We start from the raw sequence: 71,223 nt of genomic DNA, 5'->3' as shown, positions 1-71,223 counted from the left end.
GGAACTCAGATGCATTCTACCTCTGAGTTCCACCCCCAGCTTTATTTTTGTATTCTTTATTTTGAAACAGGGTCTCACTAAGTTGCAGAGGGCCTCACTAAGTAGCTGAGGCTGTCCATGAACCAAGATCCTTCTGTCTCAGCCTCCCAAATGCTGGGGTTACAAGCCTGCGCCACCATGCAAAGTGACCATATTTTAAATAGTTTTGTATATCTAGGAGTTTGTCCTACACATGTGTCATGAGTTTCCAATGCCACATATACAAAGTTATTTTGTATGCATCACTTGTAGCAGTAAAAACTGGAAACAAGCTAAATTGTACCATAAGAGGCTGGTTAAATAAATTATGATGCATCTATACACTAAGACATAATGCAGGTGTTAAAAAGAATGAAGCTGCTGTAGATATACACGGAACAATGAAAAAAGAAATGTTAGCCGGGCGTGGTGGCGCACGCCTGTAATCCCCGCGCTTGGGAGGCAGAGACAGGAGGATCGCGCAGGTTCGAAGCCAGCCGCGCGGCTGGCTTAGGAGACCCTGTTTCCAAATAAAAATGTAAAAATAGGTCTGGGAGTGTAGCCCGTAGGTAGAAGGGCTTCCAGGAACCCCAGTACCACCAAAAAAAAAAAAAAAAAAGAAATGTTATGCCAGGTGTGGTGGCGCACGCTTGTAATCCCATGCTTGGGAGGCGGAGACAGAAGGCTTGCGCAGGTTTGAAGACAGCCTTGCTGGTTTAAGAGACCCCTGTTTCCAAATAAAAATATATAAAATAGGTCTGGGAGTATATCCCGGAGGTAAAAGGCCCTCTCTAACATATATTCCCATATATGCCCTTTTTCAATATTTGAATTTTGTTCCATGTGCATGTATCATCTTTTAGAAATATTAAAGGAATAGGATAAACTGTGATTTAGAAAAAAATAAGCACCATGGTAAAAGGGTCCAGTTCCATGTCTGGCAATAAATATGAATCTTTACAGAAAACAAAAGATGAGATACCATCCAAACACCAAAGTGATGACCTCCTCATTCATAATTTATGTGACACCCCCACCCCAGGGACAGACTCTAGGGAGAGGCTGCAGCTGAACCTGAGGACAAAAAGCTTTCTATCAGGGAAACTCCATGGAGAATTAGTTCAGAGCATGAGCTTCCGGTCAGAGACCTCATCCGTACTACTGTGTGTCCTTAGTTGAATTGTTTAAGCTCTCAGTTTTCTCATCTAAAAAATGAGGATAACAAAGCCGGGCGTGGTGGTGCACGCTTGTAATCCCAGTGCGTGGGAGGCTGAGGCAGGAGGATCGCACAGGTTCAAAGCCAGCCTCAGCAACTTAGTGAGGCTTTCAGCAACTTAGTGAGACCCTGTTTCCACATAAAATATGAAATAGGTCTGGGAGTATAGCCCAGAGGTAGAAAGCCCCTGGGTCTGAAAGATCCGCGCAGAGATGCTGTGTAGGTGCTGTGTGAATTAGGAGAGGAGGCGATCAGACAGCGATATATGGAACCAGCTTTCATCTGGCAAGGAGCCTCCCCAACCCTCCAGGATGGGGGCCAGTCGTGGGAAGGGACCAGTCCCAATCTACTGGCAAAACCATCTGGCCTCCAGAGCAGAAGTACTTCTGTTTTTGTTTGTTTGTTTGTTTGTTTTGTTTTTGGTGGTACTGTGGTTCCTGGAAGCCCTTCTACTCCGGGCTACACTCCCATACCCATTTTATATTTTGAAACAGGGTCTCTTACGCCAGCGCGGCTGGCTTCGAACCTGCATGGCTGGCTTCGAACCTGTGCGATCCTCCTGTCTCCGCCTCCCAAGCGCGGGGATTACAAGCATGTGCCAGCATGCCCGGCTATTACTTCTGTTTTAAGGCCGATATTTTGGGGGTGGGACTAAGCGTGGGAATGCCAAAGACATCTGTAGTCTCGGGGAGCAAACTCTCTGCCCCCAGGGTTCTACCTCCTGCCCCCACCGTGAGATCACGTGGGGGAAGGACCCGACTTATCAGGTTCCACCCCCAGTACCACCAATAAATAAATATATAAATAAAAATAAAACAAGGATAACACCTCAGAGAACCTTCCTGAGGGATGCATGAACTCCTGCCCCCCAGCTCTGGCACACACTAAGTCTTAACCTGGTGGACAATCGCAATTGCAACCATCACCAGCGGTCCTGTGTAAAAAGACAGGGCTGGGGGTGACGAGTCCCTCATCGGGAGAGGAGTTCAGGCTCAGGCTCAGTGAGCACTGGTGGGGCTGTATGGGAGCAAGAACAGGGCTGGAGTAGATGATCTCAACAAATCTTATCCAGCCCCCTAGCCCTGGAGCTTTCCTCATCTGAAAGCAAAGAGGCGCCTGGCCCTTCTCACCCTCCCAGTCTTCCTCTCTTGCTGGCAGTCTCGTATCCTGGAGGAGCTGTCTCTGCACCCTCTGCATGGAGGCTATGGGCAGGCATGCTGGCTCTGTTCTAAAAGAAAAGGGGAATCCAAGAGAAAGCAGAAGGTAATTTTGCTCTGGTAAATTGTGCGAGTATTTCTGAAATCTGCCGGAGAGCTGTGTGCATGCAACCTGAGCCATTTTCTGGTTGATTCAAGAACAGGCAGTGAATGTGAATGAAGCTCTGAATTGGCCTTTTCCTCTTTCTCTAATAAAGAATCAATAAATTCAGTAATGAGGGTAAGCACTTAATGGAGAAAGAGAAGGAGCCCAGCCCCCTCACTTCCTATACACACACACACACACACACACACACACACACACACACACACACACATTTACATTAGCGTGATTTATTGGCCAGACATAGAAATATTTTTTCATGTGTGTCTTTACTTGCCTATATCATTTTGCTTCGTTTTGAAAGATTAGACAGCTGCTTGATAAAAAAAAAAAGAGGCTGTTATAACAATATAGTGTAGACTATTTGAAATGAGATCATCCATTTGGGATATGTAAATTTTTCTTATGCAGCCCTAAATAACAGAAAGTCCCCCCCACACCCAAATTGCTTAAGTATTTCCATGAAGCTTTTCTCTCTTTTACTGTCAACCATCTGTGTTGCCAAAAAATCTTTGATGTAGATGAAAGAATTCTCAGTGAGCATTCATCTTGAAGCTTTCATAGTTCAGTAGGGTTCTTGCAGGTATGTTAGCCAGTAGACATCACCGCGTTTTTATTCTGTCAGTAAACATTTACTGAACATCTATTGTGTACCAGGCATTGGAGGCACAGAAATGCATGAAATACAGTCCCTACTGAGGAAGAACTCAGACTAGAAGACAGACACGTAACTGAATAATTATTATCTAACGAGGGTTGCTGCACAGTGCATTTCACTGGAAACTACTTGGTACCAGGCTTTTTGTTTTGGTCACTATGGCAACCCTGCTATGTCCACTGTCTTCTACAAGGCTGGGGCTCAATAAATACATTTTGGGTTGAATAAATCAATAGTATTGGAGTATTCAGAGAGCAGCAAATACAATCTGGGTTATGAGGAGAGCTCTTTAGAAGAGGTGATGGCTGGGGAGAATTTTAAGGCTCTCCTTCTCAGCCAAGAATGGTGGCACACACCTGGAATCCCAGTTCTTGGGAGGCTGAGACAGGACCACAGGTTCAAGGCCAGCCTCAGCAACTTAGCAAGACCTTGTTTCAAAATAAAATAGGACTGGGGGTGTAGCTCAGGGGTAGAATGCCACTGAGTTAAACTCCCAGTACAAAAATAAATAAATAAATAAATATCCTTTGTCACTCACTACAAAAAAATAAATAAATAAAAGAATCTCCATTGACACTCAGCACCCCAGCACTCCTGAGATGTCTCTCTCCCAGCATAGGGTTGTAAGAGTCGTCTGGGTGTGGTCAGACCCTGCGGTGTTTGTACACACAGTCCTCCCCATACCTGTCAACGATCATGCTATGGTGTAGGCCTGGTTTCTAACATAATTTACACATCTGCTGTGTATGTTTGCTTGTGAAAATTACAGCTAGAAGTAGTGCCACACACCTGTAATCTCAGTACCTGGAAGGCTGAGACAGGAGGATCATAGGTTCAAGGCCAGCTTCAGCAACTTAGTGACGCTCTCAGCAACGTAGCAAGCCCTGTTTCCAAATAAAAAAATAAAATAAGGCTGGGAGTATAGCTTGGAGGAGGTAGAATGCCCCTGGGTTTTCTCAGCACCCTCCTCCTCAAAATTACTAGTTTTACCTATTTGACAAACCAAACATAGAAGTATGTGTAAGAATGATTGTTGCTCAGGACCTTCCCAACACCTCTTGTCTGTCCTGTGCACTATCTAAAGAAAAACAAGATGGTTCCTCACAGCCCATGTGCCTCCGGTTGAGCATCATTTTCTTCTACTCTTGTGCTTATGTGGTTTTTATTTTTTTTTATTTATTTTATTTTATTTTGCAGTACTGGGGATGGAACCCAGGGAGTTCTACCTCAAAGATACACCCCCAACCCTATTTTTATTCTTTATTTTGAAACAGGGCCTCACTAAGTAGCTGAGGCTGGCCGCGAGCCGCAATCCTCCGGTCTCAGCCTCCCCAATGCTGAGATTACAAACGTGCGCCACCACACCTAGCTCATCCGTGCTTTTTAATTATTTAAACATGTCGAGCTGGGCGTGGTGGCGCACGCTTGTAATCCCCGCTCTTGGGAGGCTGAAACAGGAGGATCGCACGGGTTCAAAGCTAGCCTCAGCTACTTAGTGAGGCTCTCAGCAACTTAGTGAGACCCTGTTTCCACATAAAATATAAAAAAGGTCTGGGTATAGCCCGAAGGTAGAAAGCCCCTGGGTTCCACCCCTAGTACCACCAAAAAAATAAAAATAAAAATAATAAACGTGTCGACTTCCCTTCGGCTCCTGCAGAATGCACCGAAGGCCCGATCGACCTGGTCTTCGTCATCGATGGATCCAAGAGCCTGGGAGAGGAGAACTTCGAGATCGTGAAGCAGTTTGTCACTGGGATCCTCCACTCCCTGGCGGTGTCGCCCAAGGCCGCGCGCGTGGGGCTGCTGCAGTACTCCACGCAGGTCCGCACCGAGTTTACCCTGAGAAACTTCAGCTCGGCCAAAGACATGGAGAAAGCCGTGGCCCACATGAAATACATGGGCAAGGGCTCGATGACGGGGCTGGCCCTGAAGCACATGTTCGAGAGAAGCTTCACCCAAGCAGAAGGCGCCAGGCCCCTCTCCGCGCGGGTGCCCCGAGTGGCCATCGTGTTCACAGATGGACGGGCTCAGGACGACGTCTCCGAGTGGGCTGCAAAAGCCAAGGCCAATGGTAATGTGGGTGGGGTGTGGCTCACACACTGGGGGGCTCAGGGCTCTTTTTTTTTTTTTCTTTTTTGGTGGTACTGGGGTGGAACCCAGGGGCTTTTCTACCTCTGGGCTATACTCCCTGACCTATTTTTTTTATACAGTTTGGAAAAAGGGTCTCACTAAGTTGCCGAGAGCCTCACTAAGTAGCTGAGGCTGGCTTTGAACCTGTGTGATCCTCCTGTCTCAGCCTCCCATGCACTGGGATTACAAGCGTGAGCAACCACGCCCGGCTAGGGCTCTTTTTTAAATTTATTGTTATTATTATTATTATTACATTATTATTATTATTATTATTATTATTATTATTATTATTTTGCAGGTCTGGGGATACCCAGGGGCATTTGACCTCCAAGCTATATCCCCTGCCCTATTTTTTTATTCTTTATTTTGAAAACAGGGTCTCACTAAGTTGCAGAGGGCCTCACTAAGTAGCCTGCGAACCACAATACTCTGGGATTACCTGGCTTAAAATTGTTTTAAAACAGAGTCTCACTAGGTTGCTCCAAGTCTTGCTAAGTTGTCGAGGCTGGCCTTGAACCTGTGATCCTCCTGTCTCAGCCTTGCAAGTACTAGGATTTCAGGAGTATGCCACCACACCTGGCCTCAGGTCTCTTAAACCTCTCAGTGGTCACTGCTGGCCATCCCAAAGTAAGAATCAGAATAGACAGGCTACCTGACGGCCTCCAGATACACCTTTACTAAACTGCCATCTAGAGGCCTTACTGAGGCTCCAGAAGTGTTAAAGTGCTCAAGAAGGGCAAGGAGGTCTCTCAGACTAGGAGGCTACACAGCCCACACCTGATGTGATTTAATGCCCAGTGTGTGGCCTCCAGTGGATGGAATCAACCCTGTACTTGCTATTTAACTACAATATACAACAGTTCAAAACACTGATGTGCATTGGGATATTTGCTCTAGAATCACATGAAGAGCTTGTTTAAAAAAAAATAAGTTCCTGAGCCTGGCGTGGTGGCGCATGCTTGTAATCCCCGCACTTGGGAGGCGGAGACAGGAGGATCTCACAGGTTTGAAGCCAGCCTCAGCTACTTAGTGAGGCTCTCAGCAACTTAGTGAGACCCTGTTTCCAAATAAAATATAAAATAGGTCTGGGAGTGTAGCCCAGAGGTAGAAGAGTTCCATCCCCAGTACCACCAAAAAAAAAAAAAAAAAAAAAAAAAGAAAGGCTTGTCTGTAGCTCAGGGGCAGAATGCCCCTATACCCCTGGTTCAGTTTTCAGTACCAAAAAAAGTATCTGCTGGGACCTATATTTTATTAACCAGTGCTCTGAAATTGTAATATAATAGCCTTAGGAAAAAGAATCTTTTTGTGGGAGGCAGGTGTGGTGTTGCACACTTGTAATCCCAGCATTTGGGAGGCTGAGACAGGAGGATGGCGGTTTGCAGACAGCCTCAGCTACTACTTAGTGAGGCCCTTTGCAACTCAGTGAGGCCCTGTTTCAAAATCAAGAATAAAAATAGGGCTGGCGGTGTAGCTTGCTTGGAGGTAGAATGCCCCTGGGTTTCATCCCCAGTACCACACACACATGCAAAAAGAATACTTTCGTGTTTGCAGGAAGCAAAACTTAGTTTTGAGAGAATCAAAATGTTGGAAAAGATTATGAGTCTAAGCTCTGGCCGCTGGGTAAAGCCCAGTCTCTTCCCTGAAGCTTTCCTGGCTCTGTGTACAATGCAGGGAGGGGCTTGAGGGTTACTTCAGTTGTATGGAAGGGTATGGCCCTTGGCAAAAGAGAACCCCAAAGCTAGGATGGTTGATAGAGACAGCTTATGGTGAAGTGTCTGGGTTCCCAGGGAAGATGAGAAAACTTAGGATTGTGAGGCATCTGCTTGCAAGCCAGCTCCTGTATGTATCTGTTGAGGGCACACTGTCTCAGCAAAGCCTCTAAGGGCTCCAGGGTTTGCACAGACAGCGGCCTCGCCCTACCCTTGATGGGCCCAGTGCCTAGCTCGGGCCTGGCACATAGGTAAGCCGCAGGCTCTTGCTGAGGGAATGAACACAGTTCCGCTGCGGCTCCATCCCGCCTGGTGGCAAGGCTGCTCCATGTTGATGTCAGTCACTCTTTGTAAAGGAGGCCATTTTACTGACCAGTCACTTCACTATTTACCACTGTTTTCCTTGCCTAAAAGAGTGAGAGCCAGAAAATGTGTCCAGCTCAGAGTCATCTGGGTGGACAGTGAAACAGACTATACACTCTAGACTCACTTGCTAGAACTCATGTCTAACCCCCAGGTTCCTGCATTCTTAAAAAGTATTGAGAAGCCGGGCATGCTTGCGCATGCTCATAATCCCAGCATTTGGGAGGCTGAGACAGGAGAATTGTGGTTCGTGAACAGCCTCAGTTACCTAGCAAGGCCTTCTGCAGTATAGTGAGACCCTGTTTCAAAATAAAGAACAAAAATTAGATCAGGGGTGTAGCACAGATGTTGAATGCCTCTGGGTTCCATCCCCAGACCCTCCACAAAAAAAAAAAAAAAAAAAAAGTTAAAAAGTATTGAGGGGAAGCCGAACATGGTGGCTCACCCTTGTAATCCCAGTACTTGGGAGGCTGAGACAGGAGGATTGCAAATTCATGGCCAGCCTCAGCAATTTAGTGGGGCTCTCTGCAAGTTAGTGAAATCCTATTTCAAATGTAAAAGATAAGTAAAAATAGGGCCGGGGTGTACCTTAGAGGTAGAATGCCCTGGGTTCAATCCCCAGTAACACACACACACACACACACACACACACACACACACACACACTGAGGAAAGCATCTTTGTCTTCAGAAATAGTGGTTAATAATCTGCCTTATACTTCCCCATTCAGGTTTCCATAAACCACCCAAAAGCAGGTGTAAGAGAAAGATATTTGGTTCTTGAAAATCAACAAAGTTTATCTGAAGTGACATCCTCTAATGAATTTAATTGCATCTATGTAGACCTATTACAATCTTAAAATAGTAGCTTCCCTTTGGGGAAAGCTATGCAGAAAGTCATTTGGCTCCCAGACAAATATGCTGAACTTGGCCACTGACCTTGCACAGACTCAGAGCAAGGCATAACCCTGGCCCTTTGGCTCTAAAGGCCACTTACAATGTGCATTTTAAGAAATTTAGCCTAATGAATTAGCCAAAATGGGGTATCAGTGGTGAAGAATGTTGGGTGTCAAAGAGAGCCCCATTCTTGCTGCATTTAACTTTTTGACTTAGGGAAGCTTTTGGAGCAGCTTCAAATCCCTAACCTAAGGTTGACACTCGGGTTTGTTCTTTTTCTGGACTGGGGATTCCCAGTGCTCTGCAGATTTTCCTCTTAAGCTTAGCATCTCCTTGCAAGATTGTGTCCTACGGGTAGCTTCGCCTGTAGCTTCGCCTGACCCTAGATCACTTAAGGTTCCTACCCTGTATCTTTCATTTTATTTTGTTACTTGTTATTTGTTTTGTTTTGCGGGTACTACAGATGGAACCCAGGGGCATTCTACCTCCGAACTTCACCTCCAGCTCTATTTTTTATGCTTTATTTTGAAACAGGGTCTCACTGAGTTGCAAAAGGCCTCACTAAGTAGCTGAGGCTGTTCGTGAACCGCAATGCTCCTGTCTCAGCCTCCTGAATGCTAGGATTACAAGCATGTACCACCATGCCTGGCTTGTTTTTTTGTTTTTGTTTTTTTTGTTTTGCTTGTTTGTTTTGTGCATGTGTGTATTTGTGGGTGGTACTGGGGATTGAACCCAGGAGCATTCTATCTATGAGCTACATCCCCAATCCTATTTTTTATTATTTATTTTGAAACAGGGTCTCATTACATTTTGGAGTACCTCACTATGTAGCTGAGGCTGGGTCACAAATCTGATCTTCCTGTCTCAGGCTCCCAAATACCGTGATTACAAGCATGCTCCACCATGCCCAGCTTACTCTGTACCTTTCAAAAGGAGAAACTACTGCCAAGCATAGTGGTGCATGCCTGTAATCCCAGTATTTGGGAGGCTAAGACAGGAAGATCAAAGGTTCACAGTCAGCGTCAGCAATCTCATGAGGCCTTCTGCAACTTAGCAAGACACTGTTTCCAAATAAAAAATAAAATAGGACTGGGGATTTAGCTTGAAGGTAGAATACCCCTGAGTTCAATCCCCAGTAACACACACACACACACACACACAGGGTTGTAAATTTCCTTGATGCTTAGAATTCTTCCAGAAGAGACTTCTACTATACTACACCATAATACAGTGCTCTTTTCTTTTTATTGAAAAGGTTAGCTCAAGAGAAAGTTGCAAATTTATTAAATAACCTTCCCCAAAACTGCCCAACAGGTTGGTGTCTTACATCTCCCTGATCCCCGCCTCTCTCCAGGATCCTTCTTTTTTGTTCATAGGACCAAAATAAAAATGATGAAAAAATACGAAGAAAGCAGTGCCATTGTGGACCCTTCAGATCAGATCACTTAGTATTTAGCCGATTCGGTCATCAAACACACAGCCTCCAGATCCTGGGAACACAATGACGACCTTGCTCTTAATTTGCTCTGTGCCCTAGGCATCACCATGTATGCTGTGGGGGTAGGAAAAGCCATTGAGGAGGAGCTCCAGGAGATTGCCTCTGAGCCCACCGACAAGCATCTCTTCTATGCTGAAGACTTCAGCACAATGGGCGAGATCAGTGAAAAACTCAAGAAAGGAATCTGTGAAGGTACTAGAGCCGGTTTCTAGGCAAGACCTCAGCCAAACAGGGCAGCAGGAACCACTGAAGGGGAAACTCTCAACCCATTCTTCCATCATGTTCAAAAAGTGCTTCCCTGGTGGTCAGAGCCAGTGGTACTGGGAAAAAGTATCACAATCAGCAGGAGCCCAGGGGAGACAGGGAAAGACAAAGCCGATGCCACCGCAGCTTGAGCACTTGCTCTGCACCGAGCAGCAGCGCGGTAACTGCCTTGACAAGCCATAAGTCCTCATATAAATCAGGAGAGCAGAGGAGATGCCTGAGATTACAGTGGAACGGGACAGTCATCCTTGCTAACCCACTGTTGGAAATTTAAAGGCTCCCTCTCTGCACGGACTCCTTATGTTTACAGAATAGTAGACTGTCCTTTATTTTATTTTATTTTATTTATTTATTTAGGTAATGAGGGTGGAACCCAGGGGCCTTTCTACCTTCTGGCTATACTCCCAGACCCATTTTATACTTTATTTAGAAACAGGGTCTCACTAAGTTGCTGAGACCCTCACTAAGTAGCTGAGGCTAGCTTTGAACCTGTGCAATCCTCCTGTCTCAGCCTCCCAAGCACTGGGATTACAAGCATGCGCCACCACGCCCAGCTAGACTGTCCTTTAAAAATACAGGGTTTTAAGCCGGGCTTGGTGGCGCACACTTGTAATCCCCGCGCTTGGGAGGCTGAGACAGGAGGATCACGTAGGTTCGAAGCCAGCCTCAGCTACTTAGTGAGGCTCTCAGCAACTTAAGTGAGACCCTGTTTCCAAATAAAATATAAGATGGGTCTGGGAGTGTAGCCCAGAGGTAGAAAGCCTCTGGGTTCCACCTCCAGTACCACCCAAAAAAAAAAAAAAATGCAGGGTTTTGGCATGTATTTCTCCTGTTCAAATTGCGCCAAGCACACTGCACATAGCAGTTCCGCTCATTGCTCCTCTTATTCACGCCCCAGGTTCCACCACCTGTACAACCAAGTCTAAGTGATTGTCTTTCGCACCTAGGGGAAGAGCTTTGAGATGGAGGGGTGCCAAGGAGGGAGGGCCTTTCAGATTTCTAGGGGTAGGCCCTAGTTTTTTTTTTTTTTTTTTTTTTTTTTTTTCGGTACTGGGTATGGAACCCAGGGGCATTTTACCTTCAAGCTACATCCCCGCCCTCTTTTTTTATTCTTTATTTTGAGGCAGGGTCTCACTGAGTTGCAAAGGGCCTCACTAAGTAGTAGCTGAGGCTGTCAGTGAACTACGATCCTCCTGTCTTAGCCTCCCAAATGCCGGGATTACAAGCGTGCTCCACCACGCCCGGCGGGCCCTGTTTTACCTCTTAACTGTTTTACCCACATTGAAATGTCTCAAGCTGAGCTGCTGCCATTGCAACTTGATGCTTCAGCAGCCTTAACTTTTTTTCTGCTCTAAATTCTAGAAAAGACAATATAGGGAGACAGCCTTTAGAAGATATATTTAAGGGGTCCAGACTACTCTTAGGAGACAGAACCACCCTAAAGTGGGCATAAATTATAACAGTAACCAATCGGCTTTTTCGAAATCTCTGGTTTACCAAGTAAACCCCCAAAGCCCTGGGTTATAGCAGGTAGGCAAGGAGTTGGTCTGGGACCAGCTTCCCGAGGAGCACAGGCATCCAGGTGGAAACTGCCATTCCCTTTGGTCACCTCTTTCCACTCAGCCCTGGAAGACTCTGATGGAAGACAGGACTCCCCAGCAGAGGAACCGCCAAAGAGGGTCCACCAGCCAACAGGTACGCTTTAAAAAGCAGTATTTACAGAATCTTTGGCATGTATTTCCACCATGGTTTCCCTCTAGATAAAAGTTGTAAAGAAGTGAAAGTAGGTAAGATTTATTTCACGCTAACTGAGGTCTTCCCCCCTCTCACGGACAGGAGAGACTCAGTCTATCCTTTAAGACATCTTAGGTCATGAGACACTCTGTGTGCAGTCTTTTTGCTCTGCACCAAGTGGTAGGAATGCCAAGAGCCGGGACGTGCTGATGCCTGTGTTAGATCACAGTCGTGTCAAGCAGGTTTGAATTCAGTTCTCCTTCTCTTCACAGAATCTGAGCCAGTCACCATAAATATCCGAGACCTACTTTCCTGTTCTAATTTTGCAGTGCAACATAGATATCTATTTGAAGAAGACAATCTTTCACGGTCTACCCAGAAGCTTTACCAATCCACAAAATCTTCAGGTAATTTCGAATAAAATGTTACTCCAAATTGATAACAGCTTTTTAGCTTGCCAACAAACTTAGCTTAAAGGAAGAAGTAGGGAAAAGGAAAAGGGAACCTAAATATGATGAGAACTGGAAAATAAAAATAAAAAATAAACTAAAAGAACCAGTCATCTCCCCCCTAATCCACAAGCAGAGCCACTTCTATAGAGCGCTTACGGCCCTTTTTTGGTTTTTACTTTTCTGGATCTGGCCACATGGAAAAAGTTTGTTGCATTATGGTTTCTTCTATATGCTGATTCAGTCCTGTTATTATGAGTCTGGGAAGTCTGGTGGGTGATAGAGGTGAATACTTTCCATCTGCTTTCTCAGGAAGCCCTTTGGAAGAAAAACACGACCAGTGCAAATGTGAAAACCTTATGATGTTCCAGAATCTTGCAAATGAAGAAGTCAAGAAATTAACGCAGCGCTATATCCTTTTCTAATAGTGTGATCTATATAGAATGTAAAGGATGTTATCAAAACTTCACAATTACTACATACAGGTTTTTATCAAATGAAGTCACTCCCGTGAAGTCAAAAATAATGAATGAGTTGGGCGTAGTGGCACAAGCCTGTAATCTCAGTACTTGGGAGGCTGAGACAGGAGGATCCAGGTTCAAGGCCAGCCTCAGCAACTTATTGAGAATCTTAGCAACCTAATGAGACCTTGTTTCCAAACAAAAACAAAAAGGGCTGGGAGTATAGCTCGAAGGTAGAATGCACCTGGGTTCAATCCCCAATACAAAAAAAAAAAAAAAGCCTGGCATGCCAGCATAAGGCTAAGCCAAGCTTAGTGGTCCTGGTCAACGACTTAGTTGCCATCTGCTGTTCTATGGGGATTTCATTCACACCAGTCAGCCAGGCAATATGTAAATTTAAAACAAGGCGGGGCGGACTTAATTTCCTCCTCTCAGCTAGGATGCTTTTGTAGGGGTCCAGCATGCATCAAAAGCAAAGAATGCTGTTGAAAGAAAAGGTTTCAAACTCAGCCTAAACCCCAGACTCTTTCGTCGGCCCCAGACTGCGCAGCAGCCACATTTGGATTCAGTGTGCAATTTCTAAAGGATTTTCTTTTCTTTTCTGGCAGCGGAGATATTTTATATCAGCACTCTAAAAGAGGAAACCTTCTACCAAGGGAACAGCAGGGTCCAATGATTCATTAAAACAATATTATAAATGAAAGGAATGCTTTGGGGTGATAAAGCAACGAGGATTCAGTGCTTTTACACACTGATCACAGTGCCAGCTGCTCTGAGCTTAAAATTACAGTAAGCTTGCTAAAGCTTATGAGAGCTGGCTGATACTATCTCAGCACGCATCAACGAGTCTTCAGGGAAACGGCTTAATTCCCAACTACCTTGGTGCCAATGAGCTTATATACTAAGAGCAAAAGCATGTAACAGTTCCCCTTCTAAACGCTGGAAACATGCTCCCCAAGGGAAATAAAGTAAGCTTTCAGGCAGTGTTTAATAGAGATGGCGACTCTGGGCAGGTAGAGGGTATTAAGGAACTTACAGGGAAGATACTTATCCTAAGGCCCCTCCCTGCCTGCTCCCCACCCCACCTCTGAAGGTCTGTTTCACAAAGACGTTATGTATAAAGGTGCGTAGGTCGGAATTACTCAAGGCCATTACCCACGGCCTTACCTGGCGTCTTCTGACTTCGTGTTTTACTTGACTTTGCAATGCTCACTCCATTCCCTTCCTTCCCTTTACCACATCCCCAACATTATGACCTCTGGCTTCCAGATGTGTGCTAGGGCAAAATGGATTTACAAGCAATGGGTGTGAGTGGAATTACAAATTTGAAGACGTGGGAGCGGGCGTGGGGAAGACAAATTCAAACTTAACTCTCTGGCTGCGATGACTTTTTTTTTTTTAAATGAACTTCAACTCTATTTGTCTTGAAAGCATGTTAAACGAGTTACTCAAACTTGTAAGTCAGGGTTTTAAAATACCTGACAGAAATTTTTTTTTTTTTTAATTCCCTCAAAGCCTTTTACAGTTCAGGACAAATTCTAATGCAGATACATCAAGTTGTATTTGAATGTAAATTAAAGCAGGCAATTCTTCTTCCTTAATTTGAGATTTACTAGAAGAAATGACACAGAGAATGGAGGCCTTGGAAAATCGGCTGAGATACAGATGAAGAGTCGAAAGGATGCTATTTGTGTGTCATTGTATCAAGGGTCGCAAGGAAAGCAGCCCAGAGCCCCAGAGCTCAGGCCATGGTTGAGTCTCGTGCTGTGAAGTTGAACGCAGCCAGCATGAGGAAGCCGGTCCACTAGACAACAAACACAGAAAGTTGATGTACTAATGTGTATAAATTTCTTAGAGAAGAAAAAAACTTCAGAATGCCAAAATGAGTTTACCATGGGAATAAATAAGCTATGCAAGGTGTTTTGTAACGTGCTGTGGATATGATTTGCTTCTGCCTTGTCCTGCCTTAGAGCGTTGCAATCTCATTTGACTACAAAATAGTTTGCACAGTCTTACTTCTGTAGAACACTGGCCATAGGAAATGCTATTTTTTTTGTATTGGACTTTACCTTGATATATGTATATGGATGTATGCATAAAACCATAGGACATATGTACTTGTGTAACAAGTCGAAATTTTTATGCAGTATTAAAGTTCACCTCTTCAGAGAATGGCATCCTGTGTAAAATTCCTACTTTAGCTTTAAATGTGAGATATAAAAATGGCCAAAGACACATGAAAAAAAGTTAATCTCACTAGTAATTAGGAAAACGCAGATTAAAATAATACCACTTTTTACTCCATAGATGTGGCAAAAATGCTGGTAAAGATGTGGAACCCAGAGACTCTCATATGCTGCTCCTCAGGGTGCAGATGGGCAGGCCCTTTGGAGACTAAATCTGCCTGCACTAATGACACTGAAAAGGCACACCGCCCTATAACTGTAGCCGTGTACAAGTATCTAACTAAATGATTTTTAGCACCCATATACATATATATGAGACCTATACAAGAATATTACTAAAGTTCGTAAAAGTAACCATTCAAAGAATGTAAACATTATAAGGGGAACTAATACACTGTTTTACTGTCCATACCGCAAAAAAAAATACTGCACATAAAGGAATTCCCTAAATACACACAAATACATGGTAAAAAAAAAAAAAAAAAAAAAAAAAAAAAGCCAGGTATGGTGGCACACACCTGTAATCCCAGTACTTTGGAGGCTGAGACAGGAGGATCACAAGTTCGCAGCCAGCCTCATCTACTTAGTGAGGCGCTCCATAACTTAGCAAGACCTTGTTTCAAAATAAAAGATGAGCTGGGCGTGGTGGCGCATGCTTGTAATCCCCGCGCTTGGGAGGCTGAGACAGGAGGAGCGCGCAGGTTCGAAGCCAGCCTCAGCTACTTAGTGAGGCTCTCAGCAACTTAGTGAGACCGTTTCCAAATAAAATATAAAAATAGTTCTGGGAGTATAGCCCGGAGGTAGAAAGCCCCTGGGTTCCACTCCCAGTACCACAAAAAAATAAATAAATAAATAAATGAAAACATTCTAAAGCGATATATACCAAATGAAGAAAATAAAGTGGGAACAGAAAGTCGATGGCGACTTAGACTTTAAGAACTCAAGAAAGCATTCAGAGCAAGAAACTCCGTGACAGATCTAGTAAGAAACAAAACCAAAATCACATCCTTCCCATGGAAGCATCATTTTAGAGGCCAAATGATACCTTATAAATAAAACACCTCGAACAATCTTCACTGAAATATTTCAGGACAAGTGTTGGCATCAGAATGTCCTCCCAAGGGGCAGTGTGGTAGAGTAGAAAGAACATCTAGGCTTCACCCTTACATGAAAAATCGTGATTCTTTTCAGGTATAGCTGTGGTGACTCGAAATATTAAATCTTGAGTTAGGACTGAGAAATGCATTTGACCCTGAAAACACAGGCTTTCATTAGGAAATAATACTGATTTGGATCCAGGAATGATGGTGCATGCCTATAATCCCAGTACTTGGGTGGCTGAGAGAGGAGGATCATAGTTCACAGACAGCCTCAGCCACTTACTCAGTGAGACCCTGTTTCAAAAAATAAAGACTAAAAAACAGGGCCAAGGGTGTAGCTTGGAGTTAGAATGCCCCTGGGTTCCATCCCCAGTACTGTGAAATAAATAAATAAATAAAAAATAGGGCTGGGAGCCGGGCATGGTGGCGCACGCTTGTAATCCCCGCACTTGGTAGGCAGAGACAGGAGGATCGCGCAGGTTTGAAGCCAGCCACGCACGCTGGCTTAGGAGACCCTGTTTCCAAATAAAAATGTAAAAATAGGTCTGGAAGTGTAGCCCGGAAGTAAAAGGGCTTCCAGGAACCCCAGTACAACCAAAAATAAATAAATAAATAAATAAATAAATAAATAAATAGGGCTGGGGGTGTCGGGCATGGTGGTGTACGCTTGTAATCCCAGCATCTGGGAGGCTGAGACAGGACTGCGGTTCACTGACAGCCTCAGCTACTACTTAGGCCCTTTGCAACTCAGTGAAACCCTGTTTCAAAATAAAGAGTAAAAAATAGGGCTGGGGTGTAGCTTGGAGGTAGAATGCCCCTGGCTTCCATTCCCAGTACCACCCCCCCAAAAAAAAAATAGGGCTTGGGGTGTAGCTCGTAGTACTGCTAAATAAATAAGTAAATAATAAAAAATAGGACGGAGGTGTAACTTGGAGGTAGAATGCCTCTGGGTTCAAACTCCAGTACCAAAAGGGAAGGGGAAAGAGATATAGTGAGCCCTTGTTTCTAAATAAAGGGAAGAGAAAAGATTGATTGGTTGACATTAATTTTGAGATATAATCAGTTCAAGCATTGATTTCAAATCTTTAGCTCTTTCTGCTGTACTCAAGCGCCCTCTAGCGGCCAATGACTCTGTGTGTGTGTGTGTGTGTGTGTGTGTGTGTGTGTGTGTGTGTGTGTGTGTGTGTGTGTGTGTACCACTGACCTACACCTTTAGCCTTTTTTTTTTTTTTTTTTTTTTTTTGGGCAGGTATGGAGATGCCCGGGGGCATTCGATCTCCCAGCTATATCTCCTGCCTTATTTTTTATTCCTTATTTTGAAAGAGGGTCTCACCAAGTTGCAGAGGGCCTAAGTAGCTAAGGCTGTCCACAAATGGCAATCCTTCAATCTCAGCCTCCCAAATGCTGGGATTACCAGTGTGTATCACCATGCCTGGCTCCCAGCCTTTAAAAAAAAAAAAAAAAAAAAAAAAAAAAACATTTATTATGAAACAGGGCCTTGATAAATAATTGTATGCTGCCAGGTGTGGTGGTACACAGCTGTAATCCCAATACAGGAGGATGTGTCAGAGGTAGAAAGATCCTAGGTTCAGTCCCCAGTAATAATAATAATAATAATTGCTGGCCTTCAACCTGCAATCCTCCTGTCTCAGCCTCCTATATACTGGGATTGCAGATGTGCACCATCGCACCTGGTTTCTTCCCTTTTTAAAGTTTTATATATAGCCAGGAGTGGTGGTGCACGCTTGTAATCCCTGCGCTTGGGAGGCTGACAGGAGGATCATACAGGTTCGAAGCCAGCCTCAGCTACTTAGTGAGGCTCTCAGCAACTTAGTGAGACTCTGTTTCAAATAAAGTATAGAAAAGCCCATGGGTTCCACCCCCAGTACGACCAAAAAAAAAAAAATTTAAAATTTAAAAAAAGTTATAAATTTCTCCAACTTGGTTGGGAGAAGCATCTGACAATTTCATGAGAAACAAAGGTCTCCAACAAACTCATAAAACTTTATATATTTAATCCAAGACTTAAGGATTATCTAAAACTATGAAGTATTCATTTTCCTTATTTTCAACACATGTACATATGGTCTAAGGGTTTTGAAATCCACTTTCATCATTTATTGCCTTTCCATGCCTGGATTTCACCTGTTAAAATGGGGCTAATCGCCAGACGTGGTGGCTCACGCTTGTAATCCCAGCATTTGGGAGGCTGAGACCGGAGGATCGCAGTTCGCGGACAGCCTCAGCTACTTATTGAGGCCCTCCGGAACTCAGTGAGACCCTGTTTCATAATAAAGAATAAAAAATTGGGCAGGGGGTGTAGCTTGGAGGTCGAATGCCTCTGGGTTCCATCCCCAGACCCGCCAAAAAATAAATTAATAAATAAAATGGGGCTAATCGGTGGGGCTCAGTGGTTCAAGTACTTGGGAGGCTGAGACAGGAGGATTGCAGGTTCAAGGACAACCTCAGCAGGTAGTGAGATCTCATCAACCTCAGGAGACCCTGTTTCCAAATCAAGAGGTCTGGGGGGTTTAGCTCAGAGGTAGAATGTCCATGTGTTCAATCCCTAGTACCACAAACTAGGGGAGGGGCTAATTGTACTGTCCTGGTAAAAGTACTGTCCATGTTATAAAAGTATCCAAACATTTTAAATCCTCAATATTAGCTATTGTGGTTTTATTCTTCAGCATCCAACAGTACCTGACACAGAGACAGTGCTCTAAGTGTATGTTGAGTGAATGAGAAGACAGAATGAATTGTTTTGGCTTCTGTGCTTTGGCAGATTCTCCTACCTAAAACGAACCTACCTAGATGAACCAGGTCAGATAGTAAATCAAATAATAGCAAACAGCAGCAGATCAAAACTCTGGACACAACAGCTACAATCTTAGCCCTGCATGGTGGTGCATGCCTGTAACCCTAGTGCTTGAGAGGCTGAGACAGGAGGACTGCAGGTTTCAAGGCCAGCCTCAGCAATTTAGCAAGACCCTGTTTCAAAATTAAAAAAATTAAAAGGGCTGGAGGTGTAGTTAAGAGGTAGAATGCCTCTGGGTCAATCTCCAGTACCAGAATAAAAAAAAAAGAAAGGAAGGAAGGAAGGAAGGAAGGAAGGAAGGAAGGAAGGAAGGAAGAAAGAAAAGAAAAAAAAAAGCCAGACAGCTAGCTAAAAATCTTAATGTGGGAATTAAGTGGTTATGCTATGCTAACACATTATTCACTCTAATTTTGGATAAGCGACATAGAGTTGATCATGTTGAGTCCCTGGGAGACAGAAGTGATTAATGCCATAAAGCAGGGTGTGAGGTGACTCGGAGGTACTTAGACTGGAAGACTGTCGGCCTTCTCCTCAGAGCAAGGACAGCTGGGCCCGGGGGAGGGGCAGGAGGCCTGAGGCACTGCAGGTGGATAGTGCAGGAGTCTCAGGGCAGCTGGAGAGCAGATCAGCAGGGAACCTCTTCCTCTCAGTAGATGGCACCACTAGCGCATTCATGGCACCCTCCAGGGTGGTCTCTACATGCCTTTTGCTCCTGCTGCACTTCACACCAGCTGCAATACTCAGCACACCCCAGCATCCAATCTCTTCTGTAGGACTTCTTTCTCCACACCTAACAGCAGCTCCGTAGAGGTAAGGAGGCAATCCAATTGGCTGGAACACCCTCCAGTGCCCTCCTTATTAGAGCTATCTGCCAAACAGATTACTTTCAATTATCATCAGAAAAGAAAAATGCCGAAGCAGGGCTAAAGCAGGGCATCGTAGCCATGGCCCATAGCTGAAACCCCAATACTTGGGAGGCTGAGACAGGTGGAACACAGACTCAAAGCCAGCCTCAGCAATTTGGTGAGGCTCTCAGCAACCCTGTTTCCAAATAAAAAAATAAGGCTAGAGGTGTAGCTCAAAGGTAGAATATGTCCCTGGGTTCCTCCCCCGACCCCCTACAAAAAAAAAAAAAAAAAAAAAAAAAAAAAAAAAACAGAAAAGAAAATGCCAAGCCAAGCCTGATACAGTGTGCATGCCTGTAATCCCAGTACTTGGAAGGCTGAGACAGGAGGATCTCAGGTTAGCGGCCAGCCTCAGCTACTTAGTGAGGCCCTTTGCAATTCAGTGAGATCCTGTTTCAAAAGAATTAGAAAGCCAGGCACGCTTGTAATCCCAGCACTGGAGGCTGAGACCAGAGGATTGTGGTTAGCAGACAGCCTCAGCTACTTAGTGAGGCCTTCTGCAACTTAGTGAGACTCTGTTTCAAAATAAAGAATAAAAAATAGGGCAGGGGGTGTATGTGGCTCGGAGGTCGAATGCCCCTGGGTTCCATCCCCAGACCTGCAAAAAAACAAAAACAAAAACTAGAAATAGGACTGGGAGTGTAGCTCAAAGGTAGAATGTCCCTGGGTCCTCAGCTACTTGGTGAGGCCCTTTGCAATTCAGTGAGATCTTGTTTCAAACGAATTAGAAACAGGACTGTGGGTGTAGCTCAGAGGTAGAATGTCCCTGGGTTCAATCTCTAGTATTGCAAAAATAAATAATAAAAAATAGGGCTGGGGGTGTAGCTTGGAGGTAGAATGTCTCTGAGTTTAATTCCAAGTACCACAAAAAAGAAAAATGCCACCTTATAACTTACCAGATCTTACTGGCCAGTGCATTTTCTCCAGTATCAGTTCAATGGTACTTTATTACAAATACCCCAGGCCAGAAAGAGTGAGGTTTGTTTCTTAGCTATAGCTTTAAAATTTTTGCAGAAAAAATAGTGATTGTACAAAAAGTACATGTAAAGAAAAGGTAGAAAACAAATTATCTTACAGCATATTATCACTACCTACAAGGACCTAGAAATCATACAATTAAAAAAAACAACCATCATTCTAAGCCAGGCATGGTGGTGCATGCTTGTAATCCCAGCATTCAGGAGGCTGAGACAGGATAGCAGTTTGAAGCTAGTCTCAGCTACTTAGGCCCTTTGCAACTCAGTGAGACACTCTTTCAAAATAAAGAATTAAAAAATAGTGCTGGGAGCTGGGCATGGTGGCACATGCTTGTAATCCCAGCATTTGAGAGGCTGAGACAGGAGGATCATGGTTCGTGGCCACCCTCAGCTACTTAGTGAGGTCCTTGTAACTCAGTGAGACTGTTTCAAAATAAAGAATAAATAAATAAGTAAATAAACAAACAAATAAATAAGGCTGGGGTGTAGCTCAGAGGTGGAATGCACCCGAGTCCCATCCCCAGTATTGCAAAACAAATAAGAAAATCATCATCCTAAAATGCCTGCAGCCAGCCAGGCGTGGTAGCACACGCATGTAATCCCAGCATTCAGGAGGCTGAGACCGGAGGATCGCAGTTCCTACACAGCCTCAGCTACTTAGTGAGGCCCTGTTCCAAAACAAAGAATAAAAAATAGGGCAGGAGGTGTAGCTCAGAAGTAGAATGCCCCTGGGTTCCATCCCCAGACCCGCAAAAAATAAAAAATAAAAAAAATAAAATGCCTACAGCCAAAGTCATGTCATAGAAACACAGCAAAAAAAAATAAAAATGCTCACTGGAATCTGATTTTGTATTCTTCAGGTCACCACATCTTAAGAAATTGAATTGGAGCCAGGTGTGATGGCACATGCTTGTAATCCTAGCATTGGGGAGGCTGAGATAGGATTGCAGTTCGCAGCCACCCTCAGCTACTTAGTGAGGTCCTTTGCAACTTAGTGAGACCCTGTTTTGAAATAAAGGAAAAAAAAAAAAAAAAGTTGGGATGTAGCTTGGAGGTGGAATGTCCCTGGGTTCCATCCCCAGTACCACAAAAAATAAACCGGGTATGGTGACTTACCCTTGTAATCCTAGTACTAAGGGGCTGAGATAGGAGGATCACAGGTTAGTAGCCATCCTCAGCAATTTGTGAGGGCCCTCTGCAACTTACTAAGTCCCTGTTTCAAAATAAATAATAAAAATAGGCTGGAAAGTGTAGCTTGAAGGAATAGTTTAAAAATGTGGCACCGAAGCTGGATGTGGTGGTACATGCCTGTAATGTCAGTACTTGGGAGGCTGAGACATGAGGATGGCAGGTTCACAGCCTCAGCAACTTAGGTCTTCGCAACTTGAGACCAGGAAAACCAAAAATGAAAAACACCCTGTAGTATCTATAGCCCTCCCAAATATTTGTCTCATCAGAAAGATGTCAGTACTGCTGCCAAGTTGAGAAAGTAACAATCAAGCTCTAGGTAGTGATGGCCAGTCTCCCACAGTAATTTTTTTCTTTTTGAACCCAGGGGCATTCCACCTCCTAGCTACACCCCCAGCCCTAATTGTTTGTATTCTTTACTTTGAAATGGTCTAAGTTGTAGAGGACCTAAGTAGCTGAGGCTGGCCATGAACCTGTGAACCTCCTATCTCAGCCTCCCAAGTACTAGAATTACAAGTGTGTGCCACCATGCCCAGCTCTCCACTAGATTTTTTTTTTTTTTTTTTTTTTTTGGTGGTACTGGGGATGGAACCCAGGGGTCTTCTACCCCCAGGCTACTCTCTTTTTTTCCCCGAGTCTGGGGATGGAACCCAGGGACATTTGACCTCCGAGTAGAATCCAGGTGCGGTAGAAAATGCCTATACGCAGTGCTTGGGAGGCCCAGACAGGAGGACCTCAGGTTCAAGATCAGTTGCAGCAATTTAGTAAGTCTCCAAATAAAATATAAAGGACTGGAGGTATCACTCCACTTGGAGGTAGATGCCTCTGGGTTCAATCCACATGCACACATACACAACACACACATCTCGTACAGGTGGGACATGTAATCCAAATATCTGACTTTTTGAGCACTGACATAAGCTCAAAGTTTCCATGCCTTCAAACTGTTTCATGCATAAAATTATTAATAACATACAAAGCAAATAAATTTGTTTGGACTCGGGCCCATTCCCAAGATATCCCACCGTGTTTATCTACAAATGTTAAAAATCTGAAACACGTATGGTTCCATGCATTTTAAGTAAGGGACACTCAGTGCACACCCTTTAGAAAAACAGAAAAAATGCAGGGCACAGGGGCCTATCTCTGCAATCCCAGTGACCCAGGAGGCTGAGGCAGGAGGAACTAAAATTTGAGGCAACTTAAGACTGTTTCAAAATTAAAAATAAAAGGGGTTGGGAGAATTGTTAGGTGCTAGTGTCCACAGGTTCAAATCTACCCTCCCCCAACACACATACACAAAGGAAAAACAGGAAAACTAAGATGTGGAAATCTTCATCCAGAAGCCTCCCACACCATCCAGCTCCAGCACTCTCCAATCCCACCTTTAGGAATGTGTAAGGAAATAAAAAGATACAAAGAAAAAAACCAATATGGATACAGGGTTTTGAAAACAAGCTCTGGCAAGTTTTATTAAAGAAAAATGTTACATGGTTTACTTTTCACCAGTCTGTTCTGGCATGCTCCTAATGATATCAGAATCACCTAGAAAATAAAAAGAATATTTTTATTAAGGGCAACTAGCAATCACAAAATTTCCCCACTTTGGCCATACATTTTTTAGTCAAGTCTACAAATGAGCACTGATTATCTGCACGTTATTACACTAGCTATACTGTCATTTTTCTTAAAGTTGATTAAAGATAAAACCTTAAAGTGTAGCCATCATATAATCACACGAAATGACTATTCAATAAATCCTATTTTATCACCAGCATTTATAAACCAGACCCAGGGAAAGAACTAAGTCTGGGGACACATGCGTGGTCTTAATATAGCGAATTTTTAGCCTGTCCTGATTATTACAAAATCAGAACAGCGAGAATATTCGCAGTATTTTATGGGTTAATGAAAAATTTATGAGTCGGAAACAAATCACAATGTTTCTTCCCCCCTCAACCTAATTTTACCAGCTTGTTTTCAGACAGCAAATAAAGTTTACTTTCCTTATCTTGCCTGCCATTTCCCTTATAGTCTTTTGCCTTTTAGCAATTTCCTAAGTCATTATTTCCTTGGTGCTTCAAATGGAATTCATATTGCAATTTAAAAAGCATACCTGGGTCAATGATAGCCAGTGTGCACACTCTGTAGTACTTTCCGCATGCTGTGCCCAATTCTATATTATTGCCACTGTAGTGATGAACACCTGTTTTGGCCAACATGGCATAGTATTCTATTTCAGATTTCCTTTAGAAACAATCAAAAAAAGGCTAATAAGTAAATGTCATAGCAAGCAACTGACAGACTAAATATTACAACTTCTCTTTATCTGTTATGTTGAGACCTTGAAACAGTAACTAAACCACTTACAACTCATAAACCAATTTCAACTTGGATCTCTAACAAGTATTGGGGCAACCAGGAAATAGCTACTGAATACCTACTATGTTTAAGTTAGTATCAATGCTCATGAAAGAGTAAGATGCAAAAAAAAGTCATTTAACATTAGTACCTTTATACAAATCCCTTTACAGTCTTTAAAGGTTTGATGTACTCCACTTTTTAATGAAGAAATTGAGGCACAGAATGGTAAGCGGAGGATCCACAATCCAAACACAAGTTATCCTTAATAAATATGCCATTTCTCAGCTATGTGCAGTGGCACATCCCTGTAACCCCAGTACCTGGGAGGCTGAAACAGGAAGATCTCAGGTTCAAAGCCAGCCTCAGACACCTAGTGAGACCGTTTCAAAATGTAAAAAGGGCTATGGGAGTAACTGGGAGATAGGATGACCCTCAATTCCCAGTACCAAATAAAATAAAAGCCATTTCTATCACCCACTAGTGCCCTGGATCCAAGATGGGAAGTAGTATCATTTACATGAGTTAACACTTCAGTGTCAATTTATGTAGATACTAATGGTTTTTAGAAATGTGAAGAGTCTCCTACAGAACCTTGCTAACTTAAAAAATGGATCCAGAGACCAGTAATAGTGCCAGAAGGGACCTGTAAAAATGTATCTCAGGCCCCAACCCTACACTGAAATGAGAAGAACATTTTTGTGTGCAGCGCTGAGATAGAACCCAGGTGCATTCTACTTTCCAGCTACACCCTCAGTCCTTAGTTGTTGAGGCTGGGCTTTAACACTTCAATCCTGCCGGGCGTGGTGGCACACACTTGTAATCCCTGCGCTTGGGAGGCTGAGACAGGAGGATCGCACAGGTTCGAAGCCAGCCTCAGCTACTTAGTGAGGCTCTCAGCAACTTAGTGAGACCCTGTTTCCAAACAAAGTATAAATAGGTCTGGGAGTATATCCCAGAGGTAGAAAGCCCCTGGGTTCTACCCCCAGTACCACCAAAACAACAAAGAAAAAAAAAAAAAAAAAACCTAAAACAACAAAACAACAACCCTGCCACTAGTAATCCCCACTCTTGGGAGGCAGAGACAGGAGGACTGCGCAGATTCGAACCAGCCTCGCTGACTTAAGAGACCATGTTTCCAAATAAAAATATAATAGGTCTGGGAGCATAGCCTGGAGTTAGAAGGTTTCCATCCCCAGTACCACCAAAAACAAAAACATAAAACAAAAAACAAACAAACAAAAACCCTTCAATCCCGTCTCAGCCTCCCAAATACTGGGATTACAAGGGCACATTACTACACAAAGAACTGCATTTTTTTTTTTTAGTGGTATCAGGGATTGAATCCAGATGCATTTTATGTCTGAGCTATATCCCCAACCCTATTTTTTTTTGGGGGGGTGTGGTACTAGGGGTGGAACCCAAGGGATACTCCCAGACTTAGGATCTCACTAGGTTGAAGAGCCTCACTACTTGCTACGGGTGTCCTTGAACCTGAAATCTTCCTGCCTCAGCCTCCAAAGTACTGGGATTACAGGCATGCAGCACTATGATCTGCTTAGAAGTTGCATTTTAACACGCACATTATTCCTTTGCATAGTCACTTTTTTTTTTTTTGCAGGTCTGGGGATGGAACCCAGGGGCATTTGACCTCCGAGCCCCACCCCCTGCTCTATTTTTTATTCTTTATTTTGAAACCTGGTCTCACTGAGTTGCAGAAGGCCTCACTAAGTAGCTGAGGCTGTCTGAGAACCACGATCCTCTGGTCTCAGCCTCCGAATGCTGGGATTACAAGAGTGCACCACCACACCCGGTGCATAGTCACATTTAAGAAACACTACTATAAAGCTGAGTGTGGTGGTGCAAGCTTGTAATCACAGTACTTGGGAGGGAGGCTGACACAGGAGAATAACAGGTTCGCAGTCAGCCTCATTACTTAGTGAGGCCCTCCACAACTCAATGAGACCCTGTTTCAAAATAAAGGATAAAAAATAGGGCTGGGGATGTAGCTCAAGAGGTAGAATGTCCCTGGGTTCTATCCCCAGTACCAAGAACAGGGGGGGAAAAACTATTATAGAAGGCAGGCATTTTTTAAGGCTTGATGGGACAGTGGTGGTGCTGCACACTTGTAATATACTTGGGGGCTGGAACAGGAGAAATGCAGGTTCACAGCCAGCCTCAGCCACTTACTGAGACCCTCTGCAAATTAATGAAACCTTGTTTCAAAATAAAAAAACAAAAGGGCTGGAGAGTTTAGTTTGGAGATAGCCCAATCCCCAATACCATATGCACACACAAAAAGGCTTTACACAACAGTGTGGATTAAGACCAAACACTTTAGGCTCTGCCAGTACAAATAAACACAATATATAAAATGCTCTGGGCAGGTTATGCATTACCAGAGAAAACCAAAAGGGTAGGGAACTGACCATATGGCTTACAATCTACAGGTTCTTTTAGTTTACTTATAGCATTGTTCAATTTCAGGATAATAGCCAGGCGTGATGGTGCACGCTTGTAATCCCGATACAACCAAGCACCTTTAAAGCATCTCAAAGCTAAAAGAATGGCCGAGTGACAGGCCGCAAAATATATGGAAAATAAGTGTCTGTGCTTCCCTCAAACTTTTGATTCTATGGTTTTTACTCTTTCCACCATACATTTATAAGCGCATGAAGGAGAAAAAAAGATGGGCCAAACACCATTAATAACAATCATAATAATTATTTCGCAAGTGTTCCGCTTGGAAAGTCAATTTTACCAAAAAATGAGTTCACGCCACTCATTCTAAGGGTTTACACTTCTGGGTGTTGTTCGCGAGATTCCTGGCGGCCACGCACTCGCGGGGTCTGTCCATTACCTTAGAGCCGGGCAGTTGTTGGCGAGGATGACCAATTTCGCTTTGCCCTGTCTGATCATCTTCAGAGTCTGCTTGTACCCCAGCACGTACTTGCCACTTTTCATAACAAGCTGGAGCCTGGAGTTGATCGACTCCAGGGACTTTTTCTACAAAGAAAATATTTAACATGGAACTGAAGGCCTCATATGAAACCAACCCAAAAGTAAGATTCATGATTCTGCAACCGAGACAGTGAATAAAACCTCCGAAGTCACCGAGGGCCTCTCGGCTCCCCTTTGGGTCCGGACCCTCCCGCCAGATGCCAAAGAGCATGCCTGTCTCCCGGTGTGCTCAGATCCGCCCGCCCCGGCCAAGACATCTCTCCACGTGAACCGGTTTCCGGACTCGGCCCGTCTCACTCACCGTCTTCTTTGCGGCCACCATCTTTCCTGCCTTAGGCGCGGGACGGCCCCCAACCTAGAACACAGAGGACAGGAGGTTTAAGATCCGGAGCTCCAAACGGCAACCCGCAGGGCTCCCGGCGCAGCCTAAACCTCGGCATGGTGGAGCCTACTCACCACAAGCAGCCGCCAAGATGGCCCGGGAACGAGAAAGGAAGGAGTTCCCACAATGCAAAGCTCTTTACGGCAGCGCCGTGACGCCAGGACCGGAAGCGGAAGTAAAGTGAGCCCGGAAGGGGCAGGGCAAGGCGGAGCCGGCCGCCCTCGGTTGCTATGGGTTACTGCCAGACCGAGTCCGGGACTACGGGGTTGTTCTCCGGTCTCCGCTATGGCCTTAGGTTTTGTGCTCTGTGTTGCTCTGAGGCTGCAAACCGCGGGTTTAGCAAATAAGCAGGGTCGAGTCCGGTGGGAGATGGCGGAGCCGACGGAGAGTGAGTGGGGAGGTCCGGCAAGAAGAGGCGGCGGCTGCGACCGCGGTCTTAACGCTGCAGAGCTCATCTTCTCGCCCGGCACGGCTGGTGGGGAGGTCCCGGGAGGACTCCGGAGCGCAGCACTCCTGCATCTCCCCGCAGAGCAGCTGCGGCCCAACCGCGGGGTCACGTGACCACGCCCGAGCCTTCCCGCCCTGTGGCTGTGCTGGAATGGGCTCCTGAACCGGGTTTGCACTGAGAAGGATGAGCAGGTCTTATTCGGGCGTGGTGGCGTACGCCTGTAATCCCAGCATTCCGGAGGCTGAGACAGGAGGATCACGGTTCGCAGACAGCCTCAGCTACTTAGTGAGGTCCTCCTTTACTTAGTGAGACCCTGTTTCAAAATCAAGAATAAAAAATAGGGCTGGGGTGTAGCTCGGAGGTAGAATGCCTCTGGCTTCCATCCCACGTACCACACACACCAAAAAAAAGAAGAAAAGAAAAAAAAAAAAAAACAGACAAACCAGGCATGGTTACCCACACCTATAATCCCAGATCTTGGGAGGCTGAGACAGGAAGATTGCTGGTTTGTGATCAGCCTCTGCAATTTAGTGAGACTCAGATGTAAATATGAGGTCCCCATTAGCAGATATTGCATGTTCATTCTTTAAATGGTAATATGTGCCAGGCCCTATGTTATATGCTGGTCACTTAAGATGATTTCAGAAATCTTGCAGTCTGTCTGGAGGAAGACAAGCAGTATAACATGTTTGTGCAATTTAACAAATATATTTGAAAAATTCAACTTCGTTCCAAGGAACTTAACAATAAACAGATATAGTGCCGCGCGCGCGTGTGTGTTTGTGTGTGTGTGTTACTAGGGATTGAACCCGGAGACATTGTACTTTCATCCCCAGTCCAATTTTTTTTCTTATTTGGAAACAGGATCTCACTAGGTTGATGAGTCTCACTACTTGCTGAGGCTGTTCTCAAACCTGAGATCATACTATCTCAGCCTCCCAAGTACTGGGATTATAGGCATGTGTCACCACGCCCTGTTTTTTTTTTTTTGTTTTTGTTTTTTGGGTTTTTTGTACTGGAGATTGAACTGAGACATTCTACCTCCAAACTCTACCTCTACCCTATTTTATTTTTTATTTGGAAATAGTCTTGCTAAATTGCTGAGAACCTCATTAAGTTGCTGAGGCTGGCTTTGAACCTGCACTCCTCCTGTCTCAGCCTCCCAAGTACTGGGATTACAGGCATGTACCACCATAACTGGCTAACATAGTGCCTATTCTTAAAAAGTTTACAATTATCAAGTTAGCCCTCAAAGGATAGAAATCCTAAATCTAATTGGCTTTTGTATAGTCCTAATGTGCTTTTCACAAACGTTAACTCATGGTTACAGATAACCTAATGGACAGTATTAACTTTATTTTACAGAGGTTAAAACTAAAAAGAAGTGACCAAATAATTTCTCAAAGGTTAGACAGGCCAGATGTGGGGGCTCCCACTTGTAATACCAGTACTTGGGAGGCTGAGACAATAGGATTACAGGTTTGAGGCCAGCTTTAGCAAATTAGTGAGCCCTTGTTTCAAAATAAAAAGTAAAAAAAAAAAAAAAAAAAAATTGGGTTGGGGGTATTTAACCTCAAAATTGGGTTGGTACTGGTTCAATCCCCAATACCTCTCCTTCCCCCAAAATAAAAACAGGTCAGACAGATGAGGGCTGAAATTTGAAGTCAGAGTCTCTGCAGGACTAATTAAAATCAAGGGGGATGAATTCTAGCGGGAGAAGTTCAGAAGCACAGTTAAAAGAACATAGAGAGCTGGATCCCAGCACTGGGGAGGCTGAGACAGGAGGGTCGTGCAGGTTCAAAGCCAGCCTCAGCTACTTAGTGAGTCTCTCAGCAACTTAGTGAGACCCTGTTTCCAAATAAAGTATATAATAGGTCTGGGAGTATAGCCTGGAGGTAGAGGAGCCCCTGGGTTCCACCCCCAGTACCCCCCCCCACACACACACAAAGGAACATAGTGTAGCTAGTATAGTTTGGCTGGAATGTAGTATTTTTAAAAAGGAATAAGAAAAGAATACCCTCTCCCATAAAGTAGAGCACTTCAGAATTACAGATTCAAATGTTTTAATTACAGGGTGTTAGAGTGCAGCTTGGTGATAGAGAACTTGTGTAACATGGGTAAGGCCCTGGGTTTGATGCCCAACACCACACACATGACTTAAATGTTATTTAAGTTTAATTTAGAGTAAAATTTTAAGAAATCTGTGTGTGTGTGTGTGTGTGTGTTGCTAAGTATTGAACTCAAGGGTATTCTTCCTCCAAGCGAAATCCCTAGCCCTATTTTATTTTTATTTTGAAACAGGGTCTTGCTAGGTTGACGAGAGTCTCACTACAGCTGAGGCTGTCCTTGAACCTTCAATCCTTGTGCCTCAGCTTCCCAAGTACTGGAGTTGCAGGCACGCACCACCATGCCTGGCTTAAGAAATGATTTTATGTTCAAAATTTTACTTCTTATTCTAGACTCTTCCCAGCATTTTATTTAATTCCCAGGAGACTTTTTTTTTTTTTTTTTTTTTTGGTGGTACTGGGGTTCCTGGAAGCCCTTCTACCTCCGGGCTACACTCCCAGACCTATTTTAACATTTTTATTTGGAAACAGGGTCTCCTAAGCCAGCGCGCACGGCTGGCTTCGAACCTGCGCGATCCTCCTGTCTCTGCCTCCCAAGCACGGGGATTACAAGCGTGCGCCACCACGCCCGGCTCCCAGGAGACTCTTTATTCATTGCTGAAGGACCTTTGGGAGAAGCTCTCTCACTTTTCAGCATTATTAGAAACATGCCAACCAATGATTGCACTGCAAACATTGATTCAAATATTGACAAATATCGACTCAATATTTGTCTTTACATACCTGTCCTCTTCACTTAGTGTACTGTCCTTAGGTTAATGCATGTTGTCCAAGTAGTTTATTGTAAAAATAGTGTCCACTCTGTGTGTATGTGTATACATATATATGGGTACAGAAAATGTATGTATAGTGTGTGTGTGTATGTGTGTGTGTTTGTATGTGTGTGTGTGTGTGTATCTGTTGATGGACAGTTGTTTTATTTTTATTTATTTATTTATTTATTTGCAGATCTAGGGATGGAACCCAGGGGCATTTGACCTCCAAGCTACACACCCTGCCCTGTATTTATTTTTTATTTTGAAACAAGGTCACACTAAGTTACAGAGAGCCTCACCAAGTAGCTGAGGCTGGCCGCGAACTGCGATCCTCTGGTCTCAGCCTCCCAAATGCTGGGATTACAAGCGTGCGCCACCACGCCCGGCTGACAGTTAATTGTTTTAATATTCTCTTTCTTCCAAAATAATCAGGAAAGTCTTTTTTTTTTTTTTTTTTTTTTTTTTTTTTTTTTTTTTGCAGTACTGAAGATGGAACCCAGGGCATTCTACCTCTGAGCTACACACCCAGTCCTATTTTTTATTATTTTGAAACAGAGTCTCACTAAGTTGCAGAGGGCCTCACTGCGTAGCTGGTGCTGTTCATGAATCAGGATCCTCCTGTGTAGGCCTTCCAAATGCTGGGATTACAGGCGTGCACCGCCATGCCCCGCAATCAGGAAAGTTATTACCTACATTTTAGAGAATGAGCAATTAAAACACTTGACGTGACTTTCCTGAGGGTTTTTTGTTTTTTGTTTTTTGGTGGTTTTTTTTGGTGGTTGTTGTTGTTATATAATACCAAGTTTTCTGTCCTCGCTATACTTTTTTTGTGTGTGTGTGTATCTGGGGATGGAACCCAGGGGCATTGGATCTCTGAGCTATACCCCCTGCCCTATTTTTTATTCTTTATTTTGAAACCGGGTCTCACTGAGTTGCAGAGGGCCTCACTTAGTAGCTGAGGCTGTCCGCGAACCATGATCCTCTGGTCTCAGCCTCCCGAATGCTGGGATTACAAGTGTGCGCCACCGCGCCTGGCTTACCCTCACTATACTTTAAAGAAATAATATTTTATAGAGATCTTACCATGGTATGGCTGTGTTTCATAAAAACCTGATTCACAAAATAAGCTGGCAAGATGTGGGCCATACTTTGCTGCCTTAGTGTGAGAAGATTTTTAGATTACTATTACTATTATTAAAATAGTTAGAATGTTATTCTAGCCAGGCGTGGTGGCGCACACTTGTAATCCCCGTGCTTGGGAGGCTGAGACAGGAGGCTCGCACAGGTTTGAGCCAGCCTCAGCTACTTAGTGAGACCCTGTCTCCAAATAAAATATAAAATAGGTCTGGGAGTACAGCCCGGAGGTAGAAAGCCCCTGGGTTCACCCCCACTACCACACACACATAAAAGAAGAATGTTATTCTAGAGATGTTTCAGTGGTGACATATCATGATGCCTTTAACAGTGTTAAATGAAGATACATGTAAAGCTGGGTATACACCCTTGTAATCTCAGCACTTGAGAGGCTGAGACGAGGATCACAGATTTGAGGACATCTCAGCAGTGTAGCAAGACTCTCAGCAACCTACTGAGACTCTTGTTTCAAAGCAAAAATAAAAAAGGTCTAGGTATGCATCTCAGAGGCAGAATGCCCCTAAATTCAACCCCTAGTAACCCCCCATCAACACACACAAAGATATACGAGAGCTAGGGGATAGGCAGGAAGAGCATTCATAGCAAAGGACCTGTTCATCGTCCTACTCAGTTTCTTGTAAATTTGAGAAATCTTCACACTAAAAAGTTAGGAAATGTATCTGCTTTAAGAAAAGACTTTGCCATCAACATGATATTACTTCTGGATGCTAGTATTCTGGATGCTGAGACAGTAAATCTTACATTTCAGAGTAACTTGGAAAGAATACCAACAGATAAATGTGATGGGACAGGATTAACACAAGCTATTGTTGTTGTTACCAAAATTGCCCTCCCAATTTCTTAAAACCACAGAACCTGCTTTTCCTGTGTCTTTGCATGCTGTGAGAATTAAAAGTGACAGGCTGCATTCCTTGGTAGAGTACATGCGATACTAATAAGTTCATCTGATGCTCACTGGTTCAGTGCATTGGCCCTATTTTATCATCTTTAGGCAGGTAGTGGTTTATGCCTACAATCTCAGTGATTAAGGAGACTGAGGCTGAGGTAGGAGGATCACAGGCTTGAGGCTAGCATAGGCAATTTAGCAACACTGTCTCAAAATAAAAAGGATGGGATCTGGGCGTGGTGATGCACACCTATAATCCCAGGATTTGGGAGGTTGAGAGGAGGATCACAGTTCGAGGACAATCTCAACATTGTAATGAGACTCTTAGCAACTTAGCGAGGCCCTGTTTCAAAATAAAAAAATAAAAATGGCTAAGGGTGTAGCTCAGAGGTAGAAAGCCCTGTGTTCAATCCCTAGTACCATGTACACAAGCAGACAAAAAAGGGTTGGTGATGTAACTCAGTGGCAAAGTACCTGCTTAGCATGCGTGAGGCCCAGGGTTCAATCCCCTGTACCACAAATATATAAATAAAAATGATCATACCCTTTTTCAAGAGCTATTAGTTACTCAATATTTAGATTCAGAAGCCTAACTCAACCTTCACATTCTTACCAGTACCCCAGACATTACCCAAGCTTGGAAGTACATTGGGGGGTGGGGGGAGAGACAGTGACCCCAAGTGAAAAGTCCCTTGGTGAATGTCGTGGCCTTTCAACTAATTAGACACTGTACACCTGTACAAGAGTTCTGAACCGTGCGGGGCAAGAGGCAAGGAAGGTTACCTACTCATCTCCACCCTCCCCGCCTCCACAGTAACCGCCCTTTTTGTTCAGATTGAAAATGTTTCAGACTCTGACAGTTTTGCCTTCCAGGCCTAGGCTGCTGGACTGGATTAAAGAGAAGCCAGAGAAATGCTTCCACCTATCTTTTTTTTTTTTTTTTCTCCCAGTAATGGGGATGGAACTCAGTGCATTCTATCTACAAGCCACACCCCTGGCCTTATTTATTTATTTATTTATTTATTTATTTATTTATTTATTTGCAGTACTGGGGATGGAACCCAGGGGCATTCTACCTCCGAGCTACACCCCTAGCCCTATTTTTTATTCTTGATTTTGAATCAGGGTCTTACTGATTGCAAAGGGCCTCACAAAGTAGTTACTGAGGCTGTTGGCGAACCGCAATCCTCCTGCCTCAGCCTCCCAAGTGCTGGGATTACAAGCATGTGCCACTCTATTTTGAAACAGGGTCTCACTGAGTTGCAAAGGGCCTCACTAAGTAGGAGCTGAGGCTATCAGTGAACCACGATCCTCCTTCCTCAGCCTCCCAAATGCTGGGATGTGCCACCACGCCAGACCTATCTTATTTTTAAAATAGACTTTATTGTTGCATTGTAATTGTATATTATAATGAAATTCAGGATGATAAAAATACACATGTACACAGTACTGAATGTGTCTCCTCATTTAGTTGACCATTTTTTTCACTCAAGGGAACATTGTTAAGTTGGGTCCTGCACTCATGTGACTTTGTGTCACATGACCTCTGCAGGGCAAGGGAGGGGCTGAAACCCCCACGAGAATTGGGCATTCCCGCGAGTAAACCCCCATCTCGCGAGATGCATGCCTTTAAAAGGAGAGCCCGCGTCCTCTAGCTTCGGACAGGCGCGCGGGCCCCACGGTGCCTCGCCCTGATCCCCGGGAGAGCCGTGCCATTAAAACTTTACATGCCACGTGTACCGGACCTCTCTCGTGTTTTTCACACTCCGCCGTACTCACTTATTTTTATTTTACTCGCATTTAATTTTTTATTTTACTTATCATTTGGTGCCGAACCGGGAGAACTCTTGGGTCCCTCCCCATTTTTTTCCTTTTTTTTTTTCTGTTTTCTCTTTTTATTTTTACTCTCTTTTTGAGCCCCGGACTCTCCGACCCGCCAGCAGCTCGACTGTGAGGTCCCACACCAGCGCTCCGCTTGCAGGCGTTGCTCCCACCACTGCCGCCGCTGCCGCCCCGTGCCTGCCCGGACCGTAAGCCTTCTTCCCCAGCCCCGCGCTCTCCGGGAGAGCCGGCGGCCTTCTTCCCGCCCCGGGCTCTGCTGAGAGTCCGCGGCCATCTTTCCAGCCCCGAGCTCCGCTGAGAGCCGGTGGCCATCTTTCCAGCTCTGAGCTCTGCTGAGAGCTCGCGGCCATCTTTTCGGCCCCGCACTCTGCTGAGAGTCTGCGGCCATCATTCCAGCCCTGCGCTCTGCTGAGAGCCAGTGGCCATCTTTTCCTGCCCACGTGCTCTCTTCTGGAGCGCCGATGGCAATCTTCCACTGCCACTGCGGCCGCAGCCACCACTGCCGGGGCGTGCAGGCTCTGCCGGCCACCAGGCTGCCAGTTCCACCCGCCCGGAGCCAGGCTCCTTGGGTGATGCTGGCACCTGCTCTGCTCCTGCCTGCCGCTTGGACCTCCTAAAACCGCCGTTCCCGCCTGCCCACGCTGCCCGCAGCTGGAATGGGACCGCGCCGCCCGCGGACTGCGCCACACTGCGCGCCTATGTCTTCTCCGCGCCTGGCGTTGCTTAGACCCGCCTGCCGGGGCCGCCTGCCTCCTCCATCTAGGTGGCCGCCACTCTGCTAAACAGCCCCCAGCCCGCCAAGTCCAGCCCGCGCTCCAGCTGGTTCCTCCACTCGGACTCGCGCCCTGGCGCCCTTCACCCTGTGTCTGCCCACCCCTGCTGCCTGGGCCTGGCCATTCCGGTAAGCAGCCACATGGAATTACTGGGGGGGGGGGGTCGCCAGCTTTGGCCCGCCATCTTGGACACGTGGAATCACTGGGGGGCCGCCATCTTGGCCCCACCATCTTTAACCCCTCCCACTTCATGGCCTCACTGGAGGCCTTGCCATCCTTAACCCCTCCCACCTCATAGCCTCACTGGAGGCCTCGTCATCCTTAACCCCTCCCACCTCATGGCCTCACTGGAGGCCTCACCATCTTTAACCCCTCCCACCTCATGGCCTCACTGGAGGCCTCGCCATCCTTAACCCCTCCCACCTCATGGCCTCACTGGAGGCCTCGCCATCCTTAACCCCTCCCACCTCATGGCCTCACTGGAGGCCTCGCCATCCTTAACCCCTCCCACCTCATGGCCTCACTGGAGGCCTCGCCATCCTTAACCCCTCCCACCTCATGGCCTCACTGGAGGCCTCGCCATCCTTAACCCCTCCCACCTCATGGCCTCACTGGAGGCCTCGCCATCCTTAACCCCTCCCACCTCATGGCCTCACTGGAGGCCTTGCCATCCTTAACCCCTCCCACCTCATGGCCTCACTGGAGGCCTCGCCATCTTTAACCCCTCCCACCTCATGGCCTCACTGGAGGCCTCACAATCTTTAATCCCTCCCACTTTCCACTCCTAACCAATCCTAGGAGTCGGTGGCCATCTTTCCGGCCCGAGCCAAGCAGCTTGGCACTTGCTCTGCCTGCCAACCACCTGCGTGGGCCAGGACCTCTGCCTGCCGCTTGGACCTCCTAAAGCACCGTTCCAGCTTGGTTCTCCGGTCACCGCCGGGACCTCTGGCCGGTTTGCCCCACCCGCCCCGAGCCAGGCTCACTGGCGGTGCTCTTTGGGGCCCAACCTCAGCGTCTGGCGCGTGCCTGGAAGCCATTTTGTCTCCACGCCGCGGGCCCGGCAAGCCATGCCACCTGCGCACCCCCACTGATCCCACCTGCGCCAGCCGCCAGTGCCGTCCACACCAGCCACCGGCATCCGCGCGCCCTGGCTCCACCGCGCCCCCAGCAACTTCTCAGCACTTCTGTCACAGCCAGCGCTGGCCGACATCACTATACTCCGGTAAACTGCCTCCTTCCCTTGGTTAGCGGGTTCCGGACTTGGGTCTTCCGGTCCACTGGGACCTTAAAATCCAAGCGCTTGGTGACCCATTGTCCCATGGTCCACTGGGACCACGCTGCGGATGACCAGGTCATCCTCCGGTTTTGAGAAGGAATGAAGACGTTCTTCCCTATCTCTTAACCTCCGTTTCCAAACGATTGAGCAGGGAAATCGGGGACGCCCATTTCCTGTTCTTCGTTTCCGCCCGCGAACCAATTATGGGGAGTCGAACCTTTATACTAGCAGATGCCCTGAGAGCCTGTCTGCCTTGATACGAGTTGGGAAATAGGTTGCGGTGGCCCAGGAACAGTTAGGAACTTTTCTAAGTGGTCTGGTATCCCTCCAAATGCTCTCCCCCATCAGCTTCCATTTATTTTCCCGCCAGCTGCCATTTTGTGATGGCTCATAGTCGCTGCCTGGTGATGTCACAGTCGCCATCTTGGCCCGCGCCAGACTGCAATTTTGCTGGGCGGCCCGCGTGGGCGCGCCCTAGGTGCTGTGGGAAACGCCGGGGCTGGGGCGACACCCTCTGCCCGTGGAGAGTCTGCGTTGCCATTCTTGCCAGACACCAGCCCCGGGACGCGCTCTTTGTGAGTATAGGTCCATCACAGCTGACAGAACCTTAACATAGCATCTAAGTTTTAATTCCAGAGAGAAACAGGCGGAGATGGAGCGTACACTCTTGACTTTGCCAAAAAGCAGATCCCTGGTAGCTGCCCTTTGGCTGGCGGTGGCGGCTCAGCCCCCTGGAGCACCACCTAGGTGTGGAGGACTGCAACAACAACTACCTCCAGGAGCCTGCCTGAAGTGGGGCAAAGCCACGCCTACCAATCAGACTGCTCGGCGTGTGGCCAGGAGGGCCACTGGAACAGTGCCCTTAGAAAAGGGTGAGCCCCAGGTGCCTCAACACAGGGGGAGCACCTTTCCAGACTAGGCCCCGCCACTGGCCCTACTCAGCCTGGCTGAAGACTGATGGCTCCTGGATCCCTCAACCTCCATCCTCTTTGCCAGCTCAGGGTAGCTCTCCAGGTACTGAGTAAGCCAGTCTCCTTTTTGGTCGCCTGCTCAATCTCATGATTTGTTTTTTTCTTTAATAGCCCTTGCCTGTTCAAGCCTCCTCAAGCGCACATCACTAAGCTGTCCAGGGTAACCTCCAATTCGCACTGCAGCTATGCACCCACCTGCACCCCCTTCTGGGGGACTGGACTCCCGACTCCTCCCGGCCTGGGGCCCCTGACGACGCCCCTTGACAGCAGGAAGAAGCTAGAGGGTCCAATCGTCATCCATTATCCCTACCATCAAAAGGCCGGGATGTTAAGTTGGGTCCTGCACTCATGTGACTTTGTGTCACATGACCTCTGCAGGGCAAGGGAGGGGCTGAAACCCCCGCGAGAATTGGGCATTCCCGCGAGTAAACCCCCATCTCGCGAGATGCATGCCTTTAAAAGGAGAGCCCGCGTCCTCTAGCTTCGGACAGGCGCGCGGGCCCCACGGTGCCTCGCCCTGATCCCCGGGAGAGCCGTGCCATTAAAACTTTACATGCCACGTGTACCGGACCTCTCTCGTGTTTTTCACACTCCGCCGTACTCACTTATTTTTATTTTACTCGCATTTAATTTTTTATTTTACTTATCAAACATGTCCTTTATGCTCTTGGATATAAAAGAACCAGAATACTTTCTCCATGATTTTGCTTTGAAGGAGCAACATTTTTCAAAAGTTAAGAGGTAGCTGGGCATGGTAGCACACACTTGTAAACTTGTAATCCCAGCATTTGGGAGGCTGAGGCAGGAGAATTGCAGTGGTTCACAGCCAGCCTCAGCTACTACTTAGTGAGACTCTTTGCAACTCAGTGAGACGCTGTTTCAAAATAAAGAATAAAAAATAGGGCTTGGGCTGGGTGTGGTGGCGCACGCTTGTAATCCCCGCACTTGAGAGACGGAGACAGGAGGATGGCGCAGGTTCGAAGCCAGCCGCGCTGGCTTAAAAGACCCTGTTTCCAAATAAAAAAGTAAAAATAGGTCTGGGAGTGTAGCCCGGAGGTAGAAGGGTTTCCAGGAACTCCAGTACCACTACTACTACCACCACCTCTCCCCACCATCATCATCACCACCATCACCATCACTACCATGAGTACCACCTTCATCCCATCATTACCACCATCACCACTATCATCATCATCACCACCATTATCAACTTCATCACCATCATTATCAACAACCAGTACCAGATATATATAACAACCAGTACCAGTATATATATATAGTGGTAGTGGTATATATATGGCTTGGGGTGGTGCTCAGAGGTAGAATGCCCCCATGGGTTCCATCTCCAGTTATGGAAAAAAAAAAAAAGGAAAGTGATGTCTATGAAGATTGGTCTTTGGACTATTTTATATTTTGGGGTCACTTTTAGAAATTTTAGTATAACTCGGATTTTGTATTTCAAAGTGTTTACAGAAGTATAATGCTTTATATATTATTTTCCATAAAAGTTCACTGTGCACTTTAATCCTTAATAAAGCTATGATGCAGACTAAGACATCAATGTTTTTTGCTTTAAAACCAGAATATCAACTTAACATAGAGAAATGGAGTGTGTGTGTGTGTGTGTGTGTGTGTGTGTGTGTGTGTGTGTGCTGGGAGGTTAAACCCATGGGCAGTTTTCCCCAAACTATAATCCTAGGCCTTTTATTTTTTATTTTGAAACAGGGCTTCCCTATCCTAAGGCTAGCCCCAAACCTGTATTCCTCTTGTCTCAACCTCCCAAATTCAGAGATTGCAGTCATGTACCACCACTTCTGGCTGAGAAAGGGATATTTAATGTAATTTTGTGATAAAATTGAAACATGGTTATGTAGAATAAAAAATGATAAAAGGAGTTCTTGGAAGTGAAAGAATTTGTGAACAACTGCCTTTAAGATCTAAAACATCAAAGTGCTGTAGGCCTTTAAAAACATAGTATCAGTTACCTTCAGGTATTATCAAGCAAGGCCTCCAACAAAACTAAAGGAAGAAAGCCGGGCGTGGTGGCGCACCCTTGTAATCCCAGCATTCTGGAGGCTGAGACAGGAGGATCGTGGTTCACGGACAACCTCAGCTACTTAGGTCCTTTGCAACTCAGTGAGACCCTGTTTCAAAATAAAGAATTAAAAAAAAAATAGGGCTGGGGGTGTAACTCAGAGGTAGAATGCCCCTGGGTTCCATCCCCAGTACTGCAAAACAACAAAACAAAAAAAACTAAAGGAAAAAGAAAGGTAATTGTGGTGGCACACACTTGTAATCCCTGTGTTTGGGAGGCTGAGACAGAAGGATCGCACAGGTTTGAAGCCAGCCTCAGCAACTTAGTGAGACCCTGTTTCCAAATAAAATATAAAATAGGTCTGGGAGTATAGCCCAGAGGTAGAAAGCCTCTGGGTTCCCCCCTCAGTACCACCAAAAAAAAAAAAAAAAAAAAAGTAATTGTTGAGAAGGAGAGTGTTCAGGAAGAGGGCAGCTAGGGGAAGCATTGTGTATTAGCCTGGAAACTTTTGTTGTAAACAACAGAAACAAGGTCAGTTAAGCAGAAAAGCAATTTATTTTGCATTTCAACAAAGAAGTCAGGGGAGCAAGACCAGATCTGTGTCTAATGGCCATGGGAGAAACAGCACCATGGTTCAGAGTACGTATTCACACTACAGGGCAGCATCTGAATCTTACTTTTATTGTTCTGGTACTGAGGGTTGAGCCCAGGAGCATTCTACCTCTGACCTACATCTCCAGCTTTTGTTTTGTTTTTTTCTAAGTATGTTCTTGCTAAATTGCCGAGGGTCTCACCGAGTTGCTGAGGCTGGCCTCAAACCTGCACTCTTCTGTTGCAGCCTCCCAAGTACTGGCTTACAGATGTGCACCACCACGCCCAGCTCTGAATCTTAGCCTGGCTGCTGCCGTGGCTGAGTGTCCAAGGTACACTCCCACCATTCTACAGGTCCGTTTCTAGATAGATGGAGTAAAAGGAAAGACCAGTAAATCATATAGAAGATAACCTTTGCTTTCCTTGCGTCACAATAAAGTCAATCCTAAAGTGGGGAGAGGACTTAGCAGAGCTCCATAGCTCTGAGACAGAATTTATAATATCTGTTGCATGCGTGTGTGTGTTGTGTACGTATGTGTGTGTTTGAGCTATGATTTCATTGTGTTGCCCAGGCTGGCCTGGAACTCTTGGGCTCGAGTGATCCTCCCACCTTATCTTCCAGAGTATCTGGGACTATAGCCATGTACTACTCTACCTGGCTCAGGATGTATGATGTGTTGATGATATGCCCACTAACAGGTGAAGTTGTCAGAGGCAACAGAGTCTCAACAAATTGAGACTGACCTCTACCCTGTGATCCTCCTATCTCAGCCTCCCAAGTACTGGGATTACAAGTGTGGGGTACCACACTTATAATGTGTGACTTCAAGTTTCTTAAAAGTATCCTCAGACTCTGGGCATGGTGACACATGCTTGGGAGACTGAGACAGGAGGATCACAGGTTCGCGGCCAGCCTCAACAACTTAGTGAGGCCATGTGCAACTTAGTAAGACCCTGTTTCAAAATAAAGAATAAAAAAATAGGGGTAAGGGTATAGCTCGGAGATAAAATGCCCCTGGGTTCCATCCTCATTTCTACAAAAGAAAAAAATAAGACTAGGGGGTAGAATGCCCCTGGGTTCAATCCCTAGTACTGAAAAACAAGAAAAAGTATCCTTAGAAAGGGAGGATCTACCATGCACTGAATCATGACCCTTTTCATATGTTGAAGTCCTAACCCCAAATATAATTTTATTGGAGACAAGGTCATTAGAAAATAAGGTTAAGTGTGAAAATAATTAAGGTTAAGTATGATCATGATCACAAAGGTTGGTCCCTAAACCACGTTAGGACACAGACATGCACAGAAGAGCAAGTGAAGATACATGGGGATGGCTGCACATCCATTGAGCCAGGGGACGACCCCTTGGAGGAAACTAAGGGCCTTCTAACTTCCAGAACTGTGACAAAATACATTTTTTGTTCTTTAAGCCACCCAGTCTGTGGTGTTTTGTCATAGCAGCCCTGGCAAACTAACACAGACAGTAACATAACCCACTGTATAATATAAGAATTCATGAATGTGTACTGACATAAATCAATAACAAATAGAGGAAAAGGGAATTTGTTTCCTTACAGTAGAGTGCCAGCTAATAAACAGAAGAGTGATTATATTGAAAATCACCATTTCATCATCATAGTAGCAATTGATCCCCATAAGAAACAATGTATGCTAAAGTAGCAATTAGTCTCACCTGTAATCTCAAGTGCTTGGGTCTGGGGTTCAAGATCAGCCTCAGCAATTTAGTGAGACTCTGAGTAACTTAAAGAGACCCTGTTTTAGAAAAAACAAAAACAAATCTGAAAAGGAGGAGTGCTGGGGTATATCTTAGACGTAGAATGCTCCTTGGTTTGATCCCCAGTGCCACAAAAATAAATAAATAATAAAGCCGGGCGTGGTGGCACATGCTTGTAATCCCAGCATTCCGGAGGCTGAGACCGCAGTTTGCAGACCGCCTCAGCTACTTAGTGAGGCCCTCTGCAACTCAGTGGAGGCTAAGACCAGAAGATCGCAGTTGGCAGACTGCCTCAGCTACTTAGTGAGACCCTCTGCAACTCAGTGAGACCCTGTTTCAAAAAAAAAAAAAAAAGAATAAGAAATAGGGCTGGGGTGTAGCTCAGAGGTAAAATGTCCTTGGGTTCCATACAAGACCTGTAAAAAATAAGAATAAATAATAAAAGTAGCAGATAATAATTTGATTAGAAACAGGATATATACTTAGCCAGATGCTCTCTTCCCATTAATTACAAAGGATAAAATAGTGACAGTTACGTGGGAGAAACCTGGCAGACAGTACTTTAACCCATCAAAGTTAACGCTTCCAGCAGTAGGACAAAGTGACACTGTGGGCTTCAGCAGGTGTATATCTACACACACACACACACACACACACACACACACACACACACACAATTGCATCACCGGAAAATTATCATGCAGAAATCACAAACCCAAATCGAGGAATGTTCTACAAAATAAATGGCCTGTCCTATTAAACAACAACAAAGCCAAAGTCTAAAAAGACCAAGCAAGACTGGGAGAAGCACTTCAGACTAAAGCAAGCTCAGAGAGCCCGAGACAAAACGACAGGTGTGTCCTGGGTGGGCCGCGGGCGCCGCGCACGGGAGGAGGGGTCGGCCTGGGTCTGGGTCAAGCTTCCTCGCGGCCGCGGGACTGGAGTTATGTAAGAGATGACACTGTCCTCGCACATCGAGTCCGCCAATCAATCGCCACTGGCCACAGCCGCCTCTTCCCCTCCCGGGCTATTTAGTGATGGCTCGGACCGTCCTCCCAGATCATCTCTATCCCTGCTTCGGGCCGTCCTCCGCCAGTCACTTGCCCCCGCCCCCGCCTCCCGGACTCTGCTGGGCTCCGCTCCCTCTGCTCCTCGCCCCCAGCGTCCCGGCTCTGCGCACCTGCCGCCCCGGGGCCGCGGAGTTGGGAAACTTTGCAGACTCTGGGTGCGGTGCGCGCGGGATCCAGGCTCGGCCGACGCCCGCTCAGGACCCGGCAGGTGGCTGGGACCCGCGATGGGCTGCTCCAGCAGCGCCCTCAAGGCCGGAGACAGCGGCAGGCTCCGCAGCGGTGAGCGGGGCCCCGACCCCAACCCCACCCGGGCCCGGGCTTCGCTGGGGCTGGTTCCCCCGAGGCGCAAAAGGTGCGCCCCGAACCCAGGCCACCCAGCTGAGGGTGAGCTCCTTCCCGGAAGATGGGAGCGGGACCCTGAGCGAAGCGCGACGTCCCCGCCCCAAATCTGGAGCCGCCGGCTGTGACCCAGGGCTCCGAGGTCACCCGGCGCTGACGGCCCTGGCGATCCCTGCCGGTGTTATCCCCGTACTCCCCCAAGCAGACGAGAAATGACCCACCCAGACCTTCCCCCCTTTACTCCCGCGAGCATTCTGTCTTGGAGATGGCAGAGGATGCACGACCGACCCTCCACCTCTGAAGAGGTCAGGTACAGTCCCCTGTGCTTAGCCCAAGTGTTTATTTCCTGAGGAATATGTATGCGGTGAAGCTCATCACTGGCTCCTGAGCATCTACGACTATGTGGTAACACGCTGGATGGATGCTGGAGACAAGTGACCTCTCCTCTCCTCTTCTTCTGACCTCTCTCTCCCCTCTCCCCTCTCCCCCTCCCCTCTCTTCCTCTTTCCCCTCTCCTCTCTCCTCCTCTCTCCTCCTCTCTCCTCCTCTCTCCCCTCTCCCCTCTCTTCCTCTCTCCCCTCTCCCCTCTCTCTTCTCCCCTCTCCCCTCTCCCCTCTCCCCTCTCCCCTCTCCCCTCTCCCCTCTCTCTTCTCCCCTCTCCCCTCTCCCCTCTCCTCCTCTCTCCCCTCTCCCCTCTCCTCCTCTCCCCTCTCCCCTCTCTCTTCTCCCCTCTCCTCCTCTTCTCTCTCTCTCTCTCTCTCTCTCTCTCTCTCTCTCTCTCTCTCTCCCTCTCCCTCTCCCTCTCCCTCTCCCTCTCCCTCTCTGGATTAAACCTTAAACCCAGTGGCATTCTCTACCTCTGAGTCACACCCTTAGCCCTCCCTCCTTTCCTTCCTTTCTTTCTTCTTTCAGAGTCTGGCTAAATTGCTGAGGCTGGCCTAGAACCTGCAATCCACTTGTCCCATCTCCCAAGTACTGGGATTACAGGCATGAGCCACTACATTTCTCTCTAGAGATAGTTTCTGACAGTGATAAGTTCTGTGAAAAGAATAAAAGCAGAGAATGACTCATTTCTTCTATCTTATTTATTTATTTATTTTTTGGTACTGGAAATTGAACTCAGGGGCATTCCACCTCTGAGCTACACCCCCAGCCCTATTTTTTATCCTTTATTTTGAAACAGGGCCTTGCTAAATTGTGAGGGCTCACTAAGTAGCTGAGGCTGGCTGCAAACCTGTGATCCTCTTGTCTCCGCCTCCCAAGTACTGATATTACAAGTGTGCGCCACCACGCCTGGCTCATTTCTTTGATTTTGAATGGTTAACATTTTGGACCAAGCTCTGAATGTCTAGCAAATCCTTCAAGCTAGTTTACAGTTTTCTTCCAGGCTAACATTTTGGGGGATTTTATACTCTACTAATTCATCATTGTAGGTCTTCAACCTTGTGTTACTGTAATAACAAAAGTGTTTTCCTCTTTGATTTTGTGACAGAGAAGGCAGCATTGTCAGGAATGGCTGTCTTTCTCTCTTTCTTTCTTTCTTTCTTTCTTTCTTTCTTTCTTTCTTTCTTTCTTTCTTTTGTATGTGTGGTATTGGGGATGGAACCCAGGGGCATTCTACCTCCAAGCTGTACCCCCAGCCCTGTTTTATATACTTTATTTTGAAACAAGGTCTCACTAAGTTGCAGAGGGCCTCACAAGTAGCTGAATCTGGCCACAAACCTGCGATTCTCCTATCTTAGCCTCCCAAGTACTGGGATTACAAGCGTGCACAACCACGCCTGGCAGGAATGGCTGTTTCAAAGCTCAGCCACTGTATCCAAATCTGACAATGTTGTGCTTTTGTTATTTTTCATGGTGTGTGATAATTTTGAGCTTCAGTAGATAACAGGAATCAATAAAATAGGTAAAGAACTAGATTAAAAATTAAAACCATATATGAAAATGATTCGAAACCCCTTGTCACTGACAACATGGAAAACCCATTCCTAATGCATAGCACTTGCTGACCTTTCCTTAACAGGCCTGAGCCTGCATACCCCAAGGTGCTCAGAGGCCAGTGCAAGGAATAGTTGCCTTACATTTTATGTTTACCTTATGAAATCAGGTGGCTTTTTGTATTCTGTTCCATGATAAGTCTTTATTGGTTTTAATATAAAAAACTGAAAAGAAAGTAACACTTCAGAGAGAGTCATCATATTATCCTGGCTTCTCTTATCCCTCATCATGCCTCAGATATCCTGGCAGCAGTATCCTGGTTTATAAAGCAGAGCATGGACTTGGTATGGTGGCACATGCCTGTGATCCTAGCACTTGAGAGACTGAAACAGGAGGATCACAGGTTTGTGGCCAGCCTCAGAAAGTAGTGAGAATCTCATTAACCCAGCAAGAGCCTGTTTCAAAATAAAAATAAAAAACTGGGTATGGTGGTGCATGCTTCTAATCACAGTGCTAGGGAGGCTGAGACAAGAGGATCGCATAGGTTCGAAGTCAGCCTAGGCTACTTAGTGAGGCTCTCAGGAAGCTAGTAAGACCCTGTTTCCAAATAAAGTATAAAATAGATCTGGGAGTGTAGCCCAGAGGTAGAAAATCCCCTGGGTTCTACCCCCAGTACCAAAAAAAAATTTTTTTTTAAATAGGGATGGGGTTATAGCTCAGAGTTAGAATGCCCCTGGGTCCAATCCTGGATACCTCCCCCAAAAAAAGCAGAGCATGGGCTGGAGTATAACCCTATAATAGAGTATGTGCTTAGTATGCTCAAAAAAAAAAAAAACAAAAAACAAAAAACCCCTGGGCTCAATCTCTACCCCCCCCCAAAGCTAACCATTATCAATTTTCTTTCTTTCTTTCTTTTTTTTTTTTGTGGCACTGGGGGTGGAACACAGAGGCTTTCTACCTCCAGGCTATACTCCCAGACCTATTTTATATTAACAGGGTCTCACTAAGTTGCTGAGAGCCTCACTAAGTAGCTGAGGCTGGCTTCGAACCTGTGCGATCCTCCTGTCTCAGCCTCCCAAGCGCAGGGATTACAAGCGTGTGCCACCACGCCCGGCTTATCAATTTTCAAACTGAAAAAAAAAATACATTTCAGGGAATGTAAATTTTGGAGAGGGCAAATCTCTCCAATCAGTGGAATGGGGTTTTTCATCTTTTCATTTAAAAATATTTTATCACTGAGTGTGGTGGCGGCGCACGCTTGTAATCCTAGCATTTGGAAGGCTGAGACTAGAGGCTCGCGGTTCACGGCCAGTCTCAATTACTTAGTGAGGCCCTCTGCAACTTAGTGAGACCCTGTTTTAAAATAAAGAATAAAATATAGGGCAGGGGATGTAGCTTGGAGGTCAAATGCCCCCTGGGTTCCATCCCCAGATCCGCAAAAAAAAAAATTATCACCAGAATTAATAACCATTCTTAGGGCTGGGATATAGCTCAGTGGCAAAGTGCTTGCCTTGCTTCGATCTACCTGAGGTTCCAGCCTCAGTTCCAAAAAGACAAAAAAAAAAGACAATAGCCATTTGTATCTCTTCTTTTGTTATTCTTGCTTTCATTACTGTTTTCGTGGATGGTGTTCTGGGAGAAATCTTGAAACACTTGACAGTAGGTTTTAGCATATAGAAAATTAATTTACCACATGAATTGCTCAACACACATTAAATCAGTCAACAGGTGTGTTCTTCTGATCCTCTGTCAGACAACGCTGCCTTGTAACTGGATACTATTATAAGTTGTAACTGGATACTATTATACTACTATTATACGTTGTAACTGGATACTATTATAGTTCAGCAGCATCTCAACCCCATGATCTTGGAGGCCTGATAAATAATTCCTTCCTGTTTAAAAACTTGATGGGGGGGATTCCCTAATGTACATGATGTACATTCACAAACCTATCGAAGTCAATCACTAAGCCAAACATGAGAAGGAGGAAGGGGGTGGGAATTGGGGAAGGGCTAAATGAGTAATGTGCATGTGTGCCTCCACCATCTTGTACTCCATTAAGATGTATGACTACAATGCACCAATAAAATAATTAAAACAAGATAGAAACAGTCCAAGTTCATCCACTGCCTAACAGTGCTTAACATATAGTGGTCTCAGCACTGACCTATTGAGTGGATTCCTTCATTTTGTCCTCGTAACAGTGCTATGACTAAGTACTTTGATTATCCCACATTTGTAGATAAGGAGTAAACAATTTACAAGTCACAGAGCTCCTTCCTTAAATCTGCTTCACTGAATTTTCTTTCTTTCCTTTTTTCCTTCCTTCTTTCTTTTTTTTTTCTTTGAGAGGGAGCATTGGGGATTAAACTCTGAGGAAACCATCTCTAAGCACATCTCTAGCCCTTTATATTTTTAATTTTGAAGCAGGGTCTTAACTATATTTCTGATTACAGGTGTGCACCACTGCTCTGGCCTAAATTTTCTACAAGAAAACTCTAGTTTAGAAGTGTTATACAAGCTGGGCGTGGTGGCACATGCTTTGAATGCCAGCCTTTGGGAGGCTGAGACAGGAGGATAGTGGTTTGCCGACAGCCTCAGCTACTTAGTGAAGCCCTTTACAACTCAGTGAGACCCTGTTTCAAACAAAAGAATAAATAATATGGCTGGAGTGTATCTTGGAGCTAGAATGCCCCTGGATTCCTTGTCCAGTATAGGGGAAAAAAATTACAAAGTGTTCTACATGATACAATATTGGCCTAAAAGCCTAAGGATCAAAATAATGGGCTGGCTTTTCTCTTGGATCTCTATAGCTCTAAAATCCTATGGCACTAAAATCAAAAGGTATTTATTTTCTGGTTCAAGTTTGTTTATTTATTTATATATTATTTTTTACAGTACTGGGGATGGAGCCCAGGGACATTCTACCTCTGAGCTACAACTCCAGCCCTATTTTTATTCTTTAGTCTCACTAAGTTGCAGAAGGCCTCACTAAGTAGCTGAGGCTGTCTGCAAAACTTGATACTCCTGTCTCAGCCTCCCAAATGCGGGGGTTACAAGCATAAGCCCCCAAGCCAGGCTTCAGGCTCAAATTTAAATCAGTCAGCTGCTACTGGTTAGGAAGACGTCAGGTTGCCCAGGAATAATCTGAATAATCGGTGCTATTGACGACACGTGGACATGGGCTCTGATCGCCTCCCCCACTCCTGTCCATCACCTCCAAAGCTGACCGCTCAGGCGCACACATGAGTGTGGGGACAGAGGTGGAGACAGGCCTCTGGTGCAAATAACAATCTGGTGCTTCTTGGAGTACAGAACCGTTCCTGATAAATGGTAGTCACACTTAGATTTCTACTAAGTGCCCTGAAGTATGTGAAGATAGAGGCTTCTCTTTCTAAAAGGACAGTGAAGAAGGATTGAATTTGGAATTTCTTAGGTTTATGGAAGCAAGTTTTGAATATCAGAGCCACTTCTGGTCTCATATATATTTTTTTCTTTTTGGAATGGGGATTGAACCCGGGGGATTTCCACAATTGAGCTACACTACACTCCTAGTCTGATTTTATTTTATTTTATTTTATTTATTTTTGTGGGTCTGGGGATGGAACCCAAGGGCATTCAACCTCCCAGCTACACCCTCTGCCCTGTTTTATTCTTTATTTTGAAACAGGGTCTCACTAAGTTGCGGAGGGCCTCACTAAGTAGCCGTGGCTGTCTGTGAACCGCAATCCTCTCAGCCTCCTGAGTGCTGGGATTACAAGCGTGAGCCACCACCACGCCCAGCTTCTTTATTTTGAAATAGGGTTTCCCTAAATTACAGAGGGGCTGCGATGCTCTTGTCTTAGCCTCCCAAGTACTGGGATTACAAGCATGTGCCACCACGCCCAGCTTTAGTCTGAAAGAATTTGAACACAAAGATTGTGTTCAGTCTTTATTGTTGAAAGTCAATAGCCGGGCGGGTGTGGTAGTGCACACCCATAATCCCAGTACTTGGAAAGTTTAGACAGGAACATCATAGGTTCAAAGCCAACCTCAGCAACTTAGCAAGACCTAGTTTCCTAATAGAAAGCAAAATAGGGCTGGGAGTGTAGCTTGGAGGTAGAATGCTTCTGGGTTCAATCTACAACACTACAACAACAAGAAAGAAAGAAAAAAAGAAGGAAAGAAAGAAAGAAAGAAAGAAAGAAAGAAAGAAAGAAAGAAAGAAAGAAAGAAAAAAGTCAGCAGACTTCAATGTCCCCAAAGGTCTCAGATCCGCCTCCCTGTCTACTAGCCCCTGCTAAGAGGAGCAATGCTCCAGTCTTTCCTAATACAAATGGCATCTCTTTCTGGCATGATTCTTCTTCCTGAGTCGTTTAAGCACAGACATGGACAAAGTAAATAGTAACTATTGACAAGTTCATTGCCAGGTTAATGTGTACATTTCCACTGACAGCTATGGTCATTTGTTCTAGCATGAACTTTCGCTACTGCCTGACTTCCCGCTGCCTGGCAATTCAAGGAGGCTTGAATTTCAGTTCTGTGAATTGTCCTTTGTACCACAGGCCTACCTTCAGGCTTCAAACCCTATTCTCACTCAGAGGCATGTCAATCCTTATCAGATGAATAGTTCCCCTTTGTAGTTGAAGAGCAAACATCATTAGCATCAAATTAATTTACATAGGCTTTTCTTACAGAAATTATATTGATGGTAATTTTTTCAAATGCTAGACAACCTTTGCAACTCCAGTGCCTGGTCTTGGCATACAGCTAGTTAGAATAGGATATAAGAACTGAAAACAGAGCCGGACGTGGTAGTGTATGTTTGTAATACCAGCACTTGAGAGGCTAAGACAGGAGGATTCCAGGTTCGTGGCCAGCCTCAGTGCTTGGTGAGGCCCTCAGCAACTTAGTGAGATCTTGCTTCAAAATAAAGAATAAAAAATAGGGCTGGGGGTGTAGCTTGGAGGTAGAATGCCCCTGGGTTCCATTCTCAGTACTGCAAAACAAAACAAAACAAAAACTGCAGACAAACAAGATTCAAAAATGTAAAAACATAGTTGGCCGTGGTGGCGCACGCTTGTAATCCCCACACTTGGGAGGCAGAGACAGGAGGACCGTACAGTTTCGAAGCCAGCCGTGCTGGCTTAAGAGACCCTGTTTCTAAATTTTAAAAAAGTATAAAATAGATCTGGGAGTGTAGCTTGGAAGTAGAAGGACTTTCAGGAACCCCAGTATCACCAAAAAATAAATAAATAAAAAATAAAAACACTTGAAAAAGGCAAAGTGTTCTCTCTTCATCCCCATCATTTGCTTAGTCCCAATGGCACCGATGGCTAAGCATTTATTAATTTGGGGTGTTTTTAAAAATATTCTTACAAAGTTTCTATATGCATTGCAAATATTTCTGTCTCATCTTTATCTTTAAAATGCATTATGTATTATAGATCCGGGCATGGGGGCACACACTTGCAATCCCAGTACTTGGGAGGCTGAGACAGGACGATCATGCAGGTTTGAAGCCAGCCTCAGCTCCTTAGTGAGGCTCTCAGCAGCTTAGTGAGAACCAGTTTCCAAATAAAATCTAAAATAGGTTAGGTCTGGGAGCGTACCCCGGAGATAGAAAGCCCCTGTGTTCCATACCCAGTAACACACCACACACACACACAGACACACACACACACACACACACACACACACACACACACACAAATGTATTTTACTTTACTCATTGTCTTCTCCTTGATTTTTACTTAACAATATGGAGGTTTTTTTTTTTTTTTTTTCCGGTACTGGAATCCAGGGGCATTCTACCTTCGAGCTACACCCCCAGCTCTATTTTTTATTCTTCATTTTGAAACAGGGTCTCACGGAGTTGCGAAGGGCCTCACTAAGTAGCTGAGGCTGTCCACGAACCGCGATCCTCTGGTCTCAGCCTCCCAAATGCTGGGATTGTAAGCCTGGCTAGAGATTTTCTTTAGTGACACGTAGAGCAGTTCTTTCTTCTTTTATACACCTGCAAAATAATTCATTGTGTGATTTATTTAACCTGTCCCCTATTGAGGGACATTTGATGTTTTTCCCCCCCAGTCTTTTCCAGACAATGTTGCAATGAATTCCTTTGTGCATACATCATCCTGAATCTCTACAAGTGTATCTGCAGTTTCCCAGAGGCGGCATTACTACATCAAAGGGGGTGTGCATTTATAATTTCTTTTGCAGTACTGGGGATGGAACCCAGGGGGATTCTACCTCCAAGATACACCCCCAGCCCTATTATTTATTTATTTATTTATTTATTTATTTATTATTTATTTATTTAGTTTGCAGTAGTGAGGACGAAACCCAGGGGCATTCTCCCTCCAAGCTATACCCCCAGTCACATTTTTTATTTTCTATTTTGAAACAGGGTCTCACTGAGTTGCAAGGGGTCTCACTAAGTAGCCGAGGCTGTCCACGAACCGTGATCCTCCTATCTCAGCCTCCCAAATGCTGACATTACAAGTGTGTGTCACCACACCCAGCTTATTCTTTATTTTGAAACAGGGTCTCGCCGGGTGTGGTGGCACACACTTGTAATCCCAGCGCTTGGGAGGCTGAGACAGGAAGATCGCACAGGTTCAAAACCAGCCTCAGTTACTTAGTGAGGCTCTCAGCAACTTGGTGAGACTCTGTTTCCAAATAAAGTACAAAAAAGGTCTGGGAGTATAGCCCAGAGGCAAAAAGCCCCTGGGTTCCACCCCCAGTACCACACACAAAAAGAAAGAAAGAAAGAAAGAAAGAAAGAAAGAAAGAAAGAAAGAAAGAAAGAAAGAAAGGAAGGAAGGAAGGAAGAAACAGGGTCTCACTGAGTTGCAAAGGGGCTCACTAAGAGCTGAGGCTGGCAGCGAACCACGATCGTCCTGTCTCAGCCTCCCAAATGCTGGGATTACAAGCGTGCGCCAACATGCCTGGCTTGCATTTATAATTTTGATAGAATACTGCCAAATGCCTTACATGAGTTGTGCCAGTCTCTACCCTCATCAACAATTAAATAATTTTTTTCTAAAAAATGAAAACTTTCAGACATTTGTGCAGTCACATCAACATGGAGAGGAAGTCAGGAATTGAAGCAGGAGTACCATCTTGACCTCACCTAATGCCCACAGAAGCCTTATAAAAGCCAACATTTGCAATGCCTAATGCAACTAGAATACTAAAGCCTCCTGAGGACAAGTGACTTGCCCAGGATTTCAGAGGTAGCAAGTGATGGAGCTGGGGCTTGAGCTCCCTGCGTATGACTCCCAAATCCCCACTTTTAAAATCAACCTCCAGCCCGGGCATGGTAGCGCATGCTTGTAATCCCAGCGCTTGGGAGGCTGAGACAGGAGGATCGCACAGGTTCAAAGTCAGCCTCAGCTACTTAGTGAGGCTCTCAGCAACTTAGTGAGACCCTGTTTCCAAATAAAGTATAAAATAGGTCTGGCAGTATGGCCCGGGAGTAGAAAGCTCCTGGGTTCCATCCACAGTAATAAATAAATAAGTAATAAATAAATAATATAATATAAAATAAAATAAAATCAACCTCCAGTCTTATTTGAGGTCTAGTTCTTGTTCTGCCAGGAACTTGTATGGTACAAGTAGACATAGGAGAAATGCTGTCAGTAACTGTTGAGTGGGTGGATGGGTGAATGGACGCACTTAGAGAGACCAGGTTCGGATAAAAGGACTACTCAGAGAGGAGAGGACCGCGATGGCTGAGCTAGGCTTGGGAAGGCGGTGTTGAGCTGTGAAGAGGGTCTCCTGGTCATGCAGGAAGCGTGAACACAGCCAAACAAAGCTTGATTGTGTGGAACTCGAGTGTGCTTCTGTGAGGCTGCCACACTTACCGCTGCTGGGTAATTTCATTGCTATGCCCATGGTTTACAATATCAAGTTTGAAAAGATACCCCATCACTGGTGGGGGGTATTCAGAGTTTCAACAAAATTGATAAAATGCCGCACACTTGGCTGTGTGGCCTGGCGTGTCTACATGTAGGTGTACTAGATCCCGATTTTTTTTTTTTTTTTTTGAAGCAAGATACCAGAATGTAGCTATCCCAGTGCCGAGATGACCTCAGAAGCTCTGGCACCCATCTGAGGGCCGTTGCTGCTTCTCATGTGTCTTTAACCCCTCCCTGGGAATTGCTTTTAGGCTCTAGCATGTATTCTTTTGTAGGTATCCAAGCTTTGCTTTCTAGGGATGAAGATTGAAAAAAATAAAAAACCTACATTGTTCTTTTTTTTTTTTTTTTGCGGGTCTGGGGATGGGCATTCGACCTCCGAGTTATACCCCTGCCCTATTTTTTTATTCTTTATTTTATTTTTATGTGGAACATATTGAAAATGGCATACATTCAGACTATGCTTGGTATCTTCCTCGTACTTCCCCTTTCCCCCCTCCCAACAATGAGTGTCCAGGTTAACCATGCTATATTTATATTTTTACACAAATTCAGATGTAGCTCCTTCATTAATCAACCTCGGCCTTCTTGCCCTCCTATCCTTCCATTCTAGCTTTGGTGAGGTTTCTTTATTTGCAAACAGGGTCTCACTAAGTTGCAGAGGGCCTCACTAAGTAGCTGAGGCTGTCTCCGAACTGTGATCCTCCGGTCTCAGCCTCCGGAAAGCTGGGGTTACAAGCGTGCGCCACCACGCCCGGCTCCCACATGGTTTTTATAGCTAAAATCCCTGGGAATCAAGCGTTATGGAGGTGGGTGCGTGGTGAAGCCACACTGTATGCATTCCCAGTGAGTCACGGTTCCCCAGCCTGGGAGCTGCATGCTGGTGCTGCTCCAGCCTTCAGGGCAGCCGGGCAGCATCCTGACAGCCAAGCCCCTGAGAGCAGCTTCCTCTGCTGGTCCCAGAGTGCTGCACGGACATGCTATTCACATGTGCCGGGGCATGAGTGAGCTGGGGAGGGCCTGGGGTGCGCATTCCTAACGCTCTGTCAGTTTTCCTAGTGGTTCCTCTTCACAGAGCGGCCATCTGCCTTCACCACCCCAGTGGGGATTTTTGTTGAAATGTTTTCCCTCAAACACTCTCTACTTTTTAAATTTATTTTTCCTTCACTGTCATTGGTAATTGATAATGGACCTTTTTTTTTTCCCCTTTGGTGGTACTGGGGTGGAACCCAGAGGCTTTCTACCTCCGGGCTATGCTCCCAAACCTTTTTTATATTTTATTTGGAAACAGGGTCTCACTAAGTTGCTGAGAGCCTCACTAAGTAGCTGAGGCTGGCTTCGAACCTGTGCGATTCTCCTGTCTCAGCCTACCAAGCGTGGGGATTACAAGTGTGCGCCACCATGCCCGGCTTCCTTTTTTTCTATAAGCTGATTTTTTGTGTGTGTCTATTTTTTGCCCTTTTCCTAAAATTCTGACACACACACACACACACACTCTGCTTGTCATGGTGTAGACTAGGTGCTAAATAGTGATGAGTGGCTCTGGTGACGTGTGTGTGTGTGTGTGTGTGTGTGTGTGTGTGTGTGTGTGTATTTGTTTGGATGTATTTCAACATGCTTAGAGACAGTATAGAAAGCTGATTAAGAATCTGGAAGCTGGGCATGGCGGCGCACGCTTGTAATCCCAGTATTCAGGAGATGAAGACCAGGGGATCACAGTTCGCAGATAGCCTCAGCTACTTAGTGAGGCCCTCCACAACTTAGTGAGACCCTGCTTCAAAAAATAAGGAATAAAAAATAGGGCTGGGGGGGTGTATCTTGAAGGTAGAATGCCCCTGAGTTCTATCCCCAGTACTGCAAAAAAAAAAAAAAAAAAAAAAAAAAAAAAAAAGAATCTGGAGCTGGAGCTAGGCATGATGGTTCATGCCTATAATCCGGTACTTGGGAGGCTGAGACAGGAGCATTGCAGGTTCAAGGACAGCCTCAGAAACTTAGTGAGACTCTGTTTCCAAATAAAACATAAAATATGGGTGGAAGGGTAGCTTGGAGGTAGAATGCCCCTTACCTAGGTTCCATTCCCAGCACCACAAAAGAATCTGAGGTTGGGACTAGGCATGATGGTTCATGCCTACAATCCAGTACTTGGGAGGCTGAGACTGGAGGCTGTGGCTGGGGTCCACCTCTCCTCACAGTGAGTGCTATTACTCTCTATTGGTCAGCTAGTGAAATGCATGAGCATCGGTGCTGTGATACACAGGACAGGCCATTAACACACTCTGGTGCAGGAAAGAGGCAGAACCACCCAGAGCAGCATCGCCAGCAGCTCTACGTATGTTGGATGGATGGGAGAGTGATAGAAAGGAACTGAGGAGAAAACAAGCTAAGAAGATGCTCAGGAGGATGCCCGTGAGTTCTTTTCTTCTTGGAAGGACCTCATGCTGCAGCCCCGATTTCCAAAGCTTGAAAGCTTCAAGAACTAGCCAGGCGTGGTGGTGCACAGTTGTAATCCCAGCATTCGGGAGGCTGAGACAGGAGGATCGCAGTTTGTGGACAGTCTCAGCTACTTAGTGAGGCCCTCTGCAACTCAACGAGACCCTGTTTCAAAAATAAAAAATAAAAAAATAGAGCTGGGGGTATAGCTCAGAGGTAGAATGCCCCTGGGTTCCACTCCTAGCACCACAAAAAAAAGAAAGAAAGAAAGAAAGAAAGAAAGAAAGAAAGAAAGAAAGAAAGAAAGAAAGAAAGGAAGGAAGGAAGGAAGGAAGGAAGGAAAAGAAAAAGAAAATAGTGCTAGGGTGTAGCTCAGAGGTAGAATGCCTCTGGATTCAATCTCCACTACCATGAATAAATGAATGAATGAATGCTATAATAATCTAGAAATGGTTCTGGTAGCAAGTACTAGAATCCTGCCTGCTCATTGGCTCTCTAGAAACCCAGCAGCCAGGTCAGTGAGGCCTTTGGAATGTCTGATCAGATGTAGACATAAGAAATATGGACCTCAAGTTTTTCTTCTGATTAGGGCAATGACCTGGGTTGAAAGCTCCCTTTCTGATGTGAGTTTCAGGTATGCTCTCTTCAGTTCTAATCCCTCTGTAATGTTGCCTAGCATTTGGTTTCTTTGTGTGTCTATCACAACGGTGCTTACGACAGGGTTCTGTTAGTTCAGCTGTCATGACCAATTTGTGCATGGATCAATTTACAACAGAATCAGAGAGATAATGAGCACCAAAGGATTAGGCCCAGAGCAGTGTATGATTCGATGAATTGTGGGCTTCAGAAAACAGATGCATTTTTAAAACAACTTCGGAAGTGAAAACTAGGCATGTATACTAAATATTTATTGCATAATAATACAGAATTGGCATAGGATGTCTCCAGTTTGTGAAAGAAAATAAAGAAGAGAGAAAGAAAGAAAGAAAGAAAGAAAGAAAGAAAGAAAAGAGAGGAAGGAAGGAAGGAAGAGTCTATCTCACTGCTTTTTGAATTAGGATGCCAAAAAAATGGTGTGGTACCTTCTGCTACCTTAGAGGTGTACTGAGAATTCATAAAAGTCTGTAGACGGCGTGTGGAGATGCTTGGTTGCGTAGGAGGTAGCGTATAAGCTGGGCATGGTGGCCCACATCTATAATCCCAGTACTTGGGAGGCTGAGACAGGAGGACGGTAGCTTCATGGTCAGCCTTAGCAAGTAGGGAGACTGTATAACTCAGAGGTAGAGAGAGGCAGTGTGGAGGTACCATGGTGTCACAGCATCACGGTGTACTTAATGAAGGGCGTAGCTAGTATTTGAATTTCTCTGAAGACAGTAAATTCTAGGATAGCAAGGGCCCCATCACCTGCCATAACCCCTGCACCCACCTAGAGCTGTTCTGTTACAGGCACTGGAGGAGTACTTGGTGAATAAACAAAACCAAAGCCAGCAATGGAAGGAAACGTTTCCATAAAAACTATCAGTGGCCTTTACTAATCCCAGTCCAGTGTGGTTAAGTCATTGCTAACCTGAATACTGTTCCATTGTCTATCAGTTATCATGTTTAAATACTTAACCATGGTAAAACTACAACTTGGCAGATCGATACTGACAACTTTGTAGTGTTTAAGGAACTGTTTTTCTAAACGTGTGTGTGTGTGTGTGTGTGTGTGTGTGTGTGTGTGTGTGTGTGTGCGCGGCCAGGATTTGAACCCAGGGGCATTTTACCTCTGAGCTACTCCCCGAGCCCTATTTTTTTGTTTCGAAACAGGGTCTTGCTAGGTTGCTGAAAGTCACTCTATGTTCCTGAGGCTGTTCTCTAACCTGTGATCCTCCTGTTTTAGCCTCCCAAGTACTAGGAAAACAGGCATGCACCACCATACCCCAGCTACCTGAGCCTTTTGTTAGAGAGGGAGAACTGGGAATTGAGCCATACCCATTCTACCTCCAAGCTATACCTCTAACCCTGTTTTATTTTTATTTTTGAGACAGGGACTCACTGGGTTGATGAGAACCTCATAGTTTACACTGTCAAACCTGCAATCCTCACGTCTCAGCCTCCCAAGTACTGGGATTACAGTCAGGCACCACCACACCCCGGCCATCTGAGCCCTTCGATGTTGCTGTTCATTCTTTCTGTTGCTAACTTAGCTATAATTTATTGACAAGTCACTCTTAGCCCTCAAGGGGCCTTTGTAATATTAGAAAAAGAAGCCTTCCCTGCCCACAACACCTGCAGGTTTACAGGTCCACTGGCTGGAGTTCAGCCCTCCTTCGCCCCTGCAGCAGGGGACCCCTTTGCAGTGAACCCTACAGGGTGTCCCTGTTGACCACCTTCTCATGTCAGATGCTGTGTAAGCCAACTGCACATGGCACCACCTCAGTGAATTCTCCTAACAAGCCTGAAAGGCTCACGGGATCTTCATTTTACAGAAGAGGATTCCAAGGTCCAGAGAGGTTAGGGACTCATCTAGACTGCACAGTGAAGCAAAGGTGGGATCGGCATTCATACCCAGCCTACTAGCAGACTGGATAGCCCTGTGTCAGCTGCAGGGAAGGAAGGGAAGACAAACAAATAGAAAAAGATACTTCTCTCAGCTGCTTGGGAGTGAAAATGGTCTGTAATCACAGTACTTGGGAGGCTGATCACACTTTTGCGGCCAGCCTCAGTAAAGGCACTCAGCAACTTGGTGAGACTCTGTTGCAAAATAAAAAATAAAATAAGCCTTGGTGTGGTGGCGCATGCTTGTAATCCCAGCATTCGGGAGACAGAGTCCGGAGGATCGTGGTTCGCAGACAGCTTCAGGTACTTAAGGAGGCCCTTTGCAACTCAGTGAGACCCTGTTTCAAAAAGTAAAAAGACTAAAAAATTGGACTGGAGGTGTAACTCGGAAGTAGAATACCCCTGGGTTCCATCCCCAGTACTGAAAAATAAATAAATAAATAAATAAATAAATAAATAAATAAATAAGGCTGGGGCTGTATCTCAGAGGTAGAATGTCCCTGGGTTCCATCCTCAGTACCACAATAAATAAATAAATAAATAAATAAATAAATAAATAAATAAATAAATAAAAATGAAACCATACTTGGGAGGCTGAGACAGGAGGACCTGGGATTTAAGACTGACCTCAACAACTGAGTGGGACCTTCAGCAACACAGTAAAACCCTGTTTTAAAACAAAAAATTAAAAGGGCTAGGGGCATAGCTTAGAGGTAGAATACCTCTGGGTTCACTCTCCAGTACCATAAAAAATAAAATGAATGAACTTACTTTACTTCTTTATTTGTCCATTGACATTGTAATTTGTAATAACATTGTGAATTGCAATTTGGTCCTGGCTAGGAACACGGAGGGAGCGATGTGCAGACTGATTGGTGCTCTGTGGGTGCTCGGCACGCCGTCGGGCCCTCTGAGTATCACCTCTTGAAATCTTCACCACAGCTCCCTGGTTAGGTATTCGTGCTAGTCGTGCTTCACAGGTGGTGAAACAGACATGGGGAAACTTAGTAAGATTCTCTGGAACCAGGCTGAGGAACTTAAATTCAAATCCACTAGGTAGCCGGGCGTGATGGCACACGCTTGTGATTCCCGCTCTTGGGAGGCGGAGGCAGGAGGATCGGGCAGGTTCGAAGCCAGCCGTGCTGACTTCAGAGACCCTGTTTCCAAATAAAAATATATATAAAAATAAATAGGTCTGGGAGTGTAGCCCAAAGGGAGAAGGGTTTCCAGGAGCCCCGGTACCACCAAACCCAGTAGGTAAAGCCAGGCATGGTGGTACATGTTTATAATCCTAGTATTTGGGAGGCTGATAATGGAGGATCACAGGTTTGAGGACAGCTTCAGCAAGTAGTGAGATTCTCATCAACCTAGTGAGGCTCTGTTTCAACATAAAAATAAAATAGGGCTGGGGGTGTAGTCGGAGGTAGAATGCTCCTGGGTTTAATCCCCAGTACCGGGGCCGGGGAGAGAAGAAACCCACTAGTTATATTATCAGTGTTATTTTCAAGATCATAAGATTTCTGTCACATAGGTTAAAAGAAATTTTGAGCTATTCATTAGGAGCAATTACTCCCAAATAAAAATTTCAAAATGTAGTTGAAAGGAGAGTTCATCAATACAAATTACAAATCGAATGTGCTGTTACACTTCTAGCAATTTATCTACTTTTTTGGTGACCATTTTAAAGACTATCCTGCTCTGTTGCTCTCAAAAAATATTACAGATATTGCCATTCTTCCCAAGTCCTAAGATTATATGTGTGCACCACCAGGCCTGGCTAAGCTGCGTTTTTTTAATGTAAGGGATTTGTAGTATCATCATCAGCTTGTTGAGCAATGACTGACTTTCAATCCAGCTTTCAATGACCAAAAACCACATCTGAATGCATGAGCAGAAGGAGGATCATCATGACAGACTGAAGCCGTCATGTTCTATAGGTGCTGCTGTTTTAAAGTAAAGGCACTTGCTGGGCGTGGTGGCGCACGCTTGTAATCCCCGCGCTTGGGAGGCAGAGACAGGAGGATCGCGCAGGTTTGAAGCCAGCTGCACATGCTGGCTTAGGAGACCCTGTTTCCAAATTTTAAAAAAATGTAAAAATAGGTCTGGGAGTGTAGCCCGGAGGTAGAAGGGCTTCCAGGAACCCCAGTACCACCAAAATAAATAAATAAATAAATAAATAAATAAATAAATAAATAAATAGTAAAGGCACTACATTAAAATATACATATAAATATATTGTAGAAATTTGGCATGTTGCATAATATACTAGCTTGGAAAAGTTCCATGACCCATAAGAATTTTGGCATGTTTTAGAGAATTCAGTAATAAAAAGTAAGAGAGAGAGAGAGAGAGAGAGAGAGAGACAGACAGACAGACAGACAGACAGACAGCAAGGCTGATATTCTCAGGTTGTACTTTATAAAATTATATATTGAGGCTACTTTCCTACTTTCAGTGGACCAGTAGGATCAGGAAAAGTGCAGACAAATGAAAACTGATACTGTGACCATAGGCATTCATGTCCTAGCAAGGGCAAGAATTGACAGATGACGTGGACACTTGCAATACCATTTGTGACAAAATACATGTTCACAAAGATTTTCTTGGGGGAAAAGTTGACTTGGACTTATATATATTATTTTCAAAACATAATGTTTTAAGCCTGTGTTTTTTGTTTCCCCTCTCCCACACAACTTTCTGTTGTAGAAGAATGAGGCTTTTTTTTTTTTTGGTGGTAATGGGGTTCCTGGAAACCCTTCTACATCCGGGCTACACTCCCAGACCTATTTTATATTTTTTTAATTTGGAAACAGGGTCTCTTAAACCAGTGCGGCTGGCTTCGAACCTGCGCGATCCTCCTGTCTCTGCCTCCCAAGCGCAGGGATTACAAGCGTGCGCCACCACGCCCGGCTAAGAATGAGGCTTTTAGAGGGCACCACGGCTGGCCCTGGTGGATGAAAATGTTCATTTCATTTCACTGACAGTACTAGTCACTGTTATAACCATTTTATCAGAAAATGTAATTTGGCAGACATCAAGGATTGGTGCATGCACACATTTCCTTGTGAACTCCCTAAGGCAATGATCACCGGAACATCCTTTGCGCAGTACCTAAATGAGTTGTCATAATGGATTTCTTTCTAGACCTCAGAAATTGCTTTATTAAGTTGCCTGACTTACTGTTGACTCAAAGTCTTCATTCAGCAAGGGGAGGGCTGAGCGTGGTAGCAGATGCTTGTAATCCCAGTACTTGGGAGGCTGAGTTAAGAGGATCGCAGATTCATGAACAGCCTCAGTACTTAGTGAGGCCCTCTGCAATTTAGTGAGACCCTGTCTCAAAATAAATTAAAAAACTGGGCGTGGTGACGCAGTTTGTAATCCCAGCATTCCAGAGGTGGAGACCGGAGGACTTCCATTAGAGGACAGCCTCAGCAATTTAGTGAGGCCCTTCACAACTCAGTGTGACCCTGTTTCAAAAAATAAAATAAAAAGAGCTGGGCGTAGTGGTACATGCTTGTAATCCCAGCATTTGGGAGGCTGAGACAGGAGGATTGTGGTTCTCAGACAGCCTCAATTACTACTTAGTGAGACCCTTTGCAACTCAAATGAAACCCTATTTCAAAATAAAGAATAAAAAAAAGCCAGGTGTGGTGGTGCACACTTGTAATCCCAGCATTTGGTAGGCTGAGACCGGAGGATCACGGTTCGTGGACAGCCTCAGCTACTTAGTGAGAGGCCCTCTGCAACTCAGTGAGACCCGGTTTCAAAATAAAGAATACAAAATAGGGCAGGGGGTGTAGCTCGGAGGTTGAATGCCCCTGGGTTCCATTCCCAGACCCCCCCCCCCAAAGAAAAGAATAAAAAATATAGGTCTGGTCCCCAGACCCGCAAAAAAAGAAAAAAGTATATATGGCTGGCTGTGTAGCTTGAAGGTAGAATGCCCCTGGGTTCCATCCTCAGTACTGGAAAAAAAAAAAAAAAAGACTAAAAATTAGAGCTGGAATTTTAGCTTGGAGGTATAATGGCCTGGTTTTCATCCCCAGTTCTACAAAATAAATAAATAAATAAATAAATAATAAATAAATAAATAAATAAGAAATAGGACTGGGGGTCCTTGGAGCTAGAATGCCCCTGGGTTCAATCCCCAGTACTGCAAAAGAAAAAAAGAAAGAAAGAGAGGGTGCAGGGGAGACAATCCCCAATTCTGTCATATGGGAGATGAAGAGTCCCCATTTTTGTCGTTTGGAGCTCCAAAGCTCACAGCTGCTGCCCAGCACCGCTTAGACGCATCCTTGGTGTAACCCAGCCACTGGAAGGCGGAGACAGGAGCACCGTTTGGAGGGCGGCTCCTGCAATGGAGCAAGTCTGAGTCCTGTTTTGTCTCACTGACTTCTGTGCCGCCTCCTCTAGTTCATTCTTTAGAGGCAGGCATGTGTGTGTGTATTTATTTTTGACGCTGGGGATTGAGCTCTGAGCCTGGAGCATGCTAACACACGCCCTCGACCCTGAGCTACCTCACATCCCTGCCCCAACAGGGAGGTTTTTAAAATCTACAGCCGATCGGTTCACTTCCCTGCTCATAGTTACTTCTCACTTCCTCTTACTTGTTTTTACATTAAAATTAGTCGTGGGAAGTATAATTGATATTCAGTACCTGCGCATATTTACAGTGCACACGCTGGTCAGTTGTGAGCAGCCACAGAAGCATCAAACCAATGCAGACGGCGAAAGATTCTATTAACCCCCAACGTCCCTGTGTCCCTTAGAAGTCACCTTTCCTGGCCATCCCAATCCCAGACCCCGAACACTGTTCTGCTTTCTATTAGAGAAGTTGACATTTTCTAATTCATTAGAATGGAGCCATGGAGTATGTCATCTTTTCATCTTCTTTCATCCATGTCGTTAATTTCTTTTTCATTGTTGCATAGAATGCCATTGTGTGGATGTACCTCGGTTTGCTTACCCATTCATCTGTGGGTAGAAATACATTGTTTCCAGTTTGGGGTAGTATAACTAAGGCTGCTGTGCACATTTTTGTTTGTTTGTTTGCTTGTATTTGATTTTTTGTGGTACTGGGGATGGAATCCAGGGGCTTTCTACCTCTGGGCTACACTCCCAGACCTATTTTATATTTTATTGGAAACAGGATCTCATTAAGTTGCTGAGAGCCTCACTTAGTAGCTGAGGCTGGCTTCGAACCTGTGCGACCCTCCTGTCTCAGCCTTCCAAGTACTGGGATTACAAGCGTGCACCACCACCCTGGGCTTGCTGTGCACATTTGCATACAGGTCTTTGTATGGGCATATGTTTACTATTTTCTTGGCAAAGTACCTAGGTGTAAAATTTCTAAGTCATATAGTGGCATGGCGGGGGTGCTGAGGACTGAATCCAGGGCTTTGTATCTGTTAAGCATGCATGCTATAGCACTGAGCTACACCCCAGTCTTGTGCATGTGTATTTACTTAACTTTATTTCTTTTATTTTTCTCTTTTTTTTTCCCTGTTGTTGCGTGTCTGGGGATGGAACCCAGGGGCATTCGACCTCCGAGCTACACCCCCCAGCCCTCTTTTTTATTCTTTAGTTTGAAACAGGGTCTCACTAAGTTGCTGAGAGCCTCACTAAGTAGCTGAGGCTGTCCATGAAGTGCCATCCATTAGTTTCAGTCTTCCAAATGCTGGGATTACAAGCGTGCGCCACCATGCCCATTTGGGAGGCAAAGACCAGATAATCGCAGTTTGCAGATAGTTTCAACTACTTAGGCCCTTAGCAACTCAGTGAGACCCTATTTCAAAAAAAAAAAAAAAAAAAAAAAAAAGACTAAAAAATTGGACTGGAGGAATAGTCCGGAGTTGCAATGCCCCTGGGTTCCATCCCCAGTACTACAAAACAAAACAAAAAAAAAAAAAAAAGAAAAGAAAAAAAATTGTATGTGTACGTGTGTGAAACTGGGAATTGAACCCAGGGGCATTCTACCTCTGAGCTATGGCATTTATTTATTTATTTATTTATTTATTTATTTATTTATTTTGCAGGTCTGGGGATGGAACCCAGAGGCATTCGACCTCTGAGCTACACCCCCTGCCCTATTGTATGTGTGTGTGTGGGGGGGTACTGGGGGTGGAACCCAGGGGATTTCTACCTCCAGGCTACACTCCCAGACCTATTTTTTAATATTTTATTTGGAAACAGGGTCTTACTGAGTTGCTGAGAGCCTCACTAAGTAGCTGAGGCTGGCTTTGAATCCGTGCAATCCTCCTGTCTCAGCCTCCCAAGTGCTGGGATTGCAAGCGTGTGCCACCACATCCGGCTACCTATTTTTTATTCTTTACTTTGAAACAGAGTCTCACTAAGTTGTGGAGGGCCTTGCTAAGTAGCTGAGGCTGTCCACAAACTTCGATCCTCTGGTCTCAGCCTCTCAAATGCTGGGATTACAAGCGTGCACCAGCATGCCCGGTTTATTTTTTATTTATTTATTTTTGTGGTACTGGGGATTGAACCCAGGGGCATTGAACCTTTGAGTTACATCCCCAGCCCTATTTTATTTTTTATTTGGGAACAAGTTCTCACTATGTTGCGGAGGGCTTTGCTAAATTGTTGATGCTGGCCACAAACCTGTGATCCTCCTGTCTTAGCCTTCCAGGTACTGGGATTATAGGCATGCACCACCATGCCTGTTTTTTTAAAATAATTTTTTATTAGTGCACTGTATTCATACATCATAATGGGATAAAAAAAAACTTTTGTAGACATACATGCACATATTGCCCAGTTAGCCCCTACCCGATCCCACCCCATTCCCTCCCCATCCCTCCTTTCCATGCTTGTTTTAGTGGTTGACATCTAGTATTATAGCAATTTATCCAAAATTAACAATGATAATCTCACATAACAGTTTCATTTGTCTGATACCACCCATACCTGTTTTTTATTTAACTTTTTTTTTTTTTTTTTGGATGTCTGTGTGTGGTACTGGGGAGTGAGCTCAGGGGCATTCTACCTTTGAGTTATACCCCCAGTCTGATTTTTTATTCTTTTTTTTTGAAACAGGGTCTCACTAAGTTATGGAGAGCCTAAGTAACTGAGGTTGGTCTTGAACCTGTGATCCTCCTATTTCAGCCTCCCAAGTACTGGATTACAAGCATGTGCCACCATGCCCGGCTTTTATTTAACTTTTTTTTTTTTTTTTTGTGGTACTGGGGATTTATTAGGTTCCTGGAAGCCCTTCTACCTCCGGGCTACACTCCCAGACCTATTTTTACATTTTTATTTGGAAACAGGGTCTCCTAAGCCAGCGCACGCGGCTGGCTTCGAACCTGCACAATCCTCCTGTCTCTGCCTCTCAAGCGTGGGGATTACAAGCGTGCACCACCACGCCTGGCACTATATTTTTTATTTATTTGGAAACAGGGTTTCTTAAGCCAGCGAGGCTGACTACGAACCTGCACGATCCTCCTGTCTCCGCCTCCCAAGCGTGGGGATTACAAGCGTGCGCCACCACGCCCGGCTTATTTAACTTTTTAATAAATCTCTGCTAGCTGAGCATGGGTGCACATTCCTGTTATCCCAGTATTTGAGAAGTGAATACAGGAGGATCGCAGGTTCAAAACCAGCTTCAGCAAGGAATGAGACTCTCATCAACTTAGTGAAACCCTCTTTCAAAATAAAAATAAAATAGGGCTGGAGGTATAGCTCAGAGGTAGAATGCCCCTCGGTTCACTTTCCATTACCAAAATAATAATAATATTGATGAAAATAATACTAATAATAAATTAAAAATCTGTGCTCAAAATTCTTATTCTTTATGCTTTTAGAGTAAAATCTAGATGCATTGATATTACCTAAAGGGCTCTCTGAGATCCTACTCATGCCCCAGCCTGTGTCCTGGCCATCCATTCCCGAGTTCTCCAGGCTCCCTGCACATCTCTCGGGACTCATAGATCTGCTCCACAACACTCAGTTTCTGGGAGACCTCTTGACACTCTGCGTGTGTGTGGCTGTCACAGCACTTTTCCTGTAGCTTTATTTTCTTAGCTTACTACTTTTTTTTTTTTTTTTTTTTTTTTTTTAGGTACTGGGATGGAACCCAGAGGCATTCTACCTCCAAACTACACCCCCTGGCCCATTTTTCATTCTTTATTTTGTTTATTTATTTATTTAGTTTGTTGTACCGGGGGTGGAACCCAGGGGCATTCTAACTCTGAGCTACACCCCCAGCCCTATTTTTTATCCTTTTATTTTTGAAACAGGGCTCATTGAGTTGCGGAGGGCCTCACTAAGTAGCTGAGGCTGTCCATGAACTGGGATCTTCCTGTCTCAGCCTCCTGAATGCCGGAATTACAAGCGTGCACTACCATGCCTAGCTTCATTTTTTATTTTGAAAAAAGGTCTCACTAAGTTACGGAGAACCTCACTAAGTAGCTTAGGCTGGCCACGAACCCAGATTCTCCTGTCTCAGCCTCCCAAGTACTGGTATTACAAGTGTATGCCACCACGCCCAGCCTATTTTTTATTCTGTATTTTGAAACAGGGTCTCAACTAGGTTGTGGAGGGCCTGCTAAGTAGCTGAGGCTGGCAGAGAACCTGTGATCTTTCTATCTCAGTCTCCCAAGTACTGGGATTACCAGCGTGTAGCACCATGCCCAACTTTTTGCTTTTTGTATGTATGTGTGTGGTAGGGGATGGAACCCAGGGGCATTGTACCTCCAACCTATACCCCAGCCTATTTCTTTAGTCTGTCTGTCTGTCTGTCTGTCTGTCTGTCTGTCTGTCTGTCTGTCTATCTATCTATCTATCTATCTATCCATCTATCTATTTCTTTTGGTGGTACTGGAGATGGAACCCAGGGGCATTCTACCTCCGGCTACCCTCCCAGACCTATTTTATATTTTATTTGGAAACAGGGTCTCACTAAGCTGCTGAGACCCTCACTAAGTAGCTAAGGCTGGCTTCTAACCTGCATGGTCCTCCTGTCTTAGCCTCCCAAGTACTGGGATTACAAGCGTGTGCCACCACGCCTGGCTTTAAATTGCTTTTATATACATCTTATGTGTTCATTTAAAAAGTTTTATTTTTAATTATAAATTATATTCATTAAAGCATCTTGGGAAGTATTGGATAAAGTGGAAGACTAAAGGCATAACCTCATTTTGAGTACTACAAATACAAATTATAACATAATTGTTACTTAAAGTAATTATTTAATTAGTAACAAATAATTACTAAGTTGAAAGGAAAATGAATGTGTAATGGGGAAGGGGGAGGGAGTAAAGGTGGGTGGAAAGAAACTAAATTATTATCTTCTATTACAGGAGTTCATTGAAATGCCCTCAACCAAAAGATCCAAAAATACAATTCATTTAGATATCTAAAAGAAAAACTAACATCAGTTCACTTTTTCAGGGTAAAAACTAAACAATAATTTGTTTTCTCTTTTCTAATTTTTCCACTCAATCATCAAAAGTCACTTCAGATGAGCATTTTTCTACAACAGAAGAAAAGGAGTCCTGTGTTGCCCAACCCAAACCCTTCATACCAGGAAGAAAATCCACTTTTCCTGGCAGCGTGCAAAGGGAAAGCCTGCCCCCATTAGCGAAGCCCAGGGCTTCCGTGGTGCCTACGGCTAATGGCATTAGGTCTCTCCAGGAACAGCCCCTGGCCAAAGATGAAGTGCTTGGGAAGGAGGCCCTGGGCCACTCAGCACCCTCAGAGGAGACTCAGCCTCTAGAGGGACCGGAGGAATCTGAGCCACCACAGTCAGGAGGCAAAGATGATACCCCAGGAGCAGAAGAAAAGAAGCAAGACCTGGACGTAGTGCCAGGGGTTCAGCCTCTCAAGGGAAATGCTGAGACGGAACCCTTAGGAACAGAAGCCACGGGTCAGCCCTCAAGCCCAGCAGGAGAGAGGGATTCACCCGGAGCAGGGGAAGACACTGAGAATCCACGAACTGTCGGAGGGCCGATACCTCTGGGAGCAGTGGAGAACTTCCCACCTCTGGAAACAGCTGGAGAGCTATCTCCTCAGGAAGCCGTGGGAAAGGATGAGCAGTCCCCAAATCTAGACACGGTTCCCAAAGAGAGCAAGTCTCCAGACACGCTGGAAGGAAGGCAGTTTGTGGAAAGGGCTGAAGAGCAACAGCTTCCAGAAACACTGGGGAAAGATGAGCAGTCCCAACTTCCAGACACGATTCCCACAGACAATGTCACACCGGAAAGAGGGGGCAGAAGTCAGCTTGTGGGAACACCTCAAGTGGACCATTCGCTCCATAGTGCCGCGGAGGGTCCTGGAAGCACCGAGCAGATTCAGCCTGAAGCAAGAGACGGGGGCGTGGAGAGTCCTGCGGGATTCACAGAGACGGTGGCCAGTGTGGAAGAGGCCAGAAAAATTCACACAGACGAAGGGAACCAACACACCAAAGGTAAAAGTTAGGCTGGAAAAAATTCAGGATTGTAGATGCACTCAGGACAACCACTCTGGGGTAAGGATGCCTGACACGCCGTCAGACCGACCTTCCTTCCTTCCTTCCTTCCTTCCTTCCTTCCTTCCTTCCCTCCCTCCCTCCCTCCCTCTCTCGCTCTCTGGTGGTACTGGGGTTCCTGGAAGCCCTTCTACCTCTGGGCTATACTCTCAGACCTATTTTATACTTTTTTATTTTTGGAAACAGGGTCTCTTAAGCCAGCACGGCTGGCTTCGAAGCTGCGCGATCCTTCTGTCTCCGCTTCCCAAGCACTGGAATTACAGGCCTGCACCGCCACGCCCGGCTGTTCTTTCTTTTGAAACAAGGTCTCACTGAGTTGCAAAGGGCCTCACTAAGTAGCTGGGGCTGTCCACGAACTGCGATGCTCTGGTCTCAGCCTCCCGAATGCTGGGATTACAAGTGTGTACCACCACGCCCGGCTGACTTGGTCTTTTTTGAGTGCCTAAAGAAGGTGTTGGGGATGCAGAATGACTAACAGAGAGTCCTTGTCATCAAGGGGCCCTCAGTCTGTTGGGGGAAGGCAGATGTAAGCAAATTACTACAACCTATCAAAGCAGATGCTTTAATAAAGGTATTAAATGTACTATGGGGACAAGAAGAAGCAGCAGGTAAAAGCATGTATTTTTAAACCAAGGTTTGCAAAGTCAACGTTTTCAGGGCTTAGTATGCTGGGAATGAGTGAAACGAGGGGCACATGAGGTTCTGAGGGGGGCCCAGGGGGACTCTGAGAACAGGAAGCTGCTGCTGGGCTCCAGCCGTGGACCTGGGGCCAGTGCTGCCCAACTGACTCGTTAGGGAAACAGGTTAGCATGTGTCCTGTCTAGACTTAAATGTTAGCACGTGTTCCATCTTCAATGAACGTTTTCTTTAAACACCATAATGGCCAAATGAGACCATTTCCGGGCACCCTTGGGCCACCTTTTTGACTGAGATCTAAACGAAACTTTCTACTGTAGTAGTTAAGCTCGAATGTCATTTCTCGGGGATTTGCATTCTGATTTTATTTAAGAGAATGCCAAGGATCAGAGATGTTGAGTGACGCTACATTGTTCGGAGGCTCTGAGGGAATCAGGGAGGCTGTTTCTCCTGACACCACCAAAGAAGCCTAGACTAGATCTAAAGAGCAAGAGCTGAGGCAGTGTGGTGGTGCCTGCCTGTAATCCCAGCACTCAGGAGGCTGAGACAGGAGGATCGCAGGTTCAAGGACAGCCTCAGAAACTTAGTGAAATCCTGCTTCAAAATAAGAACTAAAGCCAAGGGTGGTGGTGCATGCTTGTAATTCCAGCATTTGGGAATCTGAGACAGGAGGAGCACGGTTGGAGGACAGCCTCAGCTACTTAGTGAGGCCCTTTGCAACTCAGTGAGACCCTGTTTCAAAATAAAGAATAAAAAATAGGGCTGGGGGTATTGCTTGGAGGTAGAATACCCTAGGGTTTCATCCCCAGTACCGTAAAAAAATAAAAATAAAAATAAAAAATGAAAAATAAAATAAAATAGGGCTAGAGGTGTAGCTTGGAGATAGAATGTCCCTGAGTTCAATTCCCAGCGCCACACACACACACACACACACACACACACACACACACACACAGCCAGAACTGCCCCACTGAAAACCATGAGGGTAACTGGTTGCTGATGGCAAGTGATTGCCTCTTATTATCTCCTTCGGTTACTTTTCCAGGTGAGACAGGAGAAAAGGTGGAAGCAGAGATGGAGAATGAGAGAGTAAGTGAACGGGCTGAAACAAAAGAAGAAGAAACTGGAGAAGCGGTGGATCTTTCAGCAGCCACATAGACAGGGATGGTGGCAGAGGGCGAGCGGACGGCGTGTTGAAACAGATGGGGGACGGCCTGCGGTTAGAGGTCCCTGGCTTTTTTTTTTTTTTTGTGGTCATGATCTTATCTTTCTACAGCTACATGTTTTATACAAGGGATGTGGTTGTAGATAGACTGTTGGAATCAAGAGGATGATATTATGTTCATGATTGTACTGTTGCATAAAGCTGCTTGGCTGGAAATGGTGTTATACTCAAAGTCTGGGATCCCAGGGGGAGAGAGACCACCACCACACACAATAATGCAAGGAAACAAAAAGGGGTTTATTGGGGAGCTAGCTCGAGCTAGGGTCCAAGTCCCTCCAATGCAGTGGAGTCTTGACAAGGACCCCGAGTCTTTGTTCCAAGGCAGCTTTATACATTTCAGTCACTCAGACTGTGCTTTACAAAGGAGTTATCTTTAAACCAAAAGGAATTTTTACTGCTGTTATCACAAGCAAGGACAGGATACTGGAGCCTCCCATGTGGTTCGTGCCTCCTGGGGTTGGTTGGGAGTTTTTCATCCTGAC

General features: G+C 45.2%; 3 protein-coding genes across 6 annotated transcripts in view; 2 read left to right on the top strand and 1 right to left on the bottom strand.

The window, feature by feature from the left end:
• Positions 1 to 14,385, top strand: part of MATN2 (matrilin 2) — a gene marked incomplete at both ends in the record, with an annotated part of 152,786 nt that extends 138,401 nt beyond the window's left edge. For 2 of the 4 annotated variants that reach the window (XM_080694029.1, XM_080694026.1), the window contains 6 exons: positions 4,870 to 5,283; positions 9,848 to 10,000; positions 11,696 to 11,767; positions 12,079 to 12,213; positions 12,568 to 12,669; positions 14,333 to 14,385. In XM_080694029.1, coding sequence (XP_080550155.1) covers positions 4,870 to 5,283; positions 9,848 to 10,000; positions 11,696 to 11,767; positions 12,079 to 12,213; positions 12,568 to 12,669; positions 14,333 to 14,385 — 929 coding nt within the window. Of the gene's footprint in view, positions 1 to 4,869; positions 5,284 to 9,847; positions 10,001 to 11,695; positions 11,768 to 12,078; positions 12,214 to 12,567; positions 12,736 to 14,332 lie in introns of those variants that run through there. The other 2 variants (XM_080694028.1, XM_080694027.1) reach the window with 2 other exon arrangements.
• Positions 14,386 to 23,334: 8,949 nt separating this feature from the next.
• RPL30 (ribosomal protein L30) lies at positions 23,335 to 27,684 on the bottom strand. Its single transcript, XM_080695326.1, has 5 exons — positions 27,666 to 27,684; positions 27,511 to 27,564; positions 27,109 to 27,254; positions 24,004 to 24,134; positions 23,335 to 23,432 (listed from the first exon to the last, which is right to left on the bottom strand). Exons 2-5 carry the CDS (start codon positions 27,529 to 27,531, stop codon positions 23,383 to 23,385), a joined length of 348 nt encoding a protein of 115 aa, XP_080551452.1. The 5' UTR covers positions 27,532 to 27,564; positions 27,666 to 27,684; the 3' UTR covers positions 23,335 to 23,382.
• A 15,794-nt stretch (positions 27,685 to 43,478) lies between these two features.
• ERICH5 (glutamate rich 5) lies at positions 43,479 to 70,947 on the top strand (the record flags this gene model as incomplete). The annotated part of the gene is made up of 2 exons (XM_080694650.1): positions 43,479 to 43,533; positions 70,562 to 70,947. The coding sequence occupies 2 exons, from the start codon at positions 43,479 to 43,481 to the stop codon at positions 70,672 to 70,674; spliced, it is 168 nt and encodes a 55-aa protein (XP_080550776.1). The 3' UTR covers positions 70,675 to 70,947.
• Between the last annotated feature and the right edge of the window lie 276 nt (positions 70,948 to 71,223).

Source organism: Muscardinus avellanarius (genome assembly GCF_963383645.1).
Source record: "Muscardinus avellanarius genome assembly, chromosome: 4".
Classification (NCBI taxonomy): Eukaryota; Metazoa; Chordata; class Mammalia; order Rodentia; family Gliridae; genus Muscardinus; species Muscardinus avellanarius.
The sequence above is the reverse complement of the archived record's forward strand: the minus strand, read 5'-3'. Positions and strand labels throughout refer to the sequence as shown.

Coding starts and splice junctions, on each gene's coding strand:
- RPL30 (XM_080695326.1), bottom strand. CDS start 27,531: ATGGTGGCCGCAAAGAAGACG. Junction 27,255..27,510: donor TGGTGGCCGCAAAGAAGACG/GTGAGTGAGACG, acceptor TTTTCTTTGTAG/AAAAAGTCCCTGGAGTCGAT. Junction 24,135..27,108: donor AACAACTGCCCGGCTCTAAG/GTAATGGACAGA, acceptor TTGTTTCTAAAG/GAAATCTGAAATAGAATACT.